Raw genomic sequence first — 72089 nt, forward strand, 5'->3', positions numbered from 1 at the left:
TTGATTTCAATCATGAGGGGTGCAATCACTCCAATATTTTTGGTCTGAGACTCGGATTCTCATTTAGGGATCCTCCCATGTCTCGTTTTTTTTGACCTAATTTGAGCTCCTGACCGAGGTGGTTTAGCAGGAGGTTTCGGTACCCAAATCCATTGGGTGCCTGCATAGTATCCTTGAGCCTGAAGCAACGCCTTGGATATCCATCTTGGCGTCGTGTGTGCTCTACATGGATGCCTTTGTCTATATGGCTTGGACTTCCTTCGTGATCTTCTACGATATTTGTAAGTCCAACCCCTATCCTTGGGCTTATCTCCTACCCTCTTTGTTTCAAGTATGTCCTCACTTACTGGTTCTCTTCGTTCAACTTGCGCTTGTATCAACTCTTTCAACAACTATCTGCTCTCATCACTAGGCTTGCTTGGTATATCAGAATGCTCCTTGCCCTTCCCTCGAGGTTTGATGAGGTCACCCTTGCTAAAAGTCGCGATTATCCTCAGACCTGGTAGTGCTAGGTGTATCCTCTATGCTATATAGTCGGCTTCACACTTCGTTGCCTTTTTGAAGGGCCTTCCTAGGAGGATTTCCTTTCCATAATTCTCGCTATTTGGAGGAACATAGAACAGGACTGGCAAGCTTTCTGTTTCAATAGTTACAAGGATTTTGCACTTCCCTAGAAGTGCTTGCGGGTTTTCCCCGTGAGGCTTAAGAGTTGCATCAGTCGGTTTGAGCTCTGGTTGACCTAGTAGGGTCCATGCTTCGTAAGTCAAGATATTGAAATCTGCTCCTTCATCAATGAGAGCATCAACACTATGCTCTCTTTTTGCGGTGAGTTTGACCCTAAGATAAGCAGGTGGTACTATGTCTTCATCGTATGGGTCTTGGTTTACAGCTTCAAGCCTTCTGAGACATGCCCTTGAGTCCCTAGCTGCACAGTCAGACGTGGATTCTCCACAGAGATCTTGGGTTATCTGTGCATCACTGCTCAGGGTACATCTATCGTCAAGACTGTCATGTCTAATCATCTCCGCATTGGTAGCTTGATGGTGTTGCATTCTGCTTTGACTAGACGTAGTTTGAACACAATGTACATGTGTCCTTGTAGTGTGGCCTTTTTGCCCTTGATGGCGAGATTGGCCCGTTAAGGTTTTAGGGTCTCTGTTTGCCTCTATTTGAGTGCGGGCTTCTGGTTTCTCCTTTCCAAGTGAGCATCCATGCTCGTGTAGGGCCGTTACTGCCCAAGGGTCTAAGTTGGAGGGCCTATCACAGCGCACGTTCTCTCTCCAACCTACTTGGGGAGGATACAGAGGGGGAAGAGCCCCTTTGCGGGGGTCTGGGAGGCGGTCCCTTCCCCGACCCGCAGGGTCGTTACAGTAAACACCATGCACAGCTTGGAGGATCGCTCAGCCAAAACTTGAATCACTTGCTCGAAGTTTCGGCCTAGCGGTGGATCTCTGATGCGCCTTTCGCTCTACGTAGCCTATGGGGTCAATTTTGGGGTTCAGAGTTTTTCTAATTCATTGCCTCGTTCATTTTTGGGTCCGATCAGGCTTTTCCACTCAACGGTTTGCTTCTAGGTCCCTTGTCTCGCAACTGCCTACCTCTAGCTACTAAGCGGCTGCACCCTACGATTTTTCCTATTCCGTGTGCTAGAATAAAGTTTCGAGTATCCTAAGGGCTTCCGACAATTCGCAGTACTGAGTGTTGGCTGGGTCAGGTAAAGTTTTCCAAAAATTTGGTCAAACTGCATACTCGGCCCAACTAGTCCGAGTTGCAGGGTCCGAGTGCCTGATTCGGCACGTCCGAGGGCCGAGTGGTAAGAGTCGTGTATGACAGTCCGAATGAAAAATTCGGCCGAACCCGGGTGTCCGAGGGCCGAGTGGGCCGAGGCTAGATCAGGTGGCCGAGTGGGTCGAGGCTAGGTCAGGCGGCCGAGTGGGCCGAGGCTGAACTCTAAGGTAGTCTGAGTGCCTGATTCGGACGGGCCCCAGTGTGGGCGTCTGAGTGGTGGTGGTCGAGTCGAGCCGTCCGAGGGCCGAGTCTGGGCATCGGACCAGAGTCATCATCACTTGGACGCGCCAAGCGCCACGCGTCTTTTCGCCGACTCTCGCGAAATTCACCATGCCGGGTGCTGGAGGCCTTTCCCCTTGTTGAGCAGCTCCAGATTGGTCCTACTACTGTAGGGGAAGGTGTAGAATTACCTGGGCTGGCCGAAGTAGATTCCCTCACCAAGCTTTCCTCTACTTCCCAAGGAGATCGAATACCATCTTCAACCCCCTCACTTCCTACCTATCTCAAGCACCGATTTGGGAGAAAACCCTTACTTTGATGCTCGATTCGAAGTGCGCAAGTGCTCAAGGCTTGAATCCGTATGTCCCGGCAATGGAACCAAAATGTGGAAGCTTTCACTCAACCGCCAAGACCTACGGACCACTTATTGCTTCAAGCGTTCCAAGCCAAGCACTAATGGCTACCTCTCACATAGTCGACGCGCCATCCATATCTACGGGTGTAGTGAGCTTACCTCCATGCCGCTCGAGTTACCTCCTCTCCCACGCACTCCGGTAGCTCCACGATCCAAGTGCAAGCTTCAAGCAAGCTCCATCCTCAAGCTCCATGCTCCAAGCTCCATCACTGCGAGCAAGAGAAGATAAGAGAAGAGAAGAGAAGAAGAGAGGAGAAGATGAAGAGCTTCTCCTCCTCGGTCCCTCACCCTCACACACTCACTCTCTTACACTCTCACACACTCTCTCTCAAGCACAAGCTCAAGCAAGCAAGAACAAGAAGAAGAAGAAGAAGAGGAGAGCCACTTTTTGCCACACACAAGAATGAGCTTCTCATTCACTTTTCAACTTTATATACAAAACCCTAAATCCCTTTTGGGCGGTCATCCCCTTTTTTACATGGCCGGCCGTAGCCTAGATCATTTTTCCCATTGTCCTTCTATCTTCCTAGCTTCCTTTCCACCGCCCATCTACATTTACAAATTGCACGGCGCTCCTTGAATTAAACCATGATGCGCTTGCGCTCTTTTACAAAAGTTCTAACTTGCGCTTTTCCTTGGGCACCTTTGTCTTCCGTTTCTCTTTGCCTTGGTCTTTGTCTTTGTCTTCTGTTTTAGCTTTTCCGCATTTTCCACCGCCTGGCCCTCTTTTACAATATTTTAGGGTTAGGTAGAGGAAGTGAAAAGGGTATCCCTCATGAGTTGTTCTTGCTTGATTTTATTGATGAGAGCGCCTTTGTATTTTAAAATGCACCTTTCCCCTTTTGCATTTGCCTTGGACTTTTTAGGTTGCCCTTGCGCTTTTGGCCTTTTCTCCTCTTCTTTATTCAGTCGAGCTACCTTTTTTCCGCCTTTGCCTTGCATCTTTTTTATTTCCTTTTGCTTTCTTCGTGTTGGGGTTAACACTTGCTATCATTGTTTGATTAGCAACACTTGTGCCAGTAGCGGAGAAATAATCCTCCATCTGCTCTACCCAAGTTTCAGCATTAATGGCGGCTTTACTTGTTTGAGCAAAAACTTTCTTTCTTTCTCCTCAGCACTGATTCCTGACTGGGACAACAACCTCCATCGATGTAAGATTGAAAGGAACCTAAAATTCGATCATTTCTTAGTGTTGAGAAATTCACGATTTATAATCCTTAGAGATGATAAGTCTTCTTTATCTCAAACCAAGATTTTTTTCAACCATGACAGAATATTTTTAAAAAAAATTATATAATATATTTTTAACAAGCACCATAGGCTTTACAAAAATTTTTATTTTCATGGGCTTATCTTGCAAATTACTAAAGCTCCATACATATTTTTCGGCTTCTTGTATTTAAGAAAAGTTACAAATTTATCCATGGATTCTGGATAAAGACAGAGAGTAATAAGTAGGAGGTTCTTTGGACATATCCAATGCCAAATAGCTATTGGGAAGATTTTGTAGTTCCTCCACCTCATAATTATCTTGATGAGTACGATAGGCTATCATCACCCGATTTGGTTGGATGATGTTGACAATGGAACTGTAGATCCATTGATTTAGAGACATTGTCTCGCCATTCCTGTGCATTGTCGGATTCATATCCCTTCTATGAAATATATAGAGCCTGACTAGTTGGAGTCTTTCTACCCAACGTAATGCCCATAAGCTATACTCAATACTGCTTGTTCTATCAGCAAAAATTGGCCAGTAAGTAGGTGTCTGTGCCTAATTTTCATCTAGGGTCCACCGTCAGGATCAGTCTCAATTTTTGGGAGAATAAAAATATTTTTCATAATGCAAAAAATTTCCTCTCTTAGTAAAAGAGAACATCGGCTTCCATGTTGATATATTTCCTAAAATATTTCATGGAATAATTGTTCTTCATCCTGCACATAATTTTCAAGATGAACAATGTTATTTAAGAAAAATTCAAGTGCAAGATTAGTAATAATTTTTTGGCCAATAATCCTTGGCCTCAAACTGCATCATTTTACCCATAGATCCATTCATAAATAATTCCTACGAATTTCCTTTCTAAGATCTTTTCCAAGGATTGTGCTTATGGCAGTTTTTTGGCCTAGGTCATCCTCTCTTAATGTGTGATTATTATTTATAGCATTTTTTAAAAAATTATTTTCAATTTTTTAAAAAAATAATTTTTTCTTGCTCTAATACCACTTGTGATGTACCAACCGCTAAATATAGTCGATAACATTTAGTGGTCGTACAGGGTCTTTCCTAGCTGCCACTATCCACACTCTACTAGAATGTTTGGACTTTGATTAGTTGAGGCAACCCGACCACCTCGCAAGGGAACTCCTGGCTCATCCCACAAGCATCAGCCTGAGTGTTTCCTATTGACCTAAGAGTCTCCTATCTTTAGCTAGCTCACGTTTGGAGATGTCCTTCGAGGGGCTTCTCATCCGAACGGAGAGGGGTCATTACCATTGGTTTATGGAGTGCAACGATTTTTTCCAATAACGAGCTCAAGTTCATGGAACCCTAATGTATTCAGGCACAGTCGCTACACCTTTCCCCTAAGATAATGATCAACCCGGGTTCTAAGACTTAGCCCCTAGGGTAAGTCATCGTGTTGGCTCTTATCATATTTTTTCCTTTCAGAAAAGCACTCGGCTCATCAGGTCCACGCTGCCATCAAACGCCTTTTGTTAGGAAATATTGCTCCCTCGCTTCCCTTTAAATTGTGCTTTCTTTAGTTATCTAAACAAAGCATACTACCATGCTGTTGAACACATAAAAACAACTTCATTAATTACCCTTTTAGCACAGGGTTCATTTCACGTCTTTGTTAATTTACGACACGAAAACAGTGAAACCAGTCCTTTCAAAACATTGGATAAAAGCATATTTATATATTTTCAGTTCCGCCATCAAAACCAGAGGTGCGTCCACCCTCAAAAGGCAGGGAAGCGTTTCCAGCCTCTCCATCTCCAAGCTCCAATGCAAAACCGCGTTGATAACAATATGGATTTCTTCTCCGTCTTAGGTCTCAACTACATATTCTAGGAATAAGTTCAAACTAGAGCTCCTCATGGTTATGAGTCGCCATAGGAGGGAACCTTACATACTAGACCGTCCGTCATCCTAGGCGCTGATCAGACGCTCTAAGCATGCCAAAAATATATCCAACTTGTTCGAGCTCCAGCATTTGACCCCAAGTGAAAGTCAACCACTAAAATTGCCCTTAATCTGGGCAAGAATATTTCCTTCCATTAGTGAAGAAATCACAATTACATCTAGGTTTCAAAAAATCACAAACCATCAACCATCCAGTCCTTTTGCAGCCAATTTTTATCGAGCAATTAATTCTACTAAAAACAGTAATTTATAAAGCTAGTTATAACTTTAACCAAAAGTTTTTTCAATGACTTTGATTTTTATGGCCAATAATTTCTAAGGATTATTATTCCCTGCTTCTTTCTTTTTGCGGCTATTGAATTTCTACGAGAAGACTTTGCTTGATTTGTTTTGCCAATTTCCTAATTTTTCAAAATTACGGCAACCAATTCTTTTCTTTCTTCTATCACCTTCTTTCCCTATGACATTTTTTTTCTAAGTTACTATATCAACCATTTCACTACAAGGATATTCACCAATAGCGACGAGTAGTTCCGACGCAAATTAACGGTGTCGCTATTTGCGACGTAAATAGTGACAATACTCAAACAAAGAAAATGGGCCGAAACCTGAGCGCAACATTTTACTACGAAGAGTGAAAGAGAGAGTGAAATAGATCTTGCATTTGGGAGGGAGAGGGAGAGAATGACAGAATGAGAGAGAATGAGAGCTTCTCACCGCTGCCGCCACCGCCATTCACGAAAAAGATAAGGAAGTGCACGAAGGGCAAAGAGAAGCCGTCGTTGTGAAGAGGAGATGAAGAATCCATCCTTGGACCTTTGCGGTGAGTGCATTGCTCCCTCTTGGTTTGTTCTTGTTCTTTCTCCTTTTCTTTTGTTTGTTTTTGTAAAGAATGAGATGCATTGAAGGAGAAAGAGAGGAAATGAGAGAGAAAAAAGAAGAAAGAAAAAAGAAGAAAGAACAATAGAGAGAGGGAATAAACATGAAACATAATAAAGAAAGATATAAATAGAGAGAGAGAGAGAGAGAGAGAGAGAGAGAGAGAGAGAGAGAGAGGGAGGGAGGGAGGGAGAGATGAGAATGAATGAGACAACATGAGGGTGTAGAAAAAAATGATGAGAGGGTTTATTCTTTTTCTCTAATTTCCTTTTTTTTGGTTTTTTTTACAATAATGTGCATTGAGGGAGAAACAGAGGAAATGAGAGAGGGAGAAGAAGAAAGAAAAAGGAAGAAAGAACCAGAGTGAGAGGGAATAAACATGAAACATAATAAAGAAAGAGAGAAATAGAGAGAGGGAGGGAGGGAGAGAGAGAGAATGAATGAGAAAACATGAGGGGTAAGAGAAAAACAAAGAGAGGGTTTGTTCTTGTTCTTTAATTTCTTCTTTTATTGTTTGTTTTTTTTTACAATAATATGCATTGAGGGAGAAAGAGAGAAAATGAGATAAGAAATGAGAGAGGGTGGAGAATGTGGTGCATTGAGGGAGAACGATAGGAAACGAGAGAGGGAGAAGAAGAAATGAAAAGGAAGAGAGAAAGAGAGAAGAAACATGAAAGTTAACAAAGAAATGGGAAGGGAGAGAGAGAGAGAGAGGAGAATGAGTGAGAAAACATAAAGGGGTGAGAGGGGCAACAAAGAAAGAGAGAGAAAGAAAGATAGGAAATAAGAGAGGGAGAAGAAGAAAGAAAAGGGAAGAGAGAAATGGTCATCGCGTCTGTTGTAACCTCGTGTTTTGAAACTGTTGAGCAATATATGAAAGGTGGGATGGTGACTATAGCAGCAGCAGCAGCAGCAGCAGCAGCAGCAGCAGTAGTAGTAGTAGTAGTAGTAGTAGTAGTAGTAGTAGTAGTAGAGATAGAGAGAGAGAGGTTTTGTTAAAGGTGCACCTTAGGTGTGTTTGGCGCTTCAAGAAGGCGCGGAAGACCAAATGGAAAATGATGAAGGTCGTGATGTTTAAGATTGCAAGGCATATCTTAATCAGCGTGTCCCATGTCCTTGCTCTCAATTGAATATCGTATACAAAAACATTGGATGTAGCCGTAAAATTTATTACATGGAGGTGGCATCTCATTCCAAGGAGGAGTGCACCTATTGCGGCCAGTTAGAAGAGGAGACAAGCAACCTTTCAGACTTTTCTACAATCTTGGAGCCTGAGATGGAGGCAATGATTAATGCATTGATCCCCATGGATGCCGAGACATTTGATCTACTTAGAGAGGAAGCATTCATACCATTATACAAGTATCTCGCCTGAAGACGATGCTTGCACTCCTAAGTGTGCAAGCAAAATACGGGTGGAGTGATGCTAATGTGATCAAGTTGTTCAGGTACCTTCTACGTACGCTTCATTGATTTCTTTTCAGTACCATTATAAAAAACAATTGTGCTTTTTCAAGGTGTCTTATGATTTCTTTTCAAGTTACTAAAGTATTATATATTACCACTTTCAAATACCATGCCTGAGTCTCGTGATGATGCGCGACATGTTTTATGAAAGCTTGGCATAAACTACAACAGCATCCATGCATGTGTCAACGATTGCTTGTTGTTTCGAGGAGAGTACGAGACAATGGAGACATGTCCAAAGTGTGTTGCTCACAGATATCGATATGACTTGCAAGGGTAAGCCATCCCTTAGAAAGTTCTTAGACACTCTTCACTCATCCCTCGTATACATCACATGTTTCATACGTTGGGCTTGGCGAGCTTGACAACGTGGCATGCACAAAATAGATTCACAGATGGAGTCTAATGAATATCAATGGGTTCACATGCATGGAGCCACATTGACTCTACCTTTCCAAGCTTTGCATGAGAGCCAAGGAATCTTCGGCTCGATCTAGCTATGGATAGCGTGAACCCATTCGGTCTCCGCTCAACTTCTTACAATGTGTGGCCTGTAGTCCTTGTTAACTAAAACATCCCACCATGGCTTTCTACAAAGAAAGGACACATGATCCTTAGCTTGCTCATTCCTTGCCATTATAAAGTCAAGAATATGGATGTCTATCTCCGTCCATTAGTTAATGAGCTTAAGATCTTTTGGGAGGAGGGGGTCACCGTGAAAGATATGAGCAAGCGCGATGGTGGCAGTCCACCAATATACGAGCCATTCTCATGAGGACCATGCATGACTTTTTGGAATTTGGGGAGTGCTCAGGTAAGTAGGCTTTTGTTCTTGTTGGTAATATCTATCATAGCTCGTTCAAGTTTGTATTCATAGGATAGAGTTATTGGGACAAGTATGGTTACCTCAGGTTATCATGCATGTCCATTGTGTGGGCCACAGTTAGACTCTTGAAGGTCACGAACCATGAAGAAGATGGTATATGGAGGACATGCCACTTTCTTGTTAGAGGGTCATGAATTGAGGGAAGGTTTTCTTGGACGACCTCTAGCACAAATGAATGCCCAAAGCTAGTACGAGCTAAAAATGGTCCACAAGGAGCCGCATCCAAATGGAATGTGACAGTTCTCAGTTTTCTACAAGTTGCCGTATTGGATCCACTTACTAATCAACCACTTGTTGGATCCCATGCATATTTTCAAGAATGTGGACAGCTTAATATGGGACCACATCACAGGAAAGAGAGACACTAGAGGGGCACGAATGGATTTGAAAGAGGTAGGCAAGATAGAGGCACTTTGGCCGCAGTCGAGTGTTGATAGTCACTTGCATCTACCTCGCACTCCTTGGGTTTTGTCCAGGAAAGAAGAGCACTTTGTAAAGCAAATTATCATGTTTATCTGCACTCCGACGGGTATAATGCGTTCTCTCATATCCGCATTCTCTAAAGACGATTAATTATCAGGGCTAAAATCCCATGATTGGCATAAGATATGTCAGGTTTGTACTACAAATGGATTGTAAGTGGCCTGCGTATTTTGCTATTTGGAGTGTAGTCGTTGTTCGTAATGCTTTTTCATTTGTGGCAGTTTGTACTACCGATCGCGATCACAGGATGCCTCACTCCAGAAATACATGGGGCGATTTACAAGTTATCAAATTTAGTGCAGTGGATCTCATAGAAGGAGATCAAGACATCCTCTATTGAATCCGCAAGGCGGGGAGCAGTGGAGACGGTCTATCTCTTTAAGAAGTACCTACCTACCCACAAACATGCTCACAATACAAACCCACCTCGTAGTGCGTCTTATAGATGAAGTGAAGATTGTGAGACTTGTCTATACTCGTTGGATGTTCTTCTTGAAGCACTTCATGAAAACCCTAAAAAGCTTTATGCGACAATGAGCTCAGCCAAAAGGTAGCATGGCTAAAGGTTGGTTGGTGTCCGAGGCATTAGTGCATATCTCACAATGGCTATCAACGGTGGATTCAACAATATGCTATGGTCGCTGAAGGATGATGATAGACTGATCGAAGATGTGGTGGTTAGAAATGGGGTAGAAAAAAGGATAGATGCTGCAATGGAGGAGAAAGTGAATTGTTTTTGTATGTTGCACCATGCCTCCATGGAGGCGTGGCTTGTTAGGTACGACCAAGCCAGGAAAGATCGGGAAGAAGTGTGATCCGAATTTCGATGTAGTATGTATCACCAACCGATTCAATATCCCGAGGGCATGGAGGAGATACCATGGTTTATATCTATGTGATGGTTGCATGGAGCTTTGATTGCAGCCTCTCGCAAAGGGGTGGAGATCTCTATTGAGGCGTGGGAATTCTCAGGGGGGATGTAGTCCAAAGGTGACCACATGTTTTATAAGTTGTCATATCTAGATTTTATATGTGATAACTAATTAACCATTTCAATATATAGTACAAAATATACAGTGCGGTGTGGTTGCATGGATGACATTTTCGTGTGGAGTGTATCGATAAAATGCACTCCACAATGGATTGTGGTGTCATGGCAAAGTTCGAGCAAGAGAGCTGACGGCGAGCCACGAATCCAAAAACCATTATAGAAGAGATAGAGTATTTTGAAAACTTGCAAAGTATTATCACGATGGATTACCGTAGCTTCTGCGTGATCCTATTCTATGTGCAGTGGTTCAAAGTGGTACTGGAAGGAGCCCGGGCAACTGTTTGACAAGGTCCATCTGGATTTCTCAAAATAGATTCTGAAAAAAGATGGAAGGATTTGCGCGACATGTTTGTATTGCCGGCCCATTGTAAATAGGTGCATGAACTCATGTTTTTTAAACTTTTATTACGACATGTATATGTCACAAATGTTAAATCTCTCTTATATGTGATTTTGAATAGGTAATTTTCTATCCAAACCCCTAACAACCTCAATGGTAGTATGCCATTAGGGCCAAAAACGCTTCAAAAAATGCACTTTTCTTAATCAAGGGATTAAGGAAATGGCCAAAGAGAGTTTGCCACATGTACAAGAATATGGTATTCTTGTCTCCTCCTTTTTGGAGATAGTAGAGTCCACTTCGTGATTATCTTCTCTCTTTTAGCCAAAATCTCCAAACAATGACATGTTTTGGTAGTAACAAAGACCTTGTTTACTTATAAAATTTGACAACACTGGTTATGATAAAGATGTTGTGAAATTAGTAATGACTTTTTTGAAAGTTGGGATATTTTCATTAATCTTTTTAGTATTTCTTCTTTGTTCATCTTTCTCAGTGAGCTTCTTTCTTTGCTCATTTTCCTTTTCTCAACGAGCACTTTTCTCTGCGAATTCAATCTAAGTATGGCATCCAAAAGATGCATGTCTCATTTAATAAACTCTTGCACTATCTATAGCCAAGGAGTAGACGGAAATTGGGAGCCCAAAACCTTTTGCATAAACAATTGGGTAATCATTTGCCCTCTTGCAAAGGCTCTCACAAGGTCAAAAGAAGAAAAAGAAAGGATATAAAATATCACTGGAAATGGCATATCGTTGCTTTCAAAATTACGCATGAAGGGTGATTAGACAAAGTGCAACATGTTTATATGGCCAAGGATATGCACTTATCTCCTAACGAACATGTTTGCCAGCAAACACATTGTAAGTCTTAAATTGATAACATATATGATATATTTTTTTATTTAAGCAAGTATTAATATCGAACTTTGGTTGTAGATATATTTTCATCAACAAGTATTGAATGGCAACCTGTGGAGAGTTTAAGTGGAACTTTCAATCCAATTGATTCATAAGGCATTTGCTGACATTATATATGTTGATGAGACCGTCAGTTCTTTTAGTGACAAAAGAATTTTTATATATTACGTACAATATGTGGTTCTGTCTAAAGAGGGTACATATGGACATGTCGAGGATTTGCCATTGCCAAGTCTCTCATCTCTAATTTGGGAGGTTCCTAACAAGGCAACCATGCATAGTTTTAAATTCAAAATATCTCAAGATATTCAAAAGTCCATGATAGCTGGAAGGATCTCAAGAAGAATACGCTTGTCATGGTTTATCCCCTTACATATCTTTGTGGGCTACTTCAAAATAGCAAACTTATAGAGAACAAAAGTATCTTGGCTAAGTAGAAATTTTACAGAAGCAGAACTAGATAACATTATAGGAAAGCTTTGGAAATCTAGAGAGGTTGACCATAAGGGCAACACCATGAGGTGTATTGTATGCCCCCAATCCTTGTCTCTGTGATATAATATAACACGATAAACTCTTGCTTTGGGTTATGATTATAGGAGACACAAACTTAAACTAGGCATATGGATTCCCTTGGATTGTGATATAGATTGTGTGCCCTTCAATTTTAAGGTGCAAGTTATAGAAAAGGAGATAAATATCACTTCCAATTGGAAGCTTAAAGATGTAAGGGATACCTTGGAGATACGAGATTGTACATCCCCAGAATATAAGTTCAAAGTCAACGGCAAAATAATCAGAAAAGAGTTGAAAGGACTTGCTCTTGTATGAGTTTCTTGCCTCCCACAATTGTAAGCTTCGAGCCATAAATATGAAAACATTGATGACATTTACATTTGACAAAAACTTTTTCATTAAATGAAGAGTTACATAATTGAAGTGTAGATATACAAGGATCTTGATTCATTTGCATCTATTTGTCTTCTTTCACCTTTATAACTTCTTCATCACTTTCTAAAAAGATATTTAATCTCCTTGCAATGGCTTTTTTCTTTGGTTGGTCGAAGAATTTGACTTGGACACGGGGCCTCTTCTCTTTAGGTGGTTGATGAGGAGATGGATGAGAAAGTGTTATCATTTCTGTCTTTTTGGAGCTTACCTTACTTGTCTTTCCAGATGACTTGCATTTTGCCTTACTCTTAGTTAAGGATTTAAGTGGAGGAGAGTCGGGGTCAATAGGCATGATCGCCCTATCCAAATTTAACTCAATACATCTCTCTCTTATCCACCATGTGTATGAATCGGGGTGATCTTGGCACTACAAGGAAAGTTGTAATAAGTTGTAAGGGCAATGATAGTTCGTACTTGTAGGGAATTAAAACAAAGAAATGGAATGATTATAAAAAATTTGATGATAATGTAGTAGTTGTGAAAACTGAAAACTGAAAGACATGTTGCTCAAAAGAGAATATGAAAGATACTTACATTAACCCCATCTATCTTGAGAATCTTTAAATCTATTGTTCTACAAACATTTGAAATCACTCTCCATCCACAAGAATATGCATCATTTTGCAAGGGCACTTCTTGTAAGAGAAAGCTATATGGTTTTTGAGGATCAGCAAGATCCTTATATGAGGTGTCCAAAAAGATAATCACCAACCTGCATGCACTCTAAATGGAAACATGTTACTAAAAAAATAATAATCAAATAAATAAACAATAAATCAAAAAGTGAGGATTATTGTATTCAATGCACATTTTTGCTTGGCCATGGATACCAGTAAGAGAGTTCATAAGGATAATTTTTCTAGTGAGAATATCAATATATATTAAGCTCCAATGTCCTCTACAAAGTAAAATGTTAGTAGGGAACGCATATTACAAAAAAGAAGTATACATCAAGCCCTTTGCAAAATTGCATACCTTTCGATGTAAGGAAAAAAAATATTACAATTTGTGATTGGATTGAACGTTCTGAAAAATAATTGTATGTTTGAACGAGATCTTAAAAACAATTCCACTGATAACAGTGGATCAACGACAAATATAGTTTTAGAGATTTCTTGGCTCAAAGAAGCAATCAACGCCCTAAAACCGGTATCAAAAACAAAGGAATGTTAGTTGCAGTGAACAACACTATCATTCCATTTTTTTAAAAATGAGTCAAAAAGCCTTACCTTATGCAACAAAAGACTACAAAATCTGAAAATTGAATATCTTTCTTAACAAACATGGATTTTTCCTCAGGGGAAATACTAAGATAATCTTCTGAAGTACAAGAGACATTCACAACCATTTTCCCGTATACCTCCCCCATTCTCTTCAATTTGATAAGACCAAGGACAATGATTTTCCTCTTGCAAACTTCATCCTTTGACTCTAAAATCTCTTGTGGTCGTTCTCGATGGGTAGACACTTGTTCAGGGGCAGTCTTTGGAGGGTATTAATGTGTCACCTCCTCAATCACTAGTCATTTTGCTTTCCTAGACAATTTTGGAGGAACGTAAAGGATCTCAAATGCTTTTTAATTAGTAGTGAGCAAGGGCCTCAATACCTTGTCTTTGTTTCATTAATTTATTGAGCTTTTCTACTTTAAAGTAATAATCTAATTCATGCTTTCAAGAATAAAATGACTTTTATTATTTTTCAAAAATAAAATAGCATTTTTAACTTTATTTTATAACATGGTTTTGGCTAGGATTATTCGCAGCTAGCCCCACATTAAGTGACGATATTGGCGGTGTAGCCACATTTGGGGTGATGCCACACCTCATCTTCTTGGCGGCATGATGAGGATATTTTTGGGTTTTAGAGAAAGAAGAAAATTGAGAAGATTTTGATAGCATAAGGGTGTCGTCATTGCTTCTTTGATCGCCCTTCTTGATAGCAGAGTTTGTTTAGCTCCACACTCCATGCTCTTACAATGGAGGGAATGAGTCTTATTTATTGGAGAGGAGGGAGGTGTGGGATGTTGTCTGCATAAGCGATATCTGAGGTGTCACATGGTGGCACCATGAAAATGATGGGTGATGGGTTGATTAATTGGGTGTCAGCTTATTAAAATTTTCTAAATTCTTTTTAACATGAAAATGCCATGTGTAGGATATTTCTAGTGAGGTGATAGTCTGAGATTTTTCCAAAAAATATAATTTTTTAATTTTTAGAAAAAAATAAAAAGAGGATATGAGGTGTCCTAACAAAGTTAGAAGTGGCTAGAAATATTCAAAAAAAATCTATGAAAATTGGAAAAATTGGAGGTGAAGTACTAATGTGGTAACTTAGGAATTTTCAATCAATAAAAAAGAATCTTGTTTTTGAAAATTTTATGAAAATTTAGGATATGAGAAATTAGGTGTCTTGTGGAGATTAAAAAGTACTAGGATTTTTCTAAATTTTTTATATAATAGCTAGAAAAATATGAGAATGAGTACTTATATGGTAAGAGATGGGAGGAAAAGTACACACTCTTTCTAATCATTGCTTATGTCTCTCTCACCATGTGTCATTCTCTTGTAATGTCCTACTTACAATTGAACTATTTCTCTCTTTTAGTTAACTACTCTTTGGCTTTTAGTTAGAATTAGACTAACTGGATGATTTTTCTTTTCTTCTTATTTTTCCTTTTCATGCATGCATAATTTCTTATGTATTTTGTTGATGACTACGATGGAGTTTTCATAATAAGGAATAACGCGCATACACTATTGAAAATAATTAGCCCGTGTTTGCAAAAACTATTCTTTTTGCATGTGTTCGTGTGCTTTTAAGTAAATGCATAATCACACATCAAGAGTGAGTTCACAAACGTAAATTATATCTTTATTTATGAAATGTGCATGCATGTGTTCACGTGTATACATTTGCACATATGCCTAAGGAGGAGCTCACATGGATAACTTATCCCCACAGATTCGGTACTTTTAAGGCTTAAGTCCTTTGGCTAGTGGGAGGGGGGGCGGGGGGGAGTTCATGCGAGGATCAACGATTTTGCTCGTGAATAAAATGAAGAAAATTGCCATGGGAGATTTCTTAAATTTTTTGTGTGTATATTTTGTGTTGTCAAGGCTGTTTGTTACACTCATCAACACAAACACGGAAGTGCCATGGGACTGGAACTCTTCTAGGAGGGGGGTGATATTAACCCCAGTTTGAGATGGAGACAAAGAAATCCAAGAAAACTCCAAATGTAAACACAAAGAAAGGAGCATGAAGAGAAATGGCCAAAAGCACAAGCGGGGGTTGAAAAGCTAAGCCAAAGGCAAAAGCACATTTTTAAATGCAATGTGCTCATAAAACTTTCGTAAAAGAGCTCCAAGCTCCCTCCTATGCGAATTGTAAAGGGTAGAAGGGCATAGATAAAGAGAAAGGGCAACTAGAAGGGAATGGAAAAAGAGGACCTTGCCATAATGGCCGATCATGTAAAAAAGGAGATGGGCACCCAAAGGGATAAGGGCTTCGTATATAAACTCAAAAAGTGAATGAGAAGCTCATTCTTTGGTGTGTGGCAAAGTGGACTCATCTTCTTCTCTTCTTCTGTCCTTCTTGCTTGCTTGAGTGTGCTTGAGAGAGGGAGTGTGAGAGTGTGAGGGTGAGGGATCAAGGAGAAGAAGCTCTCCATCATCTCTTCTCTTGTCTTGCGCGCGCGGCTATGGAGGATGGAGCTTGAAGGAGGAGGCTTGAGGTTGCTTGAGCTCACATCACAAATCGTGGAGCTACCGATGTGCTTGAGGGAGGAGACAACTCAATCGGGCATCGAGGTAAGCTCACTACACTTGTAGAGAGGGATAGCGCATCGGCTATCTGAGAGATAGTCGTTAGCGCTCAGCTTGAAATGCAATCGAGCGTGAGCTCCCAACGTGTGCACACACACACACACACACACACACATGGAGGGAGGCAAGGAGGGAGGGAGGGAGGGAGGTAAAGATAGATAAATAGACAGATAGATAGATAGATAGATAGATAGAGTTCATAGGCAGGATCCCCCCATAGTGAGAGGTTATCCATCCCAATCAAGGAGAAGAGGCCTAGATAGATAGATAGAGTTCATAGGGAGGATACCCCCATAGTGGGAGGTTATCCATCCCAATCGAGGAGAAGAGGCCTTATTGTGTGATAGTCAATGACCAGTCTGAGGGGATAACACAAGTTCTAAAGGCTCTACAATAGCCTTAATGAAAGACCACTAACATTCTTTTACATTTGATTATTATTGAGATAACACTTTATTGTATACATTGTGCACGCACGCACACACCCATAGAGGGAGTAAGAAAGGGAGAGATAGAGTGATGGAGGGAGATAGGAAAAAGTAACAAAAGAAGAGAGAGTCTATAGAGAAGGGAGAGTAAGACAAAGGGAGGCGAGGCAAGAGAGGGAAGAAGAAGGAGATTAATGACAAAAGAGAAACTCGAGATTTTTAGAGGAAGATCAATATACTCTTACCATTATCTACCTCATCAGCCATCCACCCTTGTGTCCCTCTAAATCTCTCCATTCTCCCTAATATCACACTTCACATCCAAATAAACTACTCTAGTCCCTAATATCTTAAGCTTTTCACTCCATTTTCCATGATATCTTACTTCATGTCTAATGAAACTACTCTACTTCCTAATACCTTAAGCTTTTCACTCTAAGGATTATTGAATCGTACATATTCTTCCTTCCTATCACCTCGATCCTTCACTAAAATCTGCATGCAAAGAGCTATTCTTTCCCTAAGCAAGACATCCTCCTTTGTTGTATCAAAGCGCTTCTGTCCAAGCACCACTCCCTTGCTTTGCCTTAATCTAAGCAAATGTATTTATGGTTTTAGTGTCAGTGAGCATGTGGAAATAGTTTGAATGAATGGGTATGTTGGCATGCTTTCTTTAGTGCAATGTTAACCCTTCTTGTACTCTATTATCCATTCATCTTTGTAGGCATTCAGGCACCATTCCCTTGTTTGGACTCAATCCAAACAAAGGTTTCTATGGTTTTAGTGATAGTGAGCATGTGGAAAGTGTTCGAGTGCATGTGTAAGTTGGCATGATTTCTTAAGTGCAACGTTCACCCTTCTTGTACTCTATTATCCATTCATATGTGCAAGCATTAGTGCGCGTATGCACACACACACACACACAAAGATGTGTGTGCGTGTGAGTGAAATTAGTAAATCATTTGTAGTTTAAAAGGAACCATAAAACCATATTAAAAGTTAAGAATTAATAGTAGTCAAAATCCATGTGTTTATCATCATTAACATATGTGTTATCTTTTGAGGATGAAGGAAGGCAAAAAGCGTATTGCAACAAGCTATGTTAAGAAGGCAAACATGGCTAAATATAGGTTATGTCACAAGCATTATGGTCATGAATTCACTAGCAGTGCTACCAGAACTTGTAACACTTGTTTGGTGTTGGTAATAATATTGTTCATTTCAATACCACATTGTCAATATTGGCTCCACTTGACCATGTTCCAGGCCAAGGAGAAGAATATCCCCACAATGAGGGGCCAAGGAGAAGAATATCCCCACAATGAGGAACATGTACTCTTGACATAACACACAATTGAGAATTTGCACATGCAAATATATTTGTGCATACACTCGCAAATTTATACACAAGACCACACAAACATGTACATATGTAAGTACATCTATGTGTATATATGTCAATATGTGCATATATATGTATTCGTGGATGTGAATGTACTTGTAATGAATGAGAGAGAGAGAGAGAGAGAGAGAGAGAGAGAGAGAGAGAGAGAGAGAGAGAGAGAGAGAGAGAGAGAGAGAGAGAGAGAGAGAGAGAGAGAGAGAGAGAGAGAGAGAGAGATGTGTGTGTGTGTGTGTGTGAGTGTGTGTGTGTGTACGATGTCTTTTCGTACACATGTTGAAAAATGGTACATAGTGTTTTTGGCAATGAGGCATTCTAGCACTAGACATTGAAAAATGAAATATTACAATACAATGTTATTTTTGGCAATGAGGCATCCTACTGCTACAGAAGGTTCAATTTTTTTTTAAACATTATAATTACACTAAGGAGCCTCATGTTGTCTTCTTGTGTGAGCATCAACTCAAATAAATTTGTTGCAATAACAAAAGGAAATGCTAGTGAAGGGGGTGGTCATCAAAATCTGTGCCATCAGAGAAGTAAGATCCTTCTTGGAGCCAATCAACACTAGTGTCACCCCAAGATCGAGGTCTAATCTTCCAATTCATGTAGATGAATCTTTCGAGCTTTTCGAAGAATTCAATTTTGTTGAGAAGCGGGTTCCAGATGCCACTTACAATGCAATAGTTGATGTCGTAAGGAGCCCTATGATGGGCTCCGTGCATTTTTCTAGAAACAAGGACGCCCATGTCTTGCAAGGTCACCACCAAGGGGGGCAAGTCCTTCTTCTTAGAGTGCGCCCATGAGTGGAACTGTTGGCTAAATACAACACATGCTAGAAAGACACCCAGGAAGGCATCTAGTTGAGCATGGCTAGGAAGCAGAAGGAAAGGCAGGAGTGTGAATGAGGCCGGGCGGGCCAAGGCATGTATGTTGTTGGCAAATTGGCGCTTGGTAATGGTCCATGGCCTCTTGTGGTGTCCTTGGAAGGCATCAATTTGGGGACCAAAGAGGGGTGTCCGAGAGTCACCATAGTTGTCCACCCCCCAATGGTAGACCCCAGTTCCCAAATCAGCAAGGATGTAAGCAACAAGAGCTGCAAACATGGACGAGATGCCCTCTTCAATGGACTGGGATGCCTCAAAGGATTTCCACATCATGCCAGCCATAGCTACACACCCGGCTGAGACCCAGGCCCTGTGTGCCCATGTTGACTCCAATGAGGTGTCCGTCAAGCCCATTTCTTCCGTGGAGCTGGCGTCCGCCTTCCTCACCGGCTTCAATGGCTCATGATCAATAAAGCCAGTTTCAACGGCTGCCGATTTGCCAGCTTCAATGGGAGCAGGCCTTTCCACCAGAATTGCATTGACGAAGAGGGCCGGCCTTGAGCGCCGAGAATTACTATGGGTTTCTGCAGCGTTGCAGACGGAGCTGCGCAAGCAGATACGGAGGAGAAGGTAGCTGCAGCAGCCATTGCGCTTGGGATGAGGCGACAGGTGAGCATGGAAGATGGAAGAGGATGATGATGAAGGAGTAGAGGAGGAAGAGGAAGGAGAGAGAAGGTGGTGGGAGCTACAGCGCAGTAGCTCCATGGAACAAAAGTGAGGAGATTGCAGGATGGTACTGCAGACGCGAGAAGTGGATGAAGAGGGTGGAGGGGGAGAAGGGGAAAGTAGACGGCAAGGAGGAGTAGAGGTGAGAGGAGAGGCTGGGTATAGCTAGCCTGAGAGAGAGAGAGAGAGAGAGAGAGAGAGAGAGAGAGAGGGGGGGGGGGGGGGGGGGGCGCCAACCGGGGGGGTCTAGGCAGTATGCGCAAGCGAGAGGGCGGCGTTTTTGGCTATCCAGCGACCACGTCCTCAAACGGAAGGCTCCTTCTCTTTGTTGTCGTGGCCCCACACCGAATTTCCCTGAACGCCACCCCTTCGGTCCTTTTCGTTCCCAGCCACCCATTTCCAACCGCGTGTGCACTCCTCTCTGCACTTTTTAAATGGGCTTACTCCCATCGCTGCTTTTTCTTTTTTTCTTTTTTTAATTCCCTGCTTTTTCGCTTATCCACACTGCTGATCAATTTTTCCTCCAGCGCGACAAAATAGGTGTATAAATGTACCTTTGTAAGAGAAACACACTAAGCCACCACATGAGTGGGCTCAAATAACCCATGGACTCATCCGGATGGCCATCCATAGAAATCCGATGTGGTTGCGCATATTCTATATGGTCATGCTATATTTTCTCAAGCGGTACGGACACGTTGACCAAGTCCACTGGGAAAAGTGTTAAACCAACAAGCAACTGCCATTAGTTTCGAACCAAGAAACCTCTTGGTTCACACGATGAATCTTTACCATCATGGTATCTAGGCAGGCAAGTGTGAAAGTCGTACAAACAAGAACAAAGGTTTCTATTCTACCCAAGTGTGAAACGGGCCTAAAGCAAAGTAATATTAGCAAAAGACCTTCGGGAATGGACATCCCGGATGATATAATTTCTCCAATTTGTCACACGCTTAGTCTTGCTTCAAAGGCTAAGATCTTTCTCAGGAGAAGAATTGTCAGGGTAGAAAAAAAGGCCCAGATGATGGCAAGTGCCGTTGTGGGAGTGATGAAGCACTCAAGCACTTATTTTGGAATGGTTGCATAGCCAAAACATTCCGGACCCAAGTTCTAAGTCATCTCAACATCATGGTTAATGAACAACTAAAGGTTTGGGAGGATTGAACGACAAAATGTACTATTTTGTATTCTTGGGAGGATTGAATGTGCAAGTAAGCCCAACAGGCTGGCTTTTTACTCTATTAGATTCCATACTTTAACGGATCAGGATAAATAACTGCGCTAAAATTTGTCATTCGTGAGGCGTGACCGGGAGGCGCCGGTAAACGTCATTGGCGCCCCTTAGAAAAAAAATTGAAATTATCTTTTCAAAAAAAGTGAAATAATAAAACCCATAGTCGAAATTAGTGAACCCCTTGGGTCTAGGAATTGAACCCGGGACCGCCACACATGCACTATAATGGTGTTACCAACACACCAAGCCTTCATTCAAAGTCTTATTGTTTTTTAATTTCAAGTTAAAACATTATTATATGCAGGCGCCCCCCAGAACCGGCTCCCACCGGTCTCCCACCGCCACACTGGACAAAAGACAAAATGAACCACAAGGTTTTTATCCTCTACGTACTTTAACGCTCAATCTAAGAGGCTCGAACGAGTTTGACCTCAGATGGAGTCAAGAGTTGTGGTATCTACATGCATAGATAGCACACAAGGTTGTGTGGTTTTGGGATGCATCTTATATAAGCTAGGAAGAATTACTACTAAAGGCGTAGCTAAAACTAGCAGAGCTATTAATTAGCAAGTTGAGCCTACCTTTTGTAAGTGCGTGGGAGCCTGATATTAGCAATATCTTAAGTGTCTATCTAGCATAACATGCTTATGCTTTAGTGAGTATTGCTGACTAACATTAAGAGTCGTGCCACACGAGGGTAATTCAACGTGTGCAAGGACGCTCAACTCTCTTCAGCTCGGTGCTTCACACTCTTGTGCAATGCTCTCTCCTCGCGCGTTCCTCCGGAGTCCGGAGTCCTGATTGACCACAACGTCTGCCCCTCCTACACGTGGACTGACTCCTCCTCTTTCCAGCCACACGTGCAAAATTTCTAAGACGCACCATTTCAATGCTCAAAGGCGGCCAAGGTAGAAATGCGAGTATCCTAACCATATACCAAGATTCGAACCATCGTCCCTACGTGCACTACCTACCTACCTATATTACCTCTTACCAACTCTCTCTCACCGTAGGTTAACCTTAATCTAAATATGGGATTTAGATAACACAAGAAATACGAGATTACTATGCAAAAGGACCCCAAAAATCACGACATGTCGACAAATACATGGACTACCATATCAGATTAAGCAATTGATTGTTAGTAGAAGAATGCTTTTGTACGAATTATTGATTCTTTAGTATGAAATAATCTTCCCCTATAAATTGTGTGCATGCTTTAATCATAGCGATTGCAAAGGTATCAATCTAAGGTCTACAATAGTTAAAATAATTGTTTTTATAAATATTAAAAATAAAAAATAATTTATTTTATATTTTAATATTTAAAAATAGGTTATCTAAATGTACAGTGATTTTTTAAAAAATTGTTAATTAAGTAAAGTACTTAAGGTGGGTTGGTTTTCTGGATTAAAAGTAGATTTCTAAGTTTTTGATTATTAGAGGTGAAATGTTTAAGTTCAATATCTTATCGGACTATATTAATGTTTAGTAGTTAAATAGTGAAGTTTAAATTTTATTTTGATTCTAAAAACCTAAAAAGATATTTATTTACGTTTTTCAAATTTAGCTTTGTTTTAAATATGAAAAAGATAGTATAGAAAAAGACCTAGCTCTACATTTTAAGTGAGAAAAGTATTGTTTAACAAAGGCTATAGTAACAATGCTATTTTGATGAATTTAGTTCACAAATAGACTTGTTTAGGATGGGAAAAACCATAGGAAAAGTATACAATTACTTGTATGCATGTGAGACTCGACATACACAATTAGGTCGTAAATTCATACACAATTAACTCATACCTGATTGGAACACGAAGTCACGATTGGGATGCAATCGATTCATCATGATTTAAACAAAAAGTACACTATTAACTTGTACACAATTAGAATGTGGGATGCATGGTTAATGTGTACATGAATGGGACACATAGTATACAATTACTCATACATGGTTAGAACAAAAAATGCATGATTGAAAGGCAATTAACTCATAAACGAATAGGAACACAAATTACACGATTAAGTTGTACACGATTGTAATGTAAAGTACATTATTAATTCGTACACATTTGGAATGCAAAGGACACGATTGGAATGTAATTAACTCATACACTTATTGGGAGCTTGAACTTGATATCTTTTGTAGGTAGAGCATTCTCTTTCTGAACTATTGGTTCTCTTTAGCAAGGGTGTGAAGTTCGAGGTTTTTAGTGGTGTACAAGATAGTTTCAAGGCTTTGACTTTCAATTAGTAGTATGATGTAGCCTATTCGAGAGGGAATCTCATTGAGTCATCCAAGATTTGGAAGGCAGCCACTTTCTTGGAGGGGAATGCAGTGCAATGGTGGTCGTCACTTCTTATGCAAGGTAGAGCACCATTAATATGGGTTCAGTTTAAGCAATTATTTGCTTCATCTTGGTTGATGAGTACCTTTGAGGTGGATGTCATGACTACTTTGCACAAATTTGATGTTTCCCAATGTAAGAATTCAGAGCAATACAACAATAGGTTTTGGGAGGTATTGCTACTTTGACTTCCTATCATGTTATCCCCCTTTCGAGGTAGATAGAGTAGTGTTGTGGGTTGCCCAAGGAAATCTATAATTTTTGCATCAAGACCATGGTGGCCAACATGTTACAATCAATAGGGATTGTATGTACAACAGATGCTTGGTTGCATGGCTTGGGGAATTCACTATATGTATAACCTCTATATCACGTGCATTCAAGGCCTTTATAAATATCCTTATCTATGAATTTTTCTTTAATAAAACATAACCCTATTCTATTCAATCTATAAGTAACCCCTTAATATGGGACCTTTTGTACGTAAAAAAGTGTAAATATAGTATTTTAAAAATCCCTTATGTTGAACCTAGGTGATACATACATATATTTATGATTGATCTCTCTAGGCCACAAGGTAAGTCTATAGGCTTCAAGGATGATGATGAAAAGCTCAAAAAGAAGAATTCCAGGTTGAAAAGGGGAGTAGGTCCGAATAAGGCTTCTAGTAGGCAAAAACAACAAGGAGGGACTTGGAAAAATGTTGCCAATGAACAGGGTTAATGGCTACTAATGAAAATGTATTATTTCAATGAGACTTTACACATTACTATGTGATGGTCTAGCCTTAGTGTTTGAAGGGCCTCGAGCATCATTTTATACATTCTCACAAGGCAAATCTTGGGTATAAGCTTGCCAAGAAACTAGTCAAGATTCCATTCATAATTGCATTGCTTTTTAAATAGTTCTCTTTCAATAAATCAACAAGATGCTATCATGCCCCATCTCTTTCTCTACAAATCACAACAACTCATCTTGTGAGATCTTCCACGAGTTCTTTCAAAGAGTCCATTTTCTTTTGGGAGGCTTCTTGCTACTCTTGTGACATGGTAATGGGCACTATCTACTCTAGCACCCAATTCTTTTTGTGTGATTTGGACCCTTGTACTAGCTCTTTTTAAGCTAATGCCTATGTTGATAGGTTTCTCTACCTAGTTCACCTTGTCTCTTTAGTATATCCATAAAGTTGTTGTGGTATATATAAAGGTAATTGCTTATTATATGGCATTACAAAGTTTTGGAGAAGAACTTTTGTCAATCTAGCATGCTAGCAATCCAGAAACTTTAGTGGTGTTGTATCAATACAATTTTTGGATTTGTGGAATTGGTCTTCCCTTAAAAAATGCTTGGGACACAATGATCTAACCTCCTTCAAAGTAGATGGAGACAGATCCTTAAACACACTATCATCAAGGGCTTCTAAGAGGTGAAATGGATTAGCTTGTCCTAGTGCTTTAAAACTATTGTCTAGAATTGCATACACTTCTTGAGGGTTGTTGTAGTAGTCTTGGTTAGCCATGAGTATGTCAAAGTGTAACAACTTGTGGGAGCTTTCCCTCAACCGCCAAAACCCACGGACTGCTTATTGTTTCAAGCATTCCAAGCCGAGCACTAATGGCTACCTCTCACATAGCTGACACGCCATCCATATCTACGGGTGTAGTGAGCTTACCTCCATGCAGATTGAGTTACCTCCTCTCCCACGCACTTCGGTAGCTCCACGATCCAAGTGCAAGCTTTAAGCAAGCTCCATCCTCAAGCTCCACGTTCCAAGCTCCATAGCCGCGAGCAAGACAAGAGAAGAGAATAGAAGAAGAAGAAGAGAGGAGAAGATGGAGAGCTTCTCCTCCTCAGCCCCTCCTGCTCACACACTCACTCCCTCACACTCTCACACTCCCTCTCTCAAGCACAAGCTCAAGCAAGCAAGAAGAAAAGGAAGAAGAGGAAGAACAAGAAGAAGAGGAGACCCACTTTTGGCCACACACAAGAATGAGCTTCTCATTCACTTTTCAACTTTATATACAAAACCCTAAATCCCTTTTGGGCAATCCCCTTATCCCCTTTTTTACATGGCCGATCGTGGCCTAGGCCCTTTTTCCCATTGTCCTTCTATCTTCCTAGCTTCCTTTCCACAGCCCGTCTACATTTACAAATTGCACGGGGCGCTCTTTAAATTAAACCATGATGCTCTTGCGCTCTTTTACAAAAGTATTGACTTGCGCTTTTCCTTGTGCATCTTTTTCCCTTATTTAGGACTTTTCTACTTTTCTTGTGTTTCTAGATTTTTCTTGGCGCGCCTTCGTCTTTCGTTTCACTTTGCCTTGGCCTTTGTCTTCTGCTTTAGCTTTTCCAAATTTTCTACCTTGTTCATCTGACGGTTAACACAACTAATGTCAAAGCTAACATATTAATGTTAATGATTCTGGATTCTAATTTGATTAAAGTCACAATTGCATAAGTCATGAAGTCATTATTAAATATTTACAACACTGAATTTCATATCAAAATTAAAGAAACTTAAGAAGTAGACATTGAATAACAAGAACTTAGGAAACTTATGAAACAAAAACATTGAAGAACAAGAACAAAGTTAAATCAAGACATCAATCCTTTGCACCATTTATAAATAATGAACATCTATTACACATTATTGTTTGGGTATAGACCATATTTATTACATTGAAACATGTCAATGTATGGTTTTAGGTGGTTGACTGTGGGAGCTTTCACTCAACCGCTAAGACCCACGGACTGCTTATTGTTTCAAGCGTTCCAAGCCGAGCACTAATGGCTACCTCTCACATAGCCAACGCGCCATCCATATCTACGCGTGTAGTGAGCTTACCTTGATGCCGTTCGAGTTACCTCCTCTCCCGCACACTCCGGTAGCTCCACGATCCAAGTGCAAGCTTCAAGCAAGCTCCATCCTCAAGCTCCACGCTCCAAGCTCCATTGCCGCGAGCAAGACAAGAGAAGAGAAGAGAAGAGAAGAAGAGAGGAGACAATGGAGAGCTTCTCCTCCTCGGTCCCTCACCCTCACACACTCACTCCCTCACACTCTCACACTCCCTCTCTCAAGCACAAGCTCAAGCAAGCAAGAACAAGAAGAAGAAGAAGAAGAAGAGGAGAGCTACTTTTGGCCACACACAAGAATGAGCTTCTCATTCACTTTTCAACTTTATATACAAAACCCTAAATCCCTTTTGGGCGGTCATCCCCTTTTTCCCTTTTTTACATGGCCGGCCATAGCCTAGGCCCTTTTTCCCATTGTCCTTCTCTCTTCCTAGCTTCCTTTCCACCGCCCGTCTACATTTACAAATTGCACGGGTGAGAGCCCGGCGCTCTTTTACAAGATTTCAGGGTGCGCCTTTTTATTTTAAAATGCGCCTTTCCCCTTTTGCCTTTACTTTGGACTTTTAAGGTTGCCCTTGCGCTTTTGGCCTTTTCTCCTTTTCTTTCTTCAGTCGGGCTACCTTTTTTCCGCCTTTGCCGTGTGTCTTTTTCACTTCTTTTTGCTTTCTTCGTGTTGGGGTTAACATTACCCCCCACCTAGACGAGTGCCAGTCCCATGGCACTCACCGTCGTAGGTAGCAGGCTGTAGCATGCACCGAAGACGTGGGTGATAAGGACGCCTGTGGTTTCCGTGGAGGAGTGTTGGTGGTGGTGTGGCAAAAGGTCCTGGGGGCCTGTTGGTGGCCAAGGTGGCGGGTGGAAGGTTGTTGGAGTTGGTGGTAGGGCATGCTATGTTGGGGATTGCATGGATGGCCAGCACAAGTGTTGGTTTGTTGGGGATTCTGCGCATGACGATTCCTTGCGGGTTTGTTGGATGGTGAGGGGCAAGCATTCAAAGTTGAGTGTTGATAAGGAGCGATTGGAATTTCGTTGGAGGCTTCAATACCTGCAATTTGAAAACCTCTCGTGTGATCTCTCCCTAAGGGGTAGTGCTAGTCTTCTTATCGTGCACAAGACATATTTGATTAGTTTGGGAGACAGGTCGAACTCTAAGCAAGCTGAGAGTATTGTCCTGCACTTGAGGACCCAAACTGTGCATATACTTTGGTGCAGATATTATGGAAGTGCTCGTGCATACTTAGATATTACATAGTTAGAAGACCGTGGGCTAGTTTCTCATAACAATTCGTGGATGAAGCAAAGTTGTCCATGTGGAGAAGGAGTACGCGTGAAGGCATATTAGACATCCTTTGCATTGTGACTGCACGATGTAGCATGATGAAATACAAGGACACCGCACTTTTAGTAGCTGAAAACTATTGGACTCACTTGATGAGTACGGTGTACTTTTCATGGCCAATCGTGCGGTGCTTATCACCAATGATTGCAATGGTACGAAGGCAGAGTGCAAAAGAAAATTGTGCAAGTGGGTCAGGGTGACAGGTCTAACCCTAGGCGAGACAAGCTCCCCAAGTATGTCCTGCCCTTGATGTGCCCTGAACAATTGTGGGTGAGTGTAAGGGGCTAGGGGACTAGGGACGAAGCCGGTCGACCAAGGTCACCAGACGTACCTAATTTGAGGACCCCTAGGTGCTGTGCTGTGATCGTGGGTACTTCTTATTTTTCCATTCATTTCTTTTGCTTTTCTTTTCCTTTCTTTTCGTTTCTTTTTCTTTTTCTTTCTTTCTTTTCTTTTCTTTTCTCTTTTTTTTTTTTTTGTGCCTGAGTACAACCATTACAATATGTTGAGGCTATGAGCCTTTCAATGGGTTGGAAAATGTCAAGCTTCGAAGGCTCAGAAAATGAATAGTACAATGATGATGGTGCCCTAGTCTCGTTGTTAGAGAAGCAGTTGGCGAAAGGGGGAGATACACTTGAGATATTGCAACCCTCCTTGCGGCACATGCTATGTGGGTACAATTGAGGTAACGACTGCTGTGAGCCAACTATAGAGCTTGACCCAGTGGCCCAGGAATGTTTTGTGGGCCATGCAATGTGGGCGGTTGGCAAGGGTTCTTTCGGCAGCGTGGCTTTGCCGCGGCTCGTTGTGGGGTTGTGGGTATTGCGGTGATTTGGGCATTGAACATTTTCGCACAAGGACCTGTATTATCCTCCACGTGTCGCTTCATGAGAGCATATGCATTGTGTATGCCGCAACTATAATAAACCAGTGCAAGGCAAGGAGATATCACTTATTTGAATTCTATGGTGTTGACTAGACATTTACCACCTGCGCTTGATTAGCTTTTTCTTTTGCTAAAGGCGTAGCATATATTAAACGCAGATATGATAAGTTCATACAAGTCAGGAACATGTCAACACTTAACAAGTCGGGAACCCTTAACCATTTAAAAACAAAAAGTCCTGGCCAGTCATCATGTGATGAGCCTTTTATGCCTTGTGGGCTACTCGATTTGTACGAGGCGGGGCGAGTCTGGATGGCCGGGTGATTGGGGCTTTGCTGGTGTGGGGCTCCCACGGGGGTGAGCAGGGAACATGTCGGCCGGGATATGAATGGTGTAATCCCGGCTCGCTACCGTCTCCAGAATTTCTTTAAATAATTCATTAAATTCTTCTTTTTCCCGAGCTGCCCTTTCTACCTTTGAGCGTCTGGGGCCCGAGCAGGAGCTGGGAGTGCGCACCACTAGTGCTGCCACCTGTTGCGCATTTCGAGTCTCGACTTTCTTGACTCGAGGATTCTTCGGCCTTCGCCCTGGGCAATGTCGCTTAGGGCCTCGCTTCTTGGCATACCTCTTGATGGTGGGCACATAGCGCTTCGGCGGAGGGGCGCGTGCCACATGCTCTCGCCTTCTGCGAAGAGCGTCTTTGCAAGCCAACTCTTCATGATTCTCCATGCGTTCCGCCAAAAAAAAGGAAACCTGTAAGGTGCGAACCAAGGGTTAGACCTTGATATAGGAGACAAGGGTTTGCATGGAAGGGATTTTAGTGTGGTTAATGAAGCGCATATGACAAGAAGGGGAGGGGTAATGCATGCGGTGTTTGTTGTAGGGGAATGGTCCCCATGCTGATGTTCGCATTGCCTCCAGTCATTAGCGGATATTAGTTTATGCTAAGTCGCGTGGACTGGTTGTCGTGGAGTGGGACAGGGTACATCCTCGGGAGGATAGACCAAAAAGGAAAGAAGGTGTATAGAAAGAGACTCCACCCTGTCTACATCATCAGAGTTGTTGGTCAAGGCCTCCTATGGCGGCAATATGGGTTGCATGTCCTTCACCTGGAGGTGGGGCTGATCACCCGACTTTTAAAAGTGTGATGTGAGGAGGACCTGAGGAGCTTAGCCTGTCAAACCCGACTCTTCTCCCTGCGCTTGACTATCATTGCTTGTGTGTGTTGATATTGTTTATACATGGTGACACAAAAATCAGTGTTTATTTATGTACATATCTATGAATCCATGTCACATCACGAGGATAAGAACCAAGTGTAGAACTCGGGGTTGTACCGGAGCATGGCACACGCATCTAGTATTCGTGGCAGCTGACTTAATACTGATAGATATTTTGCCACGTCGAGTAGCATGGAACCTTGACCGAGTCTACTGGCAATATGTAACTCCTCTTCGGTGAGAACCTTATCAATCAAAGGGCCCTGTAGCTTAGTCCCAGCCAAGTCTGCACCCCGAATGTCAGTGAGCACTCGAAGGGAAGTTGGTGCCACGTAGGTTGGGTCTCTTTGAGACCGCCATTTGGCCAATCGCTCTTCTGAGACCGTCATGATCTGAGCCCCTAGTTCGGCCATTACGACACGGCTTTCACACCAACGCCGCTCAAATTGACTCTGGCCTACTAACAGTCGCTTTAGTAGCTCTATGTCTACGAGATTCGGTCGACAAAGCACTTCATTGAACGTGACGGTTAAGCGTAGTTCGTCAGCCTCCTCGTCAGGGATGAGTCGCATCTGTTTATGTAGGAGCCTATCATAGTGCCCATTAAGATGTTCTTGTTCTTCCCATGATAGAGGAAAGGTCAAGTAATCTCCAAGCTGCTCCTTGGGGATCGTGCCCACGTCCGCAAGGACGTAGACACGCGTGACCACTTTGAGCTTAGCCTCCAAGTCAGTTAAGCATTCTGCGACACCTCTATGTTCAACAAGGGCTTGCTCGATTGCTATCTCATGCAAAGTTCTAAGAGTTTCCTTAGGCTTTAGCATGGCTGGGGGCTCAGGCCTAGATGAGCAAGATTGGTCCACACTAGGTTTTCTTATGCTCTTGGGGTTCTCACGTTTCTCCTGAGGTTTTGCTATTATTTCGTCATGGTTCTTCTCAGATGTGACTGGTATAGATTTGTCACCCTGTTGTGACAGCATTGTATCCACTCTTGATTGATCAATGTGAGCTCTATTTTGAGTGGATAGAGTGTTGCAAGCAACTGTTGCTGGCAACAGTTGCTTTGGTTTCTCAAAACACACGGATGTGTCTGAGGTTTCACCGCTATTCGGAGAGGCATCAATGGGTTCATTGGTGGATGGACTCGATACTTTATTCATCAAATCTCCAGCGCTCTTTGTCTGAATGTTCTTGGGGTCCACAACCCCCTGTAACTGTTGCTGTTTTCTCTGCTTTCTCCTCTTTTTCTTGGTCAATGAAGGTGCCTCTCTTGACGACTCAGGACCCTGGGCTATATCGACTGTTGATGTGCTTGGTCGGGCCTCAGCATTTCCCTTCTATAGTGTGTCCTTATGGGACATAGCCGCGGTTTGCTGAATAGCCTTGCCCGGTTGTGAGGGCACAACTGCCGCTCTTTTTGGAGAGTCTAGCTTTTCAACCAACTCCCTTGCGTTTAACTCCTCCAGCCTAGGCTTTAGGCCCTTTGAAAGTGTTGGAGCTTTCGAGGAAGTTGGTTGCGACACCTCTTTCGTATGTGAACTTCTAAGAACATGTTCCACATAGGGTATTGTCACGGCCAAGGGCTGTGACTGCTGTGATCCCTGATTGGAAGCAGTAGCAGCTAGTTTAGTGGGCTGGCTACCCTTGGTGGATTGCGGTGTCAAGTCCTTAGGGCAATCAGAATTGGTTGTGTCTTTTGTTGGCCTTTGAGCACTCATTTGTGTAGATTGAACCTGAGCTGATCTAGTCGCATTAGGTGGCTCGGGCATATCCTTGGGTCGAGAGGTACAGATGGCATCATGTCCCACCTTTTTACCGGTTGGAAGCTTAGATGGAGATAGAGATAGGAATTGAGCAGTTGCCCTTGACAACTGCTGTGGTGCTTCCTGTGTCTGTTTGGGAGAAGAGGGCGTAGGAGATCTAGGGGTCCTAGGTGGATGTGGCACTAGCTGAATGATTTTCTCAAGGCCATCAGATGATTGTGCCATTTGCTTTGTTGAGCGAGTAGCCTTGCCATGAGCAATATTGTGCCTATGATGTTTGTTCTCCCCTTGGGAAATCAAAGGCTTCTTGGGCACTAATGATTTTTGTGCATGCTCAATGGCTGCATCTGATGTCCGCTTGTCAAGCACACTAGGCTGAGGATCTACTTTTTGATAGGCCATGTTTGGTTTCTTGATTTCAGTAGTGATGGGCTCAATCACTCCAATATTTTTTGTTTGAATCTTGGCCTTTCGTTTAGTTTTCCTCCTATGCCTCTTAGCTTTGGACAGAGTTTGGGCTTCTGATAGAGGTGGCCTAGCCGGGAGTTTGGGCACCCAAATCCAATGTTTGCCTGCATAATACCCTTGAGCACGAAGCAACGCTTTGGGTATCCATCGCGGTGTTGTGCTGACCCTCCATCGATGCCTGCGTGTATAAGGCTTGGGCTTCTTTTGGGGTCTTCTACGATATTTGTAAGTCCAAAGCCCGTCCTTGGCATTGTCTCTTGACCTTCTTTTTTCAGGCTTGGCATCACTCAACACTGGCTCTTGTTGTTCGACTTGTGCTTGTATCAACTCTTCCAACAAGTCCTTGCCCTTGTTAGTAGGCTTGATTGTTACGTCAGCACCTTCCTTGCCTTTCCCTCGAGGTTTGATGAGGTCACCCTTGCTAAAGGTTGTGACTATCCTCACACCCGGTAGTGTCAGGTGTATCCTCTGTGCTACATAGTCAGCCTCACACTTGGTCGCCCTTTTGAAGGGTCTTCCTAGGAGGGTTTCTTTCCCACATCTAGCACTATTTGGAGGAACATGAAATAGGATAGGCAAGCTTTCTGTTTCAATTGTCGCAAGGATTTTGCACTTTCCTATGAGTGCTTGTGGGTGTCCCCCATAAGGGCTAAGAGTTGCACTAGTCGGTGTCAGCTCTGGTTGGCCTAGTAGGGTCCATGATTCATAGGTCAAGATATTAAAATCTGCTCCTTCATCAATTAGAGCATCGATAGTATGCTCTTTTTTCACGGTGAGTTTGACCCTAAGATAAGCAGGTGGTACTATGTCTTCATCTTCCGGGTCCTGGCTTGTAAATTTAAGCCTTCTGACAGATGCCCTTGAGTTCTCGACTGCACGACCAGATGTGGATTCTCCACTGCTGTCTTGGATTGTCAGTGCAGTGCTATTCAAGATACATCTCTCGTCAAGAGTGTCCTGTCTAGTCATCTTGGCCTTTGTAGTTTGTTGATGTTGCATGTCGCTCCGACTAGACACAGTGTGAACACAATGTCTTTGTGTTCTCGTGGTGTGGCCTTTTTGCCCTTGATGGCTAGATTGGCCCGTTGAGGTTCTAGGGTCTCTGTTTGTCTCTATTTGGGTATGGGCTTTTGGCTGCTCTTTTGCACGTGAGAATCCATGCTCGTGTAGAGCCATTACTTCACTAGGGTCCAATTTGGAAGACCTGTCACGGCGCGCGTTTTCTCTCCAACCTACTCGGGGGAGGTGCGAAGGGGGCAGAGCCCCCTCTGCGGGGGTCCGAGGGGGGCAGTCCCCCCCGGCCCGCAGGGCCGTTACGGTAGACGCCATATGCAATTTGGAGGACCGTTTATAGCCAAATTTTGAACTAAGTGCTCTAAATTTTAGCCTAGTGATGGATCTATCATGTGCCTTTAGCTCTAGGTAGCCTTTGGGGTCAATCTCGGGGTTTAGATGTGTCAAAATTTGTGTTCAAGACACCTGTCCGATTTTGACAGTTTTTTGGTCCGATTCTAAGATGTCCGATTTTCAGGAGTCCGATTATCAGAATCAGACGTCCGATTTTGGATTGGTCCGATCGGACCAATGGTCCGATTTTGGTCACGTCCGATTCTAGGAGTCGGATCAAAAAGTGGTCCGATTTTCAAGTGGTCCGATTCTGGGAATCGGATCGGATAGGGTGGTTCGATTCTGGCTGGTCCGATTTTGGGAATCGTCCGAGTGTCCGAGTCTGACGGATTGGTCCGATCGGACAAGCATCCGAGTGCGAGTGGTCCGAGCGTCCGATTCTCAAAATCGGACGGGTTGGTCCGAGTGCCACGTGGCAGGTCCGATCGGGCTGGTCCGATTCTGGGAATCGGACGGTCCGAATCCCGAACTCGGGTGGTCCGATTCTGGGAATCGAACGGCCTGGTCCGACTACGCGGACGACGGCCCGCAAGTTGCACGCGATGCCTCTAAACTGACGTCTACTACACCAAATCGTCCAGCACCTTCCAGATAGGTGCAAGACACTACAAGGGAATGCCAGACATTCCTGGAACCACTGTGGTGCTCGAATCGAACGGCTCTCCAAGGATCTGTGCCCCTATTTCCCTGTTTTAGCCTGTTATACATCAACAGAGAACCCTACTGTTTGTTTCTTTTTCTTTGTTTTTTCCTATCCTAAATGCATCCAAATCAGAAAGTAAATACCTACACTACTTCATTCCACAACATAAATCACAGAAAGCAACAAACCTACTTGCCAAGGAGATCGAATACCATCTTCAACCCTCTCGCTTCCTACCTATCTACCTCAAGCACCGGTTCGGGGGAAACCCCTTACTTTGATGCTCGATTCGAAGCGCACAAGCGCTCAAGGCTTGAATCCGTTGGTCCCGGCAACGGAACCAAAATGTGGAAGCTTTCACTCAACCGCCAAGACCCACGGACTGCTTATTGTTTCAAGCATTCCAAGCCGAGCACTACTGGCTACCTCTCACATAGCCGACGCGCCATCCATATCTACGGGTGTAGTGAGCTTACCTTGATGCCGTTCGAGTTATCTCCTCTCCCGCACACTCCGGTAGCTCCACGATCCAAGTGCAAGCTTCAAGCAAACTCCATCCTCAAGCTCCACGCTCCAAGCTCCATTGCCGCGAGCAAGAGAAGAGAAGAGAAGAGAAGAGAAGAGAAGAGAAGAGAAGAAGAGAGGAGACGATGGAGAGCTTCTCCTCCTCGGTCCCTCACCCTCACACACTCACTCCCTCACACTCTCACACTCCCTCTCTCAAGCACAAGCTCAAGCAAGCAAGAAGAAGAAGAAGAAGAAGAAGAGGAGAGCTACTTTTGGCCACACACAAGAATGAGCTTCTCATTCACTTTTCAACTTTATATACAAAACCCTAAATCCCTTTTGGGCGGTCATCCCCTTTTTCCCTTTTTTACATGGCCGGCCATAGCCTAGGCCCTTTTTCCCATTATCCTTCTCTCTTCCTAGCTTCCTTTCCACCGCCCGTCTACATTTACAAATTGCACGGGTGAGAGCTCGGCGCTCTTTTACAAGATTTCAGGGTGCGCCTTTTTATTTTAAAATGCGCCTTTCCCCTTTTGCCTTTACCTTGGACTTTTAAGGTTGCCCTTGCGCTTTTGGCCTTTTCTCCTTTTCTTTCTTCAGTCGGGCTACCTTTTTTCCGCCTTTGCCGTGTGTCTTTTTCACTTCTTTTTGCTTTCTTCGTGTTGGGGTTAACATTGACAAACCTCTCGGTATCGGGGTGTCTGTGAGACTCATCTCTATCCATGGCCAATCTACAAATTCTATCTGGTGCCTCATGAAAAAGTTGCTTGTTGCTAGTTTGATGCAGTAAGCCTAGTGATGGGAGCTTCACCTCAACATATTTGATGGAGTAATTTTCTTGTTTTAAATGGAATAGCAAGGGTTTGGTTGAGAAACATTTAGGGGAGCATATGGTTGCGCAACGATTTCATAAACAAAGAATATAGAGTTTCCTCTGAGGGTTAGCTTGTTGGTTGAGGAGGATATCTAGCTTACACATTGAACTCCATTGTCGTGCCCTAATTGATGACCCTCAAAGGAACACCTTTCTTCATGTTTTGGTGAAGTGAAATATGATGATCTTTATATGAAAATTATTATGAAGTAGTTTTTTGTCATGCAACACATTCATAGCATCCACAAATCCATACACCAATGAAAATTTATTTTTTTAGACTCGTTTGTACCATTCATTATCTTCAAGTAAGCTAATGAAAGGTCTAAGAAGTGTGACACTAGAATCTCTCTAGCAATTAGCTACAACTATCCAATCGGAGACTTGAGCCATTCCAAATATGAAATCCAAGTACCAGAGGCCCCTTACGACTACACATGGTGAATCCTAAAATAATGAATGATAGTAGGATGGTGGAAGTTAATACGCCTATACTAGGATCTCTCCATTCAAGAGGTGGAAGTATTTTGCTACATGTACCACCTTTTAAAATCCTTTATGCACCACACTCACCATTGAACCATGCTTGATCTACCATTGCCAAGTGAAGAATTTAATTTCTGGGTAATTTTATGTATTAAAAAAAATCCATGGTCATGCAAGGTGGACAAAGCTGCTTGTATGACCAAATATATATATATTGCTCAGTGAAGAATTTAGTTTGTGATTAATTTGATCTCTAGAAAAAACTTTCATGGTCGGGCAAGGTGGACAAAGCTGCTTACATGACCAAATGTATGAGACTTTTGCTACTCTACTATGAGAGCTTGTTGCTTCTTGATACTTTATACCAATGCTTACTTCATGTGGCACTATGCACTCCTATTCATACCAATGCTTGCTTCATGTGATACTATGCACTCCTCGTGAAGGAATTCTCCATCCTGAGAGATGGGGATTCTTTGAGGACTTCCTTGCTACATAGGAGATGGAAATTGTCCAATAGGGATGGGGCCTCTCTCCTTGTATTCTATCCATAGACCCATTACTAGTTGTATCTTCTCTCCTTGTATTCTCTCCATAGACCCACTACCAACCATAGCTTATCTTTCATGCTTGATGTCTATAGTTATGTTTCCTAATTGATGCAAATTAACATCAATTGTAGTGAGTATTGAGTTGCCTCTTATTGTAGCTTCACTCCAAGACTCATCACATACTCCATTCTCCAAGCATTGCTCCTTGCATCATTCAAGCTCTTGCTACCAACTTTGCATGCATATGGAGAGGATAATATGGAGAAGAAGGGTAGAACATGGACAAAAAGAGCTACTCTAGTTCCCATTAGGAAAAAAATGAACTCACAAATGGGCCCTTAAAAATAATATAGTTTAAGATGTGGGCCTTTTAAATTGTCCAATAGGAAGGCTAGATGTTGACATCCATGGAGGGTGAATCTTCTCTTTTCAAATCTTGGGTTTTCTATTAAAAAAAGGGATATTGGGGGATTTTAAAAAAGGGAGAATGAATAGTACACAAAATTTGAGTTTCTCTCACCTCATATTTCCCCCCTCCTTTTTGGAGAATTTTCAATTTCAGTTTTTTTCCCTCTCACAAAATCAATTTGACCCAAAAGTTGAGCAACATACCACTTTCCCTCTCTTCTCTATACTCGTGAATTTTCATCTCCATTGAAGCTCCTTGCTGAGACTAATTAGGGTTTTGAGCGTTCTGCTTATCTCTACACTTTCTTCTCCATGGAGCTCTAGATTTTGGACAAAACACAAATGCCCATCTCTCTTTGCATTTTCTCTTGTTTGCTATTTTTCCAATAGGGTTTGATGTTGTTTCTTACTATTATTTTTGTTTTATGTTGTTTGGAGTAGGAGACAGAGGTGCTCATCTGTGTGTGTGTGTGTGTGTGTGTGTGTGTGTGTGTGTGTGTGTGTGTGTGTGTGTGTGTGTGTTGTTTCTCTTTTATATTGTGTTTTCAATATAATTTGATGTTGGTTCTAATTGTTGTTTTCTTGCAAAGTTTATTTGGAGCAAGAGGCAAAGGTGTTCTCTCTCTCTGTTTCTTTTTTTGCTGATATCTTTTCGATACAACATAATGTTAGCTCTAACCTTTGTTGTTTTATTGTAGAGATCATTTTGGGTGACATTGCATAAGTGCTCATCTCTCTCTCCCTCTCTCTTTCTCTCTCTGTGTTTTCTCTTTTCTACTGTTTTTTTTGTATACCTTCATGTAAATAGTAACTCTTGCTATTATCTTTTGTAGAGAGCAATTTGTGCAAGATTGGATAGGTGCTCATTTCTTTCTCTATCCTGTGTACTCACACACTCTCTCTTTCTTCCTCTCTGCATTTTCCCTTTTCTACTATCTTTACAATAGGGTTTGATACAAGTTCTAACTTAAGGATCAATTGTTGTTGCAGCACTTAACACAACGTAGAGTAGAGATTTTGTAGATCAATTTACAGGGAAATCTACCATATTTTGTGTTGCCAAAATTTATTCATTTAATTAGTGACTTTTATGTTTGATGGGATTAATGTTTTCTTATGTCCATCATTTGCAATGGGTTTTGATAAGCAACGATTCAATCTTATCTTCAACAGATCAGCTTATAAATAAAGTGGCCCTATTTTGTATTACTTCTATTCATGCCATTATCTAGATATTTTTTGCTAAAAAAGATTCATGCAAGTATTTTTGTTAAAAGGGATTCATGCAGGTATTTTTTTGTACATGCAGGTATTGTGCAAGGTTTAGGTGAAGCACATAATTCTCGATCAACTATTTTGATGTGGTGAGTGATTCCTTTGTGTTGGATGATATGGATCTATTGGAAGTCAATGGTTCAAAAATCCTCTGCTTTATTGGTTCTATGTGTCCATTTGGATCTCCATGCCAATTGGCAATGATCCATGAAACTCTTGTATCATATCATCCATATAACACACAATGTGTTGAGTCTTAGAATATCTCAAGTGTCAATCCAATGGGCCTATTAAGATTTGCATGCCATGTGGCTGCTATCTTTGTAACAACTACTCTATAATACCCACATTTCATACAATGTATTGAGTCAAATCAGACTCATATTCATTATAATAAAATTTATTTTGGAAAAATTCTCTGAGTATTCTTGTGCTATTCTTTTTATTATATTTCATGTAAATGATATGATTAAAGTGATACCTTGAAATTGAATCTATACTTTGTGTCGATGTACATATCCACATGCATTTCGATATCGATGTTTATGTCTGTTTACAAAAGTGTAAACATCTCTTAATGCCATGTTGATTTGTATGGCATATTGGTGATTACTAGACATACTTAAAATGCTTATTATTTAGGGGTTAATACATACTTCTTTACATCTAATGCGCAGGTTATAATGCCTGAGAGGAGAACAACCATTCTCTCGATAGAAGTACATCACAGAAAAGATAAAGAAGGGAATTGGATCACTGATACATATCATTGCTCGTATTCGGTACATATGCATCCAAGTATGAAGGGAGCTTTCAAGGTGAAAGCATTTGCAATTGTAGATGTATCAAAGCACTGGAAGGGTAAAATTTTAGCTCTCAGACAAAGGAATGTTGATTCTCATCTTGTAACAGAGGTGTTTGTACAACATGTATTCATGTAAAAACAAATACATATTGTGTCCACTGTGCCCTTTCAATGAAACATTGCAAACAGTAAGTATTTGCAACTCATTGAGAATGAGAAATTTCATGATATCTATGTAACAATTTGTCTCGTATTTACAGAAGTATACCCTTCGGATTGCTATGAGTGGCAAAATGTTGAGAGTTTCACAAGTTTTTTTAAGTGTTACCACCTTAAAATTGGCAGATGCTCTTTGAGGGGCGTACAACTAAGCAACTCGCAGAGGACCTTGTTTTTTTCTATGACTCCAAGTACATATTGCCCAAGGGGGGTCGAGAATATGGAACCCTTGAGTCTATGCACATATCGAATCTCAATAGCATAGAATGGCCATTGTGTAGTAGTGACATTTTGCACATGTGTAGCAAAAAAAATTCAACAAATATATTGAATTCTATGAAGCCAAGCACCAGCTCAAAGAATGTACATCTAAGCTGGTTCATACCAATTGCAATTTTTGCACACATGTTCAAGGAATGTAAGGGTTTAAGACATACCAAAAGCACATACGTGATAAAAAGAGCATCAGAGGATTATGTAGCAAGGATTCTAGGCAAAATTTAGACATAAAAAATGACTCACGGTCCTGACACAGTGGAGTGTCGAGTCACAATAAGGGACATGGCTTTTAGGTAAAATTTTTCTCTCTTAGTTGACTATGATCTTACTTTGGGATGAATCAGCTAACTTTCATTTCCAATTACAAGTACTTTGTCACACGACAGACTTTATGCCTAGTGTTCAAGTATCGTAGATGGAGAATGCTCAAGGGTAAATGATTGTGCCTTGATCAAGACATGCGTGAAAGTGCAGATGTGGATGTTACTGTCATTTGTGAGGGCTGCGAGTCCCAACTATTGCAAATGGAGGATGATTGGCCCTTGAGTATAATACGCCAAGAAATTACAATGTTAATGCAGAATCCACCTATTAGCTTCTATTTTAAACTAGATGATAGGAAAATTTGAAGCCGAGCTGAGGATACTGTTACCAGCGGAAAGTGTGTGGCTCCACATATTTTAGAAATTGTAGAGTCTCCCTAAAATCCCAACACCAAAAGTTGTAATATCCAACACCTATCAATTTTTGGATTTTTTTGGCAAATAGAATATTGACGCTTGCAAACTTGCAATATTTAAAAATTATGGTATTTATGCAAAACCATACACTTGTTATACACTTTCCACATCAACACATTTACATATGCATGTAAACTTTACAAAGACGTAAATAAAGCCATAACTAAATATCGTATGCAAACATCCCTTAATGATTTGAAACTTAAGGTTTTTAAGGTAAAACTAGTTTAGTTCTTGTTTCATTGTTTCATTTCACACTTTCTCTCTTCTCTTTATATCCACCACATCCCTCCTACCTACTACAATGGATGCTCGCGCACACTTTGATGAGTTGATCCACGAGACTATCTTTGCCAACCAGGGTGATGAGATATTTCAGGTTTTCTCTAAGAACTTCAACCTTGAAAGTGTGCTCTCATTGCTAGATTCCCCCCTTCAGGTTTTGAAAGACTTTGTGAGCACCATTGCTACCTGCACATACTCTATTGAGGAATCCGATATGACTTGGGTGCCTCTGGAATAGCTCATGGTATTTCAGGCAGGGAAGAATCACCAAAAAGTGATGAATAGGTGTGTGGCCCATGTGAATCCTTTGCACCCACAGAGTATGCACTGTTCCCATGGGCAGTGCACCAGGTACAGCACCTTTGGATCTCATGGAGTGTGATTGTGCATTGGCAATTTACATCTTTGCATTGGATACACCCCTAGAGAAGGAGAGAGATGAAGATACAACTCCACAGGTTGTTGCCATCACATACACAAGAGAAGAACTGATTGAAGAGCTCATAAATGTTGAAGAGGAACATCAGGTGGTGGTAGAGCAAGGGTTGGCTCTCGTGGTGCCATCTTCTTCACAACAGCCATAAGTCGACAAACCCAACCTTGCCTCCTTGACACCCATTGAACTAGATGGTGTATAACACTTGCTTCTACCATATGTGCTGCAATACTTGATAATGAAGGAAGAAGAGTTGTTTTCCATCCTAGTCAAGGATTTGATGGAAGACTTGATCGATTATGATTACATGGATGTGCATCCAATGATGACAGAGATTGGAAGATATGATGGCACAAGCTTAGATACAGTGAGTGCCATCATAGCAGCACAGGAGCATATTACCTCGGTTGAAGAAGTTTACCTTGTGCCGAATGCTGAATTTGAAGTGCTATAGCATGATCTATTCCGGACCAAGGCCCCAGCTTCCTACCAAGGACTCTGCAGATCCCTCTACCCAAAGAGGTGCCTCGCTGACACATAAGGAAATGAAGATACAAGATGATCTGGAGAAGGTGAGATTTCTAAGTACCATATATTTTTATGTGACGAAACTTGACAGTAGGGTGCGTCGGGTCCCTCGGAGTCCACCGATGAAATCTTGGTAAAAAATGATGCATGTAGCTGCCCTGTTCAAAGTCTGGCGTCTGGGGCCACTTTCTAGGCTCTGAGAGACCCAACACACCCTACCATCAAGTTTTGTCGCTTTCTGATAACTCTAGGTTAGTCGCTAAATATATTGTTTGATTTGACTTTGTCATTCAAGATATACTGTATATAGATGAGTTTGCATCAAGGCAAGGAGGAACTCGGCACGCAAATCGTCGAAAGGATTCAGCTCTGAAGGAGTACATTGGCAACCTTGTTGCAGACTTGGTGGTCTTCCATAAGAAGTGGTCACCAAGAGGGCAAGAAATAATCATGAAAATTCGAGCTTTGACCAAGTTTGGACCTTTTCGAGCGATACCTATGATATCTAACTTGGAGAAGGTGGTGTTAATCAAGTGGTCAAAGCTTTTTTTACTTGTTTGACCAAATGCGTGGTGAAGCAATGTGTGTGCTTGCTACATTAGGTGACCTTGCTAAAGTGTCAGATCCACTTCTCCTGGAGAAAGAGCTAAAGGGGGAGTGCATCATTTTTGAAGCAAAGAAGGAACTTATATTTTCATCAAAAGTTGGCCCCCTCCTCTCCACCGATGAAAAAGCCAAGGAACAATTGAGAGTTCTTGTTGGCTATCGGCTTTTTGTATCTACCATCACTATCAGCCATCACATGTATTTTTCTTGATGAATATAAGATATTTTACTTTGTCCCTATAAATAAATATTTATTGAATAAATATATGGCTTGTGTAAGTGTGACGATAATGTGTAGTACATGAATGACACATTCACATACATTAACATAATTCAACGTGTAGTACTGCGTGTAGTACTGCACTTGCGATTGTGTAAGTGTGACGATAATGTGTTGTACGTGAATGACACATTCACATACATTAACATAATTCAACGCATAGTACTGCACTTGTGATTATGCATAAGCAATAACGTAACTCGTATCCATAAGTATTACTACTTTCGATGTGTTCATACGTTAAACAAAAATTAAGAGTCATGCATTTCAAGAAAAAAACAAAACAACTTTACTCAATTATTTGAATTCAATACACATCACATGAAATATTATGTATATATAAATAAATATTCCAATATAGTAGAGTATACAATTTTTTTTGGCCTTCCAAGATGCTATGAAACTGTAAGAAGTTGGGAATAGTTAAAAATGTTGATAATATGCCATGTCACACTGACATTGGTATATAAGGAGAGAAGTTGTAATTTTTCATATCTTTTTGACATATCAATACAATTACAATCTTTCTCTCCCTTCTTGCTCCAAGCTTCCATGGCTTCTTCATCTTTCCTGTCTTTCTCTCTCCAATTCTAGTCTTTCTCTCTCCTCGTCACTCTATTTCTCTCTCTTCCTGCAGTCTTTCTCTCTCCTCTTCTTCTCTCCCTAGTTCTCTCTCTGACAAGTGGTATCAGAGCTTCAGTCTTTGATCCATTATTTTCTTCCATTTTCACTCCTATTTTCCCATTTCAAAACCAATTTCAGACAAAAATGGTACAAGACAGTGACTAGTGGAGTGCTGCAGGACAACTACAGTTAGCAATGACTACATCTGGAGTTATTCAAGGTCAGATATGGCGGGTAAAGGCTTAAATGGCTGGACGTCATCAAATTTTATGCAAAAATGGAGGTAACTAGGGTAAAGAATGGTTAACCGGGCTTAGTTAGAGACTAAACTACAGTTACTTTTCAAAAGAGGTCTTCCTTTCCTCTTTCCTCAAGCTCTGCCCAAGCTTTCATGGAGTTTGCTGGCTGAGATCTCTTCTTTTCTCACTGATCTTTGCTCTCCATCAACAATGGCCTGCATAATGGCACTCTAGACATCAAATGCAACAAGTGGAGTACCAATCATGCCCTGTAGAAGCTGCCACGTGGCCTGGACAGCAGCCCGAAATTTGCGCTGATTTTTCCAGCCCTGTTCTCCTCCAGTTCTCAGCCAATCTTCAGCTATGGTGCTTCTAATTCATCATTGGCAGTGATTCCTTCAAGGTTTTGGTGTGTTTACTCCAAAATAGAACCATATTTCTCAGCTTTTCACTCTCTTGAAACCCTACATGAACAGTCCATGGGCAGCCATGAAAGCTTCAGCCCAAGCTTCCATTTCTTGACAATTTCTTGAAGATTCTTCATCCTTTTGGCCCGTGGAATCATTTCAGCAAGGATTCTTCAACAAATTGCAAGGATTAAGCACGGGATGGCTTAAGATTGAAGATCAAGAGCTTCTATGGAGCAAAAATTTGGGGGAAACGGGTTTAATGCTTCAATTTCAAGCATTTGAAGCTTCAAGATTGGTCTCTACCATCAGATAAGCAAGCTTCTTGGATTATTTTGCTAACATTGGACAACCGGGAGCCCTATCAAGCATTTGGCAAGTTATTTTCAGCCATGTCAAGGTATTTCTCTTCAATTTTTAATCTCTCTCATTAATCCAACTGCTGAGCTTAAGCCATTTGACTGAGAGATTAAAGAATTGAACATTTTCATCAAATTCTCAACCAACCTTTGCTTGAATTCATCTATTCATGAATGCAATGCTTGTCTAATGCATATTAGCTTCAATCAGTGAATGAAGGGCCTCAATCTGAGATTTCAGCATAACATTTGAATCCTATGGACTGAATACATTCATTGATTCCTTTGCTTACTCTAATCCAATTGATTGGTTGATTCTCTTTTGCCTAAATTGGAAAATTGTAAAGGGTAAGTACTAGCAATCAGTGAGTCACTGAATTGCATAGGTAAAACCCTTCTTCCATCTCAAGTTCTTTTATCTCAATCAATTGCATCTCATGAAAGGCTGAATGAATATTTTCCAAATGCATATCATGCTGATTGCTTAGTACACTAGCCTCTGCCATGTTGATATTCCCACCGAGGAAAAAGGTGGATGCCGGGGGAGATAGTGGGACAAAAGAGAGGTGACCCTCCCTCACTATCGAAGATCCCGAAGGGGTGCAACCAACCGACCCGGGGGGAACTTTGCCCACCTCCCGGTGATTCGGAGCCCGTGTAGGGAGCCCGTCCTGCCGTTTTATCCCTCACACAGGTACAGCGAGTGGAGAATTGAAGATTGAAGACTTTCCAACGACTCAAGTACCTATTGGAGTAAAACAGGGTAAAACAGGGCATTTTCAGGTTACCCACAGGGTATTTACAGGTGGATACAGGTACACCCTTTGATACAGAAGTACAGGTGCAGGTACTACAGGGTACCCACAGGTCCTATATACCCCTTTGCAGGGTTTGGTAGCCTTTGGAGGTTACTTTCTTGCATTACAGGGTCAAAACAGGGCACTTACAGGTCTAAACAGGGTGCAGGACTGGACAGTTCAGACTCTGAAAGTCAGTTACAGAATTTTCTGTCCTAAACCTGTTATAGCGTGCTATAGCTCATCTCGAAGAGGGCATTGTAAGCTTCGATTCGCACAAAAAAGTTTTGCAATCGGAGCTTTCTAGCCAAAGTTATAGCCGTTTTACTGACAGGGGGTACTGCAGGACTGCACTATTATGGCAGGGCATAAAGGCAAAAATAAGGTCCAGGAGGACTATGCACAGCAAATCAGGGATTCTATGATGGAAAGCACATTTCAAGAGAACCCTGAAGAGCCTCAACAAGGAGAAATTAGCATGCTCAATGATACTTTGTGTGCCCATGAACTAAGGCATAGAGAGCGACATGAGGCCATGCTATCAAGAATGGATCAGATGGTTCAATCTACTGATCAGACTAAGGCTTCCATTGATAGATTGGTAATGTCCAATGAACTACTCATGGCACAAGTCTCTAAACTTTTACAATTACAAGTGGCATCAAAAGAAGCTAATGAAAAGGCCTGTTCAAATACTGATCCTTCAGTTCCACTTCAGCCATCCAACCAAAATGGTCATGGAGATGGAATCATAGGAAGAAGAGGCATACCCAATAGTCAATATGAAGTGGGAGAAGCTTCACAAAGGCATGATGACTATTTGGGCAGTTTGAACGGTGCCAATACTCAAGCTTTTGGACTGCATACACAGCATTCTAGGGGTGCTTTACCAACAGGAAGATTACATGGTAATTCTCAGCCACCTGTTGGAAGATTTCAGTCTCAATTTGGAGGTTCTGTACTTGGAAATCCTAATCAGCCAATTTTGGGACAGCATGAGCAATATGGTTATGAGTATGGACAGTCATCTGTTGTACATGATGAGCATGGACAACCATCTGTTATACATGAACAGCAGGATGACTATGAGCAGCATGCCAAAACTATCATAGAGCTGACCAATGGTGATGAACAGGTATGTAAATTGCTATCTAAGGCTAAACGTGTTAGACACCTCACTAGTGATAAAATACGGGAACTACATGCTGCGGGCTTATGCTATCGTTGTGCTAAGCCACTATCTTGTAATCACCAAGCCACATGTAGGGCAAAGTCTGCCAAAATAATCTTGATATTTGAATATTATGATGCAAATGATGGAGAACATCTTGTTGAAGACCATTTTGGTATGAGTCCACAACAAGAAGTTCAACAACAAGAAGTTCAGTTCAAGAAGGCAGATTATGGACATCATGTGGATTTGGAGGACCATCATGCAATGGAGACTTCATTAGTGAGTACCATCATGATGATCGTGCTTCCAGCAGTATTTGATTTTGATCTTATGAAAGTTGATCGAATGCATGGCAAAGATACAACTTTTCCTTTTGATCCGGGAGGCTACAAGCTGATTTTGACCTCTTGTATAGATTAGTACTACTATTGAGTATTAGGTAATCTTTTCCTTTACCCCTTGTAATGTTGTACAGAGTAGTACTCTGTTCTATCCATCTCCTCTTTAGCTTGTTTCTAGGTTTGTTTTTGAGGACAAAAACTTTTGGGAAGGGATGGATTGTAAGAAGTTGGGAATAGTTAAAAATGTTGATAATATGCCATGTCACACTGACATTGGTATATAAGGAGAGAAGTTGTAATTTTTCATATCTTTTTGACATATCAATACAATTACAATCTTTCTCTCCCTTCTTGCTCCAAGCTTCCATGGCTTCTTCATCTTTCCTGTCTTTCTCTCTCCAATTCTAGTCTTTCTCTCTCCTCGTCACTCTATTTCTCTCTCTTCCTGCAGTCTTTCTCTCTCCTCTTCTTCTCTCCCTAGTTCTCTCTCTGACAGAAACACTCATTACAAAACCTTGCATCATTAATCTCATTACCTATGGAGGAGTCCCCTTGCCGTGTCGAAGCCAAATGATAAAGTTCATGTCTTTATCTATGATTGTGACACGCTTTGCATGGATGGCCGCAAGCTCTGTATCATCAAACAAGTCGATGAGGAACCCCTCTACAGTTGTTTGTAGGTCCTTCAGAGCTGCAACAGTCCACCTTCCTACTGGTGGGCCATCCCGCACTCGTGCCCAAAATCTTTCCATCCCTTTCAGCTCCAAGTCTTGCATGACTTCCCAAACGATCTTCTAAAAAGAACTTTTCGGGATGAGAAGCTCGTATCCGTGTTCGATTCTCCTTATCTCCCGAAGGGTGATAGTGCCCGATTCCCATCTCCTCTTCTTCTGTGGTGGTCCTTATGCTCTATGGGGAGCATTTGTTGCTACACTAGACGAGGCTCCACCTTGTGCTCCAGGTGGCGGGCCTTGGCATGAGGTATTTTCGAGGCTAAAACGGTGATATGCTTGCTTGGTGCGTGCCATGCAAGCTCGAGGAGGGCAAGATGGAGAAGAGACAGAGGTTGGGGGTGTGAGAATGGAGGAAGCAAAGAAAGCAAGGTGTGAAAATGAGAAGAAGAATGAACTTTTAACCCTTTTAAACCCCAAAATCGGGTTAACGTAGCTTCATACGTACTATCCATCATGTGATCATAAATCCATAACCTTTTATCGAAATGCGATGAAACTTCACACGCGCACTTGTTAGATGGCCAAGAGCCCTTTGTTTTTTGAAAAAAAAAGTCTGTAAACCCCTAGTCTGAAGTCTCGCGTCTAAAGCCACTTTCCTGCCAACTGATGACCCCTAATCCGTCCCGATCCGAAGGCTGGCATCTGCAGTCACTTTCCTGACCTTGTGCCAAAAACCAGACATTCTTTTGTGAAGCGATCAGGTCTATCCTAACCTTGTGCCAAAAACCACCTCCTGCTTTCTGTGCAGTAGAGATCTTGCACAATCTCGCAAACAAGTCTCGAGAAGCTCGCGTTTGAAATGATGAGATCAAAATAGCGTTCATACCTCCTAATTTCTCTCAAGGCCACTGTACATGGCTTTCACTTGCGTTTCTTGTGGGGATGTTGAGGAGGACTCTTGTGAGGGCGGCTTGAGGAAGGTGGGTCAGGTTGAGAAGGGGGTGCATTTGAGCTAGTAGATGCTCCAAGGGGCTGAACATGATATTGTCAAGAATCGTGTGGTGAGGGAACTTGCTTGAGCTATTGCACCAAACACACACTATATACACAAAAGGAAGCTCACTCAAGAACACAAGAAGAGAGATGGAGGCCAAAACATTTTCTTGTTGATTTCTTCTTCTTCTTCCACACACTATACAATGTACACAAAGTATAGATAAGATACAACATAAAGAAAAGTGGCCTACTAAGTCAAACAGTGCATAACAGACTACACCAATCGACTGGCACTATATCTTTGCGAGTTGTAGGTAGGTGTAACAAACTAAATATAATAAGTAATAAGTCAGTGACCATGTGAGTATCATAATGACCACCAATGCGCTAAGTATAGACATGCGGACTCATCTAGCCAGGTGGTCTATCATCAATGTCCACACGTGTTGAGCTTGCCATCTCAACACTCCCCCTCAAGCTCAACTCTATCTCTGCAACTCCAAGTAAGCTTCGAAACTTTCGAAGATTCTCTACATCCAATGCCTTTGCAAAAATGCCAGCTATATGATCCTGTGTTGACATATACCAAGTCAATCTCTCCTACAAGTACGTCACAAAGTAGTAGTGCACCTTAATGTGTTTTGTCATAGCATGGAACACTGGATTCCTAGCTAATTGTATGTTGCTCACATTGTCACAATGAATGACAATTGGACCATCTCCGTGCACATCCAAATCACCTAATAACTTTTGTAGCCATACCACCTCACATGCTGCTATAGCGGTGCCTTTATACTCAGCCTCCGTAACTCGATAAAGCAACTGTAGGTTGCTTTTTAATGCTCCATGTAACTGCTGCACTACCAAGGGAAAACATGAATCCACTAGTAGATCTTCTATCTAACATGCTACCAGCCCAATCTGCATCTGTGTATCCAAAGACCTATACATCCTTACCTGCCTCATAAAAAAGTCAATAATGTAAAGTGGACTTCACATACCTCAATATACATCTAGCTGCATCCAAATGAGGCTTTCTAGGCATCTACATAAACTGACTGACAAGGCCAACAGCATAGCTCAAGTCTGGCCTTGTGATAGTCATGTAAATCAAACTCCCTACTATCCTTGTGAACATAGTAGGGTATTCTATCTCATCTCCAATGTCGGCATTCAACTTCACATTTTGCTCCAATGGTACTGAAAGAGGCTTACATGCTGTCATACCATACTTGGACAACATATCCAAGCCATACTGCCTTTGGGATAGCCATATACCATCATCACATATGATAACCTCAATACCAAGAAAGTATCTCAGCTCACCCAAATCCTTCATCTCAAAATTCTTATTCAAGGAGTCCTTGACTTCAACAATCCCATTGTCCTATCACCTGTAATAATCAAGTCATCCACATAGATGACTATGATGACCAAACCTGCATCTCCCTTTCTCACATAAAGTGAGTGACCAATATCAGAAATACAAAATCCAATATTGACAAGATACTCTCTAATCTTGTCAGACCATGCTCTAGGTGCTTGCTTCAGCCCATACAGCGCCTTCTTTAACTTGTACACCTATGTGGGATGCTCTAAATCCTCATAACCTGCTAGCTGCTCCATATACGCTTCTTCTTGCAATTCACCATTCAAGAAGGCATTCTTAACATCCACGTGCTGCAAACTCCAACCTTTGGTTGTTGCCAAGGCAATCACACACCTAACAGTTGCCATCCTAGCAACTGGACTAAATGTCTCTTCATAATCTATGCCATATGTTTGAGCATAGCCTTTTGCAACCAGCCTAGCCTTATACCTACTAACTGAACTATCTACATTATGCTTGACTTTGTAAACCCACTTACAGCCAATAGCTTTCTTACCCTTAGCCAAGGGTACCAAATCCCAAGTCTTATTGGCTTCTAGTGTAGCCATCTCCTCATCCTTTGTTGCATCCTAATGAGCATGACCAACAACATCCTCAAAACAAGTGGGCTCAACATCCTCAACTAGTTTCACCATATAAGCATAATGTTGAGCTGCATAACCTTCAAAGCCAAATCTTTTAACAGGGTATCTGACCCTACTAGACCTACGTACCACTGAATCACTCAATGTAGCCTTTACATTACTATGAGCTCTCTGTACACCTGGTGTTCTAATTGAAGGAATACCAAGCTTATCATCCAAATTCTTTGAACCACTAGAATCTCCATAAAATCCCAAATGACTAGTAGATGCATCATTACCATCCAGCACTTTCTTCTTTCCTTTATCTTTGCCTGCAATACTTATAGACACTTGAAGATATGGGGCTACTCCTTAGTCTCCTAGACCAAGGGTCAATGTAGGTGTAGTACCATATGATGTTTCTAGTCCACTAAGACTCCATGATTCTTGCTTTTCTTTTTGCACATAGCTATTATGATCATTATCATCATCTAATACATCACTAGCAGGTGCATATCAGTTGTTCATCTCATCAAAAATAACATTCATGCTCACTCTGAACTCACTTGTGACAGGATTATAACAACGATACCCTTTCTACTCTAAAGAGTATCCAATAAATATATATTTTTTAGCCTTTAGATCAAGCTTCTTCCGTAGCTCATCTGACACGTGAACATATGCAACACATCCAAATACTTTCAAGTGTGATACGTCAAGCTTCTTGCCAGTAAAGCATTCTTCAAGAGTCATCCCATGAACTGCAGCTGTGGGGGATTCTATTCATAATGTAGACAATAGTATGGACAGCTTCAGACCAACAATGTTTTGGCATATTCTTTTCAGCCATTAATGCATGTGCAACTTCTGCAATATGCCTATTTTTTCTTTCTACAACCCCATTTTGTTGTGGAGTATACATGCAAATAAATTGCCTCTTTATACCATGAGTCCTCAAGAAGCCACTAAAATCATTAGAGAGGTGCTCTCCCCCTCCATGTGATCTCAAGCACTTCACTTTCAAGCATGTTTCTATTTCAACAGCTGCCTTGAAAGATTTGAAGTACTCAAATACATCACTCTTTTCCTTCATAAAATATACCCATAGCTTCCTTGAACAATCATCAATAAATGTGACAAAGTATTTGTTGCCATTAAGAGATACATTCTGTGTAGGCCCCCAAACATCTATATGCACTACATCAAGTATATTTCTACTCACTTCTCTATTATGCGAGAAGGGTTGTCTCGCCTGCTTACCAAACATGCATGCTTCACAAACTTTATGAAATTCTGCAACTCTAAAAGAAGGAAAACCTGTAACCAATCCTCTAGACTGCATTAATTTCAGTCTTTGCACATTTGCATGTCCAATAATTTGATGTCATATTTCAATGTTTGCAACCACTCCTTTTCCTTCAGCATACATAGCAGCATCCATTGCAAGAATTCCAGCATCTAAAGTGAACATGTAGCCAACTCTACTTCCTTTTGTGACCAATCTGCACTTATCATTAAAGTCTTCTACAAAACAACCTTTTGCATTGAATCGAACTTACAACCCTTGCTCTACCATTTGGCCAATAGACACTAGATTCTTTGTGATTGATGGCACATGTAATACATTTGTCAGACTCTTTGTCTAGCTATCATACAAGGACAAGGGAACCTTTTCAATGTGTGAAATTGAGTGGCATGAATCATCACCCATCTGCACATAACTTGGATTTTGTAAGTTATGCATCTCTCCAAACCATTCAGCATGACTGGTCATATGATTAGATGCACCCGAATCGACATACCATACATCATCATGTATCCCCTTTCCTGTAACTACATTTATCATATGGTGCATAACAAACAAACGCTCATTTTTGTCTTCATTTTGTTGTGAAGATGATGCATAGTTTCCTTATTGTAATTTACCACTGCGAATATCATCCTTCTTAGCATAACAATGGGTTGCAATATGACTTGTCTTGCCACAATAATGGCAAACAATAGAAAATTTTCCAAAACCTCTATTCTGCCATCCACCTCTTCCTCTAGAGCTCCCCCTGCCTCTAAAGTTTCCTCGGCCTCTTGAAACCTATATCTCACCAAATTACTGATTGAACCTGTTTTGCTAGTTATCGCCAGCACGTCCCATACCACGGTCTCTCGAAGAAGATCTACCACGTCCCCTTTCTGAACTTGAATAAAATGCTTGGACTTGTTCACCATTTTTTTTAGATGAGTCACCCTACATATTGATCTCTTCGGTAATCATGAGAGAGATCAGCTCATCAAAATGTGAAAATGGCTTTCGTATGTATACTGAAGTAACAAGTGATTTACATACCTTCTCATTATTAAGGCCACTCAAAGTGGATGAAACCAAATCATCATCATTGGACATTGCATCAATTGCTGCTAAAGCATCTGCAATGCTTCTGAGCTTCAAAACATACTCATTGATAGACATTTTCCCTTTCTTCAAGGTATTCAACTCTTGCTTGAGTTGAATCTTTCGTGCCTTTGTATTTACTGAAAACATGTTCTCAAAAATTGTCCAAGCTGCATGTGAAGTTTTTGCATTCCTGATATGTCCCAACATCGTATTATCAATGACTAAGATAACCAGTACATCACCTTTTTATCTTTTGCATTCCATTCTTTCCATGCTTTTAATTCATCTGCAGTCGAAGGGATACCCAGCTTTGGCTTCTTTTCTTCACGTGAAACAAACTCATAAAGGTCCTTTCCAATGAGGAAGCTCGTCACACGGAACTTCCATGAAGGATAGTTGTTCTTGTCGAGCTTCTCAATAATGGGATTTCCATTGTTCTCTACCATTATCACAAAAAATGATACAACATAGCAAGTTAGTGTTCTATATCCTTTCACAACAAGTGCACAGTAATACACCAAGCAACCTTTTTCACTAATTGCTCAATAGTACATGTAATCTGCAACCTATTTGCAGATGAACCTTATGTTTGCTTCCTGACAAACACCTCAAAAATTATATATTCGAAATCTGTAACATGTGCACCCTCTTTCGATCAACACAACCAAAATCATAATGTTCCCTGAAACTGATGTCCGCAACTTTGCGGCTCTAAAACGCGGCATGAAATGGCCTCAGATGCAAAAAAGAATTACGAATAAGCCTTAAAGGGCTTGTTTGCAAAATATACAGTGCTCTGCTCGTACACCAAATCTCACAGCAATCTGAGATTTTCACTCTATCTTGCTTCCAGTGCATCCACAAGCACTATCCAAGAGAGAGATTTGAAGAATGGGAGAGCTACTTACCCATTGCTTGCTTGCTCGAACCTTACTTCTTCTCCTTCACTTCAGCTTTCAAAATCAGCCTCTCTCAGTGGCGCAGCTCTGATAACATATCAAGAATCGTGTGGTGGGGGGACTTGCTTGAGCTGTTACACCAAACACACACTGTATATATATTATATACATAAGAGGAAGCTCACTCAAGAACATAAGAAGAGAGATGGAGGCCAAAACTTTTTCTTGTTGATTTCTTATTCTTCTTCCACACACTATATAATATACACAAAGTATAGATAAGATACAACATAAAGGAAAGTGGCCTACTAAGTCAAAAAGTGAATAACAGACTACACTAATCGACTGACGCTATATCTTTGCTAGCTGTAGGTAGCTGTAACAAACTAAATATAATAAGTTAGTGGCCATGTGAGTATCATAATGACCACCAATGTGCCAAGTGTAGACGTGTGGACTCATCTAGCCAAGCGGTCCATCATCAATGTCCGCACATGTTGAGTTTGCAATCTCAATAGATATGGGGCTCTGAGCAGAAGCTTATTTGCAACTTCCTTAGACCTAGCCATCTTTCCTGCACAAGAGATGTGAGAACTCAATGAATAAGATAGAAAGTGAAACCCTCTTTTATATAACCATAAACTGTAAGACTCATTCACATAGATGCACACACTCTCTTTCTCTCTTAAACTATGAATTGCTTTCACACTAAATACATTGTTCATCTTACTATCTAGCTCTCTTCGAACCCATTTTTTGCCTTGTCGAAGCCTTGTTTCTAGCCACTTGGCATGGTTTTCTTTGGCACTTGAGGCTTCATAACGCACTCTTTTAGTGACACGAAGTGATTCCATCATGTTTGCAGCCAATTCATTAGCACTTTCATTTGCTCTCTTTTGTGAGAGTTTAGCTTCATCCGCTACTATAATCCTATACCACCAAGATAGTGATTGGATCATTGGATTGCTACCATTCACCCCTCCACCATGATCGATTTTTCTTTGGTATACACCACGCGCTATCCAATGTGAGCTTTCCATCCCTTGTGTGGACCAAATTCAAATGCTTCCCTTTTCTGCAAAGTATGGCCCATGTGCCTCAAGGATATGCTACAAAGACACATATCACAGATGAGTAAAACTATACTCAACAGGTTATACAATTTATACAATTTTAAAATATTAACTTAGTACACACCATGTAATGTGTGATAGAGCTTTTGTCCCACACTTCCACCGTGTTTTCATAGAAGTATGTACAACATTGATAAATTATTGCTTATCTTCATTGTTAAACACCATTTTGCGAAGTAAGGGAGTCAAATTGTTAAGACTTATCCAAACCTTAGCTTTGGCCAACCTTGTTTTTCCTCCATTACTTCGATCATGAACTGCAAAATATAACTTTTTCCACCCATCGTAGTCCTGTGGCCTACGAACTATAACATTCCCTTCCTCATTGGTGGGTGCTGAGAGAAGCTTCCTAGCCTTTTCTCCTCCAAAGCAAGGCTTTTTTGGCAAGTTACCAGATTTTCCTGATCTCTTCTCATCTTTTTCAATTGTCACTTGATGCTTGTGTAGCCCAATTTCTGATAGCACTCGCTCCACATTCCGCTCCACATTCCTACACGTTTCAATGGCTTCTTTTTCTGGTTGCATCCTATAAGCAAAGCAAATGTATTCATATACAAGTTTCTCCATGATTTTGACAAAAGCATGCAATGAACAAATGTGAATATGATCCAATGGAATGTTGAAGATGGGCTTCTAAGTGGGATCTTCTCTATTATGTATCGATCCAACACTTGTCACCCTTTGCCAATTCTTCTTTTCATCCTTTCCTTCCACCCTCTCTATCAAGCAATATAGGCATGTATTCTTTGTATTTGCACCATTGGAGATTCTATACATGCATTTTAAAGTTTTCAAGTCTCCTGCAAGATGTCATTCAACCAAGTATTGACCATACTCTTCAACTGAGAACATCTCACCATGTTCCTAACGATCGATGATGCTTGGAATGCTTGTGTGCATAAAGAACTATTGTAGCACCTCAAATGTTTCCTTAGGCACTTCAAATGTAGCGAGCCACCACACATGGCGCTCGGATTGAACACTAAAGTTCCCTGGGTTGTTCTTGTTGAATTGTAAAGCTCTATTCATCAAAATTACACTAACTCTTTCAAGATTTACTCCTTTGACGACCCCACTTTCATCTAATTTTATAACAAACTACAATTTACCATTCCATTCCTCAATAGACATATTGTAGTACATTACCATTGCCAATTGCACCTTGTACAAATCTAAATAGTAATTATTGAGTTCGATGAACTTCACCTCATATGTATTTTTGGTCCCAACCTTTAGTGTTTCCACGCATTGAACATGCATGGGATCTCCTATCAGCTCCAAAACCTTTGTATTAAGTTACCGTCGGGCCTCTATTAACTTTGAAGGTTGAGGAAGAGGCACGATTCTATTTCTCTTCAGCACATGACTAAACCTAGCCTTCACACCTTTGAATATCTTTGAGTAAGTCATCATGCTAGAACTCATTTGACACATCTTTTAATGTACACTCAATCACCTTTTTCTTCACAGCCTTAAACTTAGGATTGCTCAAAGTGTTTTCCAATGTACTTGCCTTCGACAATCTACTAATACACGATCCAATCTCACCCTCACCTAGGTTCTCTTTCTGAGCTACCTTACATGCTTTGATACGTCGCTTCCACTGGCCGCTATTCACAATTAACTCATTAATTGGCTTCTTCTTTCATTTGCGCTCCTATGTTAGCTCGTTGTTAATCTTTCTCAAGTCGTCCAATTGTGCCTTTGCCTCCTCATATGAGATACCAATGTCATGGATAGTATCCTGCATTGAAATAATTTGATTGTTTTGTTGAATTATAGTGTCATTCAGCTGTACCACTGGTCCTATGAGCTGTTGTATATGAAGTTGATGTGCAACAATCACATTATGGCAATTTTTTATGGTTGCTTAACAAGTTGTAAATACTTTGAATGCCTGGTCATTGAGCCTTCTAGTGTAACCGAGCAATCCATTTTCACCCTTACACACATACTTCAGCAAATTTGTGATTCTTGAGAAAGTTGGAGGTCTATTGTTTAAGGGGCCAATTGGGTAGATTCCCCCATCAACCCACAGATCCACATGTTTCAATCCCATTTGCCTGTAACTCTACAAAACCTAAGGGTTGACACTCGTACGTTGGGTTCTTTTGAATAATGGGGTGTATTCAATCTCTACGTCAATATGCAACTCCTTCTTTCTTGTATTCATTTTACTATTAATAGAAACGAGGAGCCTACTTGGTTGTCACAGGGGAGGTAGAGTGAAGATGCACAGAGAGGCACACAAAGGTGCCAAGGGAAAGGAGGGTGTAAGTAATTCACTCTGTTAATGAAGGTTGTATAAACACAGAGAAGAGGTCACAATAGAGCCATGAGAGAGTATAGATATAGGGGAAAATAGCTCAGAGGGTAGGGGTGTCCAAGACTTTTCGTATTTTAGACATTTCTATTTTACCTCCAAAAACATTTCCAAAAAACACGAAATTTGACTAGTTGGTTTGTTTTTTGACAAAAGCTAGAATATTAAAAATCCCCAAAATATCTTAAAAGGAACTTTCAAAATTTCATTTTCCTTTTTCTCAATTAAAAAATCAATTACCTCGTATCTACTAATCATTTTGCATTGAAAACGAAGGACCACACTCCCGTAACTAACTCCTTTTTGAATATAAAATTTGGTTGAAAAAGACTTCTTGAATGAGGAGAGAGAAGGAATTTGAGTATATCTTTATAAATAATATAAAAAAGGCAAAATGAGATTGCAAAAGTGGAGAGAGAAGAGGATTATTTTACTATTCTTCTCTCCTCTTTTCCTTGTTTTAAGGAGGAGAGGGGGGGCTAAAAGGTCCATTTGTGAGTTCATTTTTTTCCTAATGTCACTCTCTCTCACTCAACCTCACACACCCTCTACTTCACTTCTCACCAAGAAGGGATGGATAGAAAGAAAAAAGAAGTGATGGAGCTCCACCTTCCTACTTTCTCACTCTCTTCCCCTCCTTCACTCTCTCACTAACATGCAAAAAGAAAGCAAGAACAAGAAGACTCAAAGTCTACACATAACAAATAGCTTGCTCTATTATTTTTCATCAAGTATATACAAGATTTCTAAGGTTTCCATCCTCATGGGCATCTTGCCCATGTTATTGCCTCATGAATGATCTTTCCCTACTTGCACACTTTCCTTGAAGTCCCTGAGCCATCATAAGATATAAATTAAATAGAGCACTTTGATTTATCATTGGGAGTCTATTGAAACTAATATAACTTGCATGCGAGGGAGCCCAACTCTTGGGTTAATATTATAAAATAATAATACGATTGCTTCATTGCATATTGTAGATTATGGCATCTAAATTATTGTAGCATCAGTAAGAAAATGTAATCCATTCCTAATTAATGCTAGCACATTGCATTCTTACTTGACTTATATCATGGTTGTTATTGTAGTTAACATTACTCCCCTCCTAGACAAGTGTCAATTCCATGGCACTCACTGTTGTAGGCAGCATACTCCAACTTGCATTTAACACATGGATATCCAAGGGATATCAGAGTGTTTTTCTTGGAGACATTCTAGTATTCCTTGATAAAGAGTACTATTTGAAGTTGGTAAGTGGTAATTGGAGTCGCATCCAAATATAAGGTTATTGAAGATTATTACATCCTTATGGTATTCTTAATGAGTATTTCTCGATGGTGAAATATCATAAAGATTATTGGATTGAAAGTTGTGGAAGCTAGATGGGTAGGTATTGAAGAATAGGTGGTGGAGCAAGGGTCTTTGCAATATTTAGTACCTACATTGGAAAATCTCTCGTTCGTTATCTCCCTAGGGAAAGTGCTAGACTTCTTTTTTGTGCACAATGTTGGGGGTAAAGGCGCCTATGCCTAGTCGCCCATGTATTAGTTACACTAGCATTACCCTATACTCACATACCTATACACACTGAAGGTGGCGGCGATGGACGCCCATCATTGTCACTTCATTATTTATTATTTCAATGACATTTGAATAAAGGGAAGGCAGCCAGACGCACATTGTGAGTGTTGGAGTTCCCACATCTTGCGTCTCTCTCTCTCTTACTCTTGTTCCGTCCACCATAGCTCTTGCTTTCACTCCTACTTCTACTTCAGGGCTTCACTCCCTTTAACTAGTATCAGATCCATCTTCCCCAAGAGCTCGAGCTGCCTGACCTGGTACCACTTCAGCTTGTGGAGAAAAGCTTGAGCCTGACATAGCAACTTGTGAAGAAAAGCTTCTGTTCATAGTTTCAATAGCAGCCATGGATTATTCACTCCAAGGTATGCATTGAGCTCTATCTTCTCCTTGACTTCTTCCTATCACCTAAGGCTTATTCCAAGGCTTCCTTGGGTCCTACTAGAGCCTCCCCACCAATGTCCCATTCCAACTAGTAGAGGCAGTAGGAGTAGCTAGCAATTTAGCGTGAATTGCTCCTATTTTCCGCCCCCTTCCTTGATCAGTCTGCTTCATCTACCTCATCTCTAGCTCCTGACATTGCTCCTAGCCATTGGGAAATCACTTGGTGATAGCTTTTGTTATGGGAGCACTAGATTGTTCTCGAGAGACTAGACTAGATGCAAGATTTGTTACAAGAATTCTAATTACAAGATAATTCCATGTAGGGGCACAAGATACAATGATAACTTAACAAGATATAGAAAATCCCACAACCTAAGACCGTAGGTATAGACAACATGACTCGATAGGATATGAAGGATCCCACAACCTAGGACCATAGGTATGGATATATGAGTCATGGTGTGGCTTGTATGTTCCTATGGATATGCAAGCAAACTAAAATGGTATTGCCCTAGTTGCCTTTATGAGAAGGATTTGGCTATGTGTTGTGTTGTGGCTCTAACATTCCTAGGGTATGGCATAAGTCTATTGCATAGAGTAGCGGACTAAGGAATGAGTGTGCTATAAAGGTGTCTAGTTGCACACCTATTTGTAAAGGGTTGGACCTAAGTGGAATGTTAGAGAGCTAGTCTAGGATTGTCGTGGGTTGCCTAAGGATGAAGTTCTAAGGTGAGCCTATGTAAACATGCCTAAATTAGTGCAAGGATATTGTGTGACCCTAAGCTAGGTTGTGCTATGCCAATGCCATATCCTAGTCTTTCAATGTTTATACATGTCCTTGGAAGTACGACTTTCCCTAGATTAGTGTGTGCTTGGGGAGGAATGCACTAGGGTACATCTACAAAGTGTCCCTAAGAATGTATGCATAAGTACCTAGGGTACATGTGTGCAGATGAAGCCTTACCTAGCATGGGAAGTCCTAAGAAGTGGACCTATGTGTCAGGTTGACCTAGTGTGTGAAAATCCTAACACATGGACCTATGTGCATGTGCAAGAGTGCAATGCTCATGTGTCTTAGGTATGAGTGAAAGTACCTCAAGATGTATGCCCTAGTGATACCATGATCATCCAACTACTTCTATACTCAACCTAAGGTGCACTAGTGTGGTGTGTTCCTAAGTGTGGTAGTTATCATGTACATGTGTATTGTGCTCCTCATGGATGAGTGCATGTGCATATGGGTGTAATGTTGGTGTCTGCAATAAGGGTCCTTGAATGCATGCGATTAGGCCTTAATGCATGTGACAAGTGCGTGCATGTGTGTGTGTGTGTGTGTGTGTGTGTGTGTGTGTGTGTGTGTGTGTGTGTGTGTGTGTGTGTGTGTGTGTGTGTGTGTGTGTGTGTGTGTGTGTGTGTGTGTGTGTGTGTGTGTGTGTGTGTGTGTGTGTGTGTGTGTGTGTGTGTGTGTGTGTGTGTGTGTGTGTGTGTGTGTGTGTGTGTGTGTGTGTGTGTGTGTGTGTGTGTGTGTGTGTGTGTGTGTGTGTGTGTGTGTGTGTGTGGTCATGTATGCATGTGCACCTATGTGCTCATGTGCTTGTGTTCTCACCTATGTGTACATGTACACTTCTCTTGGATGCTTTTGTGACAATATCTAGTCATGTGCCTTGAATTGTGTGTACTTGGATGCTTTCATGTGCATGCGCTATGTGTACTTGCGCATATATGTGCTCATGTGCACTTGTATGTGCCCACACGCTAGGGATCTTGCATGCTCTTGTGCTCCTATGAACTAGTGTTCTTATGTGCAGAGGCTATTATGTGCTCTTGTTCTCTTGTGCTCTTATGACCTTAACCTTTTTATGTGTGCCCATGCTAGTGCTAGCACCCATGTGTTCCTTTCATGGTGCTCATGTGTGTATTCTTTTTATGTGTGCTTGTGATATGCATTATGTGCTCATGTTATGTGCTCATGATCGTATGCGATCCATATACTTAGGCATGTGCTTGTGTGGTGTTGTGGAGCCATGCATGTATGTTATGGTGCTATGATGCAATTGTGTTATTTGTGTTGTGTTATTTGCTCCTATGTACTATGTGAACCATGCTCATGTCTACATGTTTTAGCATGCTTGTCCTCTATTGTACACACTCATGTCTATGTGTTGTGTCATGCGTTATATGCTATATGTGTTGTATGTGCTATGTGATATACATACTACCTAATCTACGAGCCATGTTATTGCTATGTGCTATGTGTGCTATTAGGGGATATTGTGCTCAAGCTTACACTCTCTATCACATGTTCTTGTGAAGCTCTACAATATGCTTGTGATTATTGTACATACTTGTGGGACCTACATGTGCTTATAAGGTGTTATGTGCATCATGCTTGTGTTCTATTCCGTGTTGTTGTGCTATGTGCACTGTGCGCTATTGTGTGCTATTATGCTCATGCTTACGTGCCCATGCACTATCATATTCTACACATGCTAGTGTGCTCTATTGTATGTGCTAGGTGCTAAGTGCTATGTGATCCATGTATTGTGTGTGCTCTCATGAGCTATTGTAATCCTTCATTCAAAGGCATGACTATGTCACAAGTCAAGCAAGCATTCCCAATTCTTAAATATGGACGACTTTTCCTCACTTTATCTTGGCCTAGTGCTTGGTGGTATATACCAACACGATTTCTATTCTTCAAAGGCTTCTAGTCAAAAGCTTTGGATTACCTAATTTGTAATGGCTTATAATGTTTTTGAGGGATGTGAAGGGGTGTAAGTGTCTAGCCCCCCCAGGATCATGTAATGTTGTGTGGTGAGGTTGTTGTTTCCTTGGTTAGTGAGATCCTATGCCTCACTAATGGTGGTGTTAAATTTTTTCATCTCCAAAGTTTTAATATAAGAACCACACAGATGAAAAGCATTCCCTTATCATCTTCAATGCAACTGACATTGACCAATCTCCCAACTATGATTATACATTAGGATAGACTTCAAGGACCCTTCCAACTATGATGATAGGTTGCATGAGCTCTTTGATGGCTTTGTTGGAATTATCCTTGAGGAAAAAATGCTCTAGATTAGTGGCTTATTCTCATTTGATGAGGTTGGCTATGCACTTCATTCCATGAAGGATGAGGTTGGCTATGCACTTCAGGCTTCTGATTGGCATGTGTAAAGAATTGTAGGAAATATGCAAGGTGACTGTACCAATCTCTCAATTATTGCTACAATGCAAGGATTATGTTAACAGAACTAAACCATAAGGAGCCTGAAGAATGGATTGCTAGATATGGATTTAAGGTACTAAAGAAGGGTGACATATTTAGGTATCTTGAATGTTGTTTAGACCTAGGTCCAAAAATGTCATGATATGAAGCTTAATGTTCATCTTAGCCTTAGTATTTGTTTGCTAAGGCATTTATCACTGCAGAATGGGAGGAGGTGGAAAAGCATTTCAGATACTTTTTCTTCAGGTTAGGAGCCAAACAAGCTTGGCACTCCATAGCCAAAGTCATCACAAAAAACAGGACCAAAGGTGGACTAAGTGTTGGTTGTCTACAAGACAAGTTTGTCAAGATTGTGGGAGAGAAGGAAGGAGTCTCACTTGTAGCTTTCTTGCTTGCACAATGGGGGAATACACACAGAGATGGAGGCTGAAAATAGTTTTCCTCTTCTTAGTTGTGTAAGCCAAAAAGAACTCTGGTACATAGAAATAGAAGATCCCTATATATGGGTCTCATAACCAAACTCAACTAACTAAAGTGGCATACTAACTGAGCCACGAACTAGAGTAGATAAGGATAGCTGTCATGTAGCTATTATTCATGGGCGGTGTACCAACCGCATCTGCAAACTGGCACGTGTCGGTGACATAAATGCACAACGTTCACCCTGGCATATCACGAGTGGAGCTCGATATCTCAACACTCCCCCTCGAGCTCAATCCCAATTCCTGCACACCAAGCAGGCCTCTGAACTTGCGCAGTTTCTCTGTGCCCAATGCCTTCGTAAATATGTCAGCTACCTGATCCTCTGTGCTGACATAAACTAGATCAATAAGACCTAGTAAAACCCTCTCCCGCACATAGTGATAATGCACCTCAATGTGCTTTGTTCTACCATGATAGACTGGGTTATTTGCCAAGTGTATACTACTCATGTTGTCACAATAAATGACAACTAGCCCATCTGTAGGCTGATGCATATCATAAAGTAGCTTATGCAACCAAGCTACCTCACATGCAGCCATTGCTGCACCCCTGTACTCGGCCTCTGTGCTCGACAATGCAACTGTAGGCTGTTTCTTGCTGCTCCAAGTGACTGCAGCACTCCCAAAAGAGAACACATATCCACTGGTAGATCGTCTATCAGAAACACTACCAGCCCAATCAGCATCAGTGTATCCATGCAGCTGTATCTGAACCCCAGTCTCATAAAATAGTCCATACTGCAATGTGGACTTCACATATCTGAGTATGCGTCTAACCGCATCCAAATGCGGTTTCCTTGGAGCCTGCATAAACTGACTTACCAATCCAACAGCATAGCTCAAATCTGGCCTGGTAATAGTCATATAAATCAAACTTCCTACTATGCGTCTGTACATAGTAGGGTCTTCCAGAAGCTCACCTGCATCTGTGCTCAGCTTCACATTCTGCTCCAAAGGAACTGAAATAGGCTTACAGCCTATCATCCCATATTTGGACAGCATGTCCAATCCATACTGCCTCTGCAAGAGCTGTATCCCACTTGGTAATCTAATCACCTCAATGCCCAAGAAATAACACAGCTCTCCCAAATCCTTCATCTCAAACTTTTGCTTCAATAGCATTTTCACATGAAGGATATCTTCATCACTGTCACCTGTCATAATCAAATCATCAACATAAATGACAAGTAGCATAATACCTTTCTCTGTTTTTCTCACATAAAGTGAGAAATCTGCCTTGGAAATTTGAAAGCCAATAGTGACAAGATACTGTCCTATCTTGTCAGACCATGCTCTAGGTGCTTGCTTCAAGCCATACAATGCTTTCTTCAACCTGCAAACAAACTCAGGATGAACAGCATGCACATAACCTGGTGGCTGCTCCATATATACCTCTTCTTGCAAATCACCATGCAAGAAGGCATTCTTTACATCCATCTGATGTAAAGACCATTCCTTTGATGTAGCCATAGCAATGACTGCTCTTACGGTTGCCATTCTTGCAATCGGACTGAATGTTTCTTCATAATCAATGCCATATGTTTGTGCATACCCCTTGACTACTAATCTTGCCTTGTATATGTTCACAGAACCATCTGCATTGTGCTTCACCTTATAAACCCACTTACAACCAATTGCATTCTTACCTTTAGGCAAAGGTACCAATTCCCATGTAGCATTTGCTTCCAAGGCATCCATTTCTTCATCCATGGCTTTCTCCCATTTTTCTTTTCCCATGGCTTGCTCAAAAGAAGTGGGTTCTGGTTCCTGTATCACTTTGACCATATATGCATAGTGAATGGCTGTAAATCCATCATATTTCAGCCTATCCACAGGATACCTAGCTCTCGTAGACCTGCGCAAAATAGGTTCACTCCCAGGTGCTCTCAAAACATCCCTGGTCTTCCTTACTCCAGGTGTAACAATAGAAGGAATACCCAACTCATCATCAATGCTCTGTTCTGAGCCACTGGATTCACCATCCACATAAGAGTGACCTGCATTCACATCAAACATGGGCTGATCAACCTTCTCTTTTCCTTTTCATGATACCTGCATACCACTATCTGCATTGCTTTGAGAAGATTCTCCTGATCTCAATCTGCCTGTCCATGGCGAAGAATGTGAACCACTGCTAGAGGACGCTCCAGGTCCACTAATATTTTGTGACTGCTGCTGTGAATTCTGTACAGCATTACCATTTTGTGCATCTACATCATCAATCACATTTACTGGTTTATACCAGCTACTCATCTCATCAAAAACAACATCTCTGCTCACTGTAAACTTACGAGTAGAAGGGTTATAGCATCTATACTCTTTTTGCTGCAAAGAGTAACCAATAAAGATGCACTTCTCAGCTTTTGGATCCAACTTGGATCTCAACTCATCTGGCACATGTACATAGGCAATGCAACCAAAATTTTTCAAATGAGAAATATCTGGTTTCCTACCAGTATACCTCTCCTCTGGAGTCATCCCATGTATTGCTGCAGTAGGAGTCCTGTTCATTATGTAGACTGCTGTAGCAACTGTTCAGCCCAATAAAAATCTGGCAGGTCTTTTTCATTGAGCATGGCACGAGATACCTCTCCAATATGCATGTTTTTCCTTTATGCAATTCCATTTTGTTGTGGGGTATGACTACATGAATATTGCTGCTTTATGCCATACTCCTACAGGAACCTTGCAAACTCATTTGAGAGGTACTCTCCCCCTCCATCTGACCTTAGGCATTTTATTTGCAGGCCTGTTTCTTTTTCAACCATAGCTTTAAGAGTTTTGAAATGCCCAAAAACTTCACTTTTCTTTTTCATAAAATACACCCAAACTTTTCTGCTATAGTCATCAATAAAATTGACAAAATAATGGCAGCCTCCAAGAGATGCAGCTTTAGTAGTCCACATATCAGAGTGGATTAATTCCAATGGCTTCTTACTCTCTTGAAATGTCTAGGAAATGGTTTCCTTGCCTGTTTTCCAAACTGACAAGCTTCACAACCTTATGCATTTCTGCAACCTTGAATTTTGGCAATCCTGCAACAATATTTTGGGCTTGCATTGATTTAAGTCCCTGTACATTAACATGACCAATGCGTTTATGCCAGATATCAATATCTGCAACTACACCGGTCCCATGTGCAAACATTGCTGCACTCAATTCAGGCATGTCTGCATCCAACGTAAATATTCTGCCCTTCTTCTTTCCTTTTTCTATCAAGCGACCTTTATTTTTCATATCCTCAACAAAGCATCCATGAGGATTAAATCTGACCTGCAAGACCTGCTCAACCATTTGACCAACAGAAACCAGATTCTTGGTGATATTCGGGACATGAAATACATCTGACAGGTATTTCTTTTTCCCATCCTGCATAGACAAAGGAAATTTTTCAATCTGCACAATAGGATGTGCAGTATCATCACCAGTCTCCACAAATCCTGGTTTTTCCATTTTCCTTGCATCCTCCATCCATTCTACATGACCTGTCATATGGTTTGATGCACCTGAGTCAACATACCACACTTTGTTGCTTTCTTCTGCACTTGTCACAGAATTGTTCATGTGTTGCACCATAAACAAATGTTCATTCCTGTCATCACCCTGTCTACTAGAAGATGCATAATTTCCTTGTTGCAGTTTTCCATTCATGATGTCATTCTGCTTTTTATAGCAGTCTTTATCCATATGACCCATTTTACCACAGTAGTAGCATTCAACATTACTGTTTGCATTTTGGCCTCTTTGCCATCCACCATGACCTCTTTGGCTCCCCCTGCCTCTAGAGTTACCATGTCCTCCTCCATAGGACTGGTTTTCTTGAGTTTGCCGCATATTCTGATTTCTACCACGGCCTCCAAATCGGCCTCCTCTACCTCTGCCTCTACCTCTTCCAACATTTGAGTAGAAAACAGCTTCTTTTGAAGTTCCTCCTGAAGAAGATGCACCACCATTTCTCTGCTCCTCAGAAATTAGAAGAGCAATCAACTCCTCAAAATCAGGAAATCTTTCACGGACGGAAATGGATGTTCGGAACTGTGCATAATCCTTTCCTAGACCATTCAAGGTCACTGAGACTAAATCATCATCTTCCACTGGTGACCCAATGGAAGCAAGTGCATCTGCAATCTTCTTCACCTTCATGTGGTAGTCATTGATGCTCATACTTTCTCTTTGCACATTGTGCAACTCTTGCTTGAGCTGCATTTTCCTGGCTTGCGTATTTGTGCTATACATTTTTTACAAAGTATCCCATGCCTCCTTTGGCGTACTTGCATCCTGAATATGCACAATCATAGAGTCTGAAATACTGATAGACAACCAGTACATAACTTTCCTGGCTCTCTCATGCCATGCTTTAAATGCCTGCATTTGCTGTTGATTGGGAACATCAGGAAGAACTGGTTCTTCTTCATTTCCTGCAACAAATTCCCAATATCCTTTTCCCATAAGGAAATTCGTCATTCTAAACTTCCATGCTTGGAAGTTGTTCTTGTCAAGCTTTTCAGTGACAATCTGTAAAAGAGAATCAGACGCCATTACAGAACACTGCAAAAAATTCTGTCACTGCAAAGAACGCAGCTTCAGCCTCACAAGGGCAAATCTGCAAAACTGGCGAAAGTGGTATTTGACCACACAGTCACTTCCTAGTGACAATTTTGCATATAGAGGAACCAAGGATGATTCTGTAACTCCCAATGTCTCTGCACACGAGCACACGATGCAATATCTATGGTAACTTTTCACCGACCTATAGAACAGTGGTCACACAGCATAAAACATGGCTTTTTCTTGAGTGCGTGCAGAAAACTTCCGCCTCCAAAACAGGCCCCGAAATGGCCTCAAATCAAAAAAACAGGGTCGCCAAGGGCTAAAGCCCTTTTCCCACAGCATACACTACCCTGTTGCTTCACCGCGAAGGGTGTCTCAACCTGAGACAATGCACTCTTGCAATTTCCGGCTGTGCTGCCTGCAGAGATCTGCTCCCAAAACAGAAAATGAAAGCAACACTGCTCCTCTTACCAAAACACCGCGAGCTTGGCTTGCTTTCTTGAGCTCCTTACCACGAACAAGGCTCTGATACCATGTCAAGATTGTGGGAGAGAAGGAAGGAGTCTCACTTGTAGCTTTCTTGCTTGCACAATGGGGGAATACACACAGAGATGGAGGCTGAAAATAGTTTTCCTCTTCTTAGTTGTGTAAGCCAAAAAGAACTCTGGTACATAGAAATAGAAGAACCCTATATATGGGTCTCAAAACCAAACTCAACTAACTAAGGTGGCATACTAACTGAGCCACAAACTAGAGTAGATAAGGATAGCTGTCATGTAGCTATTATTCATGGGCGGTGTACCAACCGCATCTCCAAACTGACACGTCGGTGACATAAATGCACAACGGTCACCCTGGCATATCACGAGTGGAGCTCGATATCTCAACAAAGTTAACATAATGCTTTTTAATGTGGCTAAGCATCTAACAAAGAATCAACCATGGGCAATTATGGTTTATCATTAGAGATAGTGCTAAGTTGTCAAGAGAAGAATGGATTGGCATGCCTTAGGAAGACCTATTAAGAAGTTGCACCTTGAAAGTCAACTACCACACTCTAAGGCATCCCAAAATTTGGTGGAGTTGTGGAAGAAGTTTATGAGGGATACCAAGTGGCTAGCAAATGATAGTGTTAGAGGTGATAGTTCACTTGACTGGTTGATGTGGACCTATGAAGAGGCATACGACAATTGCCATGCACACATTTAGGATAAGCCCAAACTTTCCTTGCATCTATATCCTAAAGGAATAAGGAGGTGGTAGGAATTTTGGGATCCATCCCAATTAAGATTGCTATTGTTAAATGAAATGGAAGAGAAATGGAGGCCCAATGTGACAAAGAGAAAGAATGGATGATGGAAATAATGAGGAAGAATGATACTTGGACCTCATCTTCTATTTGCATAGCAATGCATCCTCTCAAGGTTATAAAGAATGAAAAAAGAAAGAGACTTTGGAATTATTCTAAGAGGAAAGACTTCCACTACTATGAATCCAATCATAATTTCTAAATGGAAAAGTATTAAAGAAGAAGCAATTCCCACATACTAAGCTAAGGACATGGAAGACATATTATAGCCCTTTAATATATACTAGAAGAATATTAACCAAAATTGAAAGAAACACAAATAAAAGAATAGAAAAATAGAGACAAGAGAGGAGACACAAGCATTGGGCACTACCTCCCCCTATGCATAGGTGAGCAACTCCCTTATGCATGTATTTATGGATTTGTATAATCTTTTTGTGCTCAATATACATGGAAAAAGCATCCTTTTTGGGCTTCTTACTTTCTTTACTTGAATGCCATGCTTTTGGCCTATTAATTTCTAACTTCTACCTAATAAATTTTCCCTAGGATTTACTAAAGTAATAATCTAATCCTCCTACTTGCAACCATACACTTGGCTTATCAATGAGTCCCTTGAATGATGAATCATGTCTAGTTGATGCTCTTCACCCCATGAGGCACTCATAAGTACTCTCTTCTAGGGTTCTACTAGCATTCTAAAAATACTTGGATTAGACATCCTCATCTTAGATTTCAAGCTAAAGGTCTTATCTTCCCAAGCCAATCCTTGATTGCCTCAAGTTGTATTTGAGCATTAGGAATAAAATACTTAGCCCCAATGTTCCCTCCTCCTTTATCTTTAAAATTGTAAACTACTTATCAATTCATCAATTACCTTTAGACCAAAATAAATCCAAGCCAATGAAATTTTTCATCTTACAAAAATTCACCCCCCATTTGCATATGCACATGCATATCTACCTCATAGAGTAATGTTTATTGGCCTCCAAACTACATGTTACTCAATATAATCACATGAAACAAACTATAAAGGGGCTTAATGTATATACTACCTTCGAATTTTAGTTTCATCTAAGATGTATTTGTGTTTTGTTACGTTCATTTTGAAACTTTATCTAAAGGCACACTTTGTTTCTTGAAATACCCACCATGTTATTTGTTTTTTGAAATATATGTCATGTTTAAAATGAGTTAAAATGTTCATAGGCCACATGGTATTTGTGTTATGCTATTATGTTTGCAATTTCTTTTTGTCAATGATCACATCATTTCCTCACCTTAAATAGGCAAGCCTTTAACCTTTATTCATATCACCTTGTTTTACATATATGTGAGGCACCATTACTATTATATTGCCTTATTTCTTAGGAGTTTGTTATTTCAAGAAGTGGTATCATTGTGAGAGTCCACACAACTTGCATATGTGGTGCAAATGGAGAGAGACGTAGCAAGCAATATCCAAGACAAAGTGCATTGGGTTCAAAAAGGTCTAGGCTCTTGTGTTTCTTCAACCATCATTATATATGCTATTAACACTATTGTTCCTTATTATATGTCTCCTAAGAGACAACACCATAATTCTTTAATGCAATAAGTATTTTAAGTCCCAAAACATTGGACTAACAAAGTCCATAGGAGTTTAAAATCCTAGAAAGCAAAAGCTTCTTAGAGTCCACAACTTTCATCGTCTTGATATTGACACTATAATTGACTTTTGTTTTGAAGGGGGATGTGGCCCTTTGTTCATGCAAAAGAAGAAATGGGTACCAAATACAAAAGAATATTTGAGTCAAATTATATTTCTTTAATGTTATTTAGAAAGATTTTGTATAGCTGAAGGTTTTAGACCCCTTTCTTTAAAAAAATCAAGTTTTTTTGGAAGTTTTGTGATTCATTTTACATTAAACCTCGGTTCTTCATAAACACCAGTGTGGCCACCTAAATACATCTAGCTTGCAATATGTTAAGATTCTACTTACTCTTTTTTTAAAATACAATGTAAGCTATGTTCCATTTTTAGGTTTGGATTTTGGATTACTAAGCATTAAATTATAAACACCATTTATACAAAGGGAGATTTAGATAATCTTGAAGTGAGCCAACTTGTTAAGTTGGCTATTTAAATGCAAGGCATCCATTCAAAGAATATTTAGCAAATACTAGCGTTCCTTGTGTACAAGGAACACTAGGCTGCACAAGGAATGCCAAAGTAGTCAATTCCTCTATGTGAAATCTAAATGGGCTATCGATATTATAATCAAAGTACTAAAAATTGTACCCCTCATTTCAAGGGCATGAAAAAGTTTGAACCAATATTTCGAGAGTCCTATTCCAAAAAGCACTCTAAATTATGTTTATCATGAGCATCGACGTTAACTTTTAGGATGATTCCGTTCAATATGGATCTCTTGTTTGACTTGGTCATTCAAGTTATGATTATTACAAATAGGACTTTAAAAGTTCATTGAAAGAATTCATTATTATCAAAGATACTTTTAAAAACCACCTTCTCAAATCCTAATGTCCTATTATGTCACAACTCTATAGAAACAGAATTTGTATCCTTTTTCATTAATTTGTCTATATAATGATTTATTAAATTTATTTCCTTTGCACTAATTAGATATAAAGAAAAGTGCATTGGAGTTGGCCACTGATGAGTGGTCATAGGTTATGGTGGACCCACGCGGTGGGTTAGAGAAAAGATAGTTCACACTTCCACCTATATGGCCCGATTGGGCGCCTGTGACTAGAACTCACGCATATCAGGGTTAGACTCGCACACAGAAAGGATTGATGCCTTGAAGTGTGGGCTAGATCCACCAGAACAGACAGTTACAATCAACAAGATGGCATGATCATGAAATGCTCGTATAATGTGCATGTGTGGGCTGAAAGCTTGAAATGCACATTTCTTTGCATAGGAAAGTCACATGAAGATTCGGATACCATTTTTGCGATGTACACGAAAAAAGCTTTCATATGACACCCATATTGGGGGGGTCCCTAAATTTTAGGGATCTCCTAAAATTTAGGGATTAATGAAAAAGGATACAAATTCTGTTTCTATAGAGTTGTGACATATTAGATTGTTACATGTGCCAACTTGCATATTTGGTGACTCATGAGCAACATTCATAGACTTATCAAGTCCCATTATTAGCATTGGTCTTACTATTACTCTTGGGTAGATCAAGTGCATTAATTCAAGCAAGCCAAGTCCATTAGAACACTTGGAAATTTTGTTTTTCTTTCATTTCTCGAGGATCATACCTCTTCTTAGTAAAGAAGTCTATTGTCTCTTCTCTCTTCTTGGCTTAGTCGAGGGAAGGTCTTAAGCTTGTTACACACCTTAACAATGTACCAACACTTTGTGCATCCACGTGTAAAAAAACTAATGGTCTTGCAAATTTGTGCTCCTTGGACAACGTCAAGCAAGGGGAGGTGACTACCCAATTCTCTTTACATGTCCATTTTGCAAAGTTCATTGTCACATGTGGTAGGGTAGAGTTTTGAACCTTCACTTAATGAGGCTCCACTACACCACTCATGTTTTTTTGTAACAAAGAGCATGGCCTAGGTAGGGAGCCACCTGATGTGTAAGCACCTTACATTCAGCTACTATGGGGGGGGGTGCCTAATTTTCATTATGGCATGTTGATTTTTTACTTTGAAATTAGGCGAAAGCATTTCCAATCCATCTTCTCTTTGTAGTCTCCCTCTCCCTCTCCCTCTCCCTCTCTCTCTCTCTCTCTCTCTCTCTCTCTCTCTCTCTCTCTCTCTCTCTCTCTCTCTCTCTCTCTCTCTCTCTCTCTCTCTCTCTCTCTCTCTCTCTCTCTCTCTCTCTCTCTCTCTCTCTCTCTCTCTCTCTCATCCTAATCCTCATCTTGGTGGCTCATGTGGTTTCTAGAGTTTATGGCTTATCAAACAATTGGTACAACATAACATGATAGATTCTAAGCTTTTATGGTTAGCCTTATTGATAGTAAAGAAAAGTGGTAGCAAGGCCTATAAAGTGCTTTTCTCCCATGACTTGGATTTCTTTAAGGAG

At 41.0% G+C, this 72089-nt stretch overlaps 1 protein-coding gene across 1 annotated transcript; it reads right to left on the minus strand.

Annotated features, from left to right (window-relative positions):
* Positions 1 to 18509: 18509 nt before the first annotated feature.
* LOC148027362 (fatty acid desaturase 4-like 1, chloroplastic) lies at positions 18510 to 19913 on the minus strand. Its single transcript, XM_087690633.1, has one exon. The coding sequence runs from the start codon at positions 19791 to 19793 to the stop codon at positions 18699 to 18701; it is 1095 nt and encodes a 364-aa protein (XP_087546759.1). The 5' UTR covers positions 19794 to 19913; the 3' UTR covers positions 18510 to 18698.
* Between the last annotated feature and the right edge of the window lie 52176 nt (positions 19914 to 72089).

This window comes from Lygodium microphyllum, chromosome 13 (assembly GCF_053477565.2).
Source record: "Lygodium microphyllum isolate KBCC chromosome 13, Lygodium_microphyllum_v1.1.10, whole genome shotgun sequence".
Lineage (NCBI taxonomy): Eukaryota > Viridiplantae > Streptophyta > Polypodiopsida > Schizaeales > Lygodiaceae > Lygodium > Lygodium microphyllum.

What these genes read in the sequence shown, in the direction of transcription:
- LOC148027362 (XM_087690633.1), bottom strand. Translation starts at nt 19,793, where the DNA reads ATGGAGCTACTGCGCTGTAGCTCCCACCACCTTCTCTCTCCTTCCTCT.